Source organism: Xyrauchen texanus, chromosome 36, assembly GCF_025860055.1.
Source record: "Xyrauchen texanus isolate HMW12.3.18 chromosome 36, RBS_HiC_50CHRs, whole genome shotgun sequence".
NCBI lineage: Eukaryota > Metazoa > Chordata > Actinopteri > Cypriniformes > Catostomidae > Xyrauchen > Xyrauchen texanus.
In genome coordinates this window covers 29,865,389-29,937,477 of record NC_068311.1, presented here as the reverse complement: position 1 = coordinate 29,937,477, position 72,089 = coordinate 29,865,389, and the positions used below count along the sequence as shown (strand labels likewise).

Below are 72,089 nucleotides of genomic sequence, written 5' to 3'. Positions count from 1 at the left end.
ATTACTTCAGCATGTGTTTCTGTTTCAGGAAACATAAGACAAACAGAGCAATTTCATTTTGTGTGCAACAGTTATTAAAGGGATAGTTCACCCAAAAATGATAATTCTCTCATCATTTACTCACCCTCATGCCATCCCAAACACGTATGACTTTCTTTTTTTCTGCAAAACACAATATGGCCAAAAGTATAAGGACAACGCCTTCAAATTAACAGGTTCGGCTATTCAAGTATTTCTATTGAAAACAAATCTTAAATATAGCTGCAAGCAGCGATGATGGGCCCAAGCACCATGGGTCCATTTCCACCTGGTGGCTTACAGAAATAATGCATAATGGACACATGCATTTGGTTGAGTAAACAAGACATGTCTTACCTTCTACTAAGACATTATGGTTAACAACTTTGATGTGAGTGGCAAATTAAATAAATGTGTAATTATGGCAAGTTTTGGAATACCCTTGAAGTTCTATGGTTGCCAGATGGAGGCGCAATTACCATGACACACCATAGCCACATTCATGTCATAAGCATTATTAAACATATGGCTGAGTGTGTCAAATACACCCGAATACACTATAACATCATGTAATTTGATCTGTTGCCATGACAACACTTATAAATATCAAGAATCCCTTCACAATTTTACATCAGCGGTGTCTTGACATTATTGTTGACAATTTTGAAATGATTTGGGTAAATCTAAGAGAACTAATTTAAAGTCTGTTGTAAGTGCCACACTTCCTGCTTCCAGTTGGTGGCATTATGACCATGACCCACAGTAGTAGCCCCCATTACCAAACATACAGCTCAATTTTGATCTAAATCAAAATACACGCAGAAAATATGAGACACTTCCTGTTACCTATTTTTTGCAATTCATTTATTGCCTCGCCATGGCAACACCATTCGATTTTTCATAAATCTGTTGGCAATTTAACATCTTCAATGTTTTTGCATAATGTTGCCTTAATTTGGTGACAGTCACATGAATCCCCTAGGAGGAGTATTTAAAAGATGAGAGACTGCAATAAAAAAAAAAATGACTATGGCTAATGAATGTTTTTATGAAAATTGTCCAGCTTGATGAGAACAATATTTGTAGCAAGTTTGGTTATTGTAGGTGAAAAACGGGGTGCTATAGAGGCCCCACTTACATTCCCATGTTCAAGGAGTGCTACAGAGTGTGGGGTCAATGGGGTCCAAAACGTTCAAGCTCCAAAAAGGACATAAAGGCAGCAAAAATGTTACATACAACTCAAGTGGTTTAATCCGGGTTTTCTAGAGGGATATGATCATGATATGATGAGTGATATGATCTCATCATTGGTGTTGGTGGTGTGTGTGTGTGTGCGTGTGCATGTGTGTGTGTGTTCACTGTTCACTCTGGTTTTACTCAGTTCTCTCTGTAGGCGATGCAAAATTTCTTTACCTCTCTACACATCTATTATTCTTCATATTCTCCTGGCTGAACAAGTAGCCACGTCCCAAACTCACGTTATAGGTTAAGCTAGAAAGGGATGGGAGGAGCTGAGCGGCCCACTTAAAATATAAAAAATCAATGTTTTAATAGGGCCTGGGAAGCTCAGTGTTTGTACTTTTGGGGAATGTAAACCAACAAATGGCATACTTATAGTTGTCAATGAAAAATAAACAAGGATAGTAGAATGTATTTTGACATCATACGAGTTACATACTTCACCTTTAACTTGAGACTGCATTTTCAAAACAACTGGCAACTGAAAACCTGGAAACACTGTGTCTGGTTGTACGGATCTTTACTCATGCATTAAGCATGAGGTGGTGTTTTAATGAGCTTCTCCAAGGAGACCGCGGATGTCAAGTTTTAGAATGAATAAGGACTCACATTTTGGTCTGTTTCTCTCCCAAAGTGATCATATCACTTCAGAAGACATGAATTATCCAGTCACATGGTTTCTCTTACCACTGCTACGCTGATGACATGCAACTCTACTTGTCTTTCCAGCCCAACGACACCACAGTGACCGCTCGAATCGCTGCCTGTCTGGCAGACATCTCAGCCTGGATGAAGGAACACCACCTTCAACTCAACCCAGCCAAGACCGAACTCCTTGTCTTTCCAGCCAACCCTGCTGTTGAACACAACATCACCGTGCAGCTGGGTCCAACTACAGTTTCGCCTTCCCAAACGGTCAGAAATCTAGGGGTAACCATTGATGATGAGCTAAATTTCACAGACCACATTTCAAAAACTGCAAGATCATGTAGATTTACACTCTACAATATCAGGAAGATAAGAACCTTCCTCTCTGTACATGCCACACAACTGCTCGTTCAGTCCCTTGTCATAACTAGACTGGACTACTGTAACGCTCTCATTGCAGGCCTTCCTTCATGTGCTATTAGACCTCTCCAAATGATCCAGAATGCAGCAGCACGTCTGGTCTTTAATGAACCTAAGAGAGCACATGTTACACCACTTTTTGTCTCTCTCCACTGGCTGCCGGTTCATGCACGTATTAAATTCAAGGCCCTGATGCTGGCATACAAAACAGTCACTGGGTCTGCTCCAGCATACCTAAAAACATTTATGCAGAGCTACGTTCCCACCAGAAGCCTGCGGTCAGCTAAGGAACGTCGCCTTGTCGTACCAAAACAAAGAGGTGCCAAAACACTTTCCCGGACTTTCAGTTTCATCATACCACGGTGGTGGAATGACCTTCCCAACTCAATCCAGGAAGCTAACTCACTCTCTATCTTAAAAAAACGGCTAAAAACACATCGTTTCCAAAAGCACTTAACCGGTCACAAAATAATAATAATAATAATAATAATAATAATAATAATTTAAAAAAAATAATAATAATAATAATTTACATTTCTTGTTGCACTTAAATCTGTTTTGTATTCTATTCTGATGATGGTGAAACTTTATAATATGGCACTTTTTGTACCACTGTCTCCCTAAGATGATTCGCTGATGTTTTTCCTCTTTTGTAAGTCGCTTTGGATAAAAGCGTCTGCCAAATGAATAAATGTAAATGTAAATGAATTAAATCATTCGAGTAGTCTGGATTACTTTTAGAATGAATTGTCCTTTTTGACCCCATTGACTTACACAGTATGGACAAAACACATAATTGAAAGTCATACGAGTTTGGGATTGCAAGAGGGTGAGTAAATAATGAGACATATTTTTGAACTATTCCTTTAACACATTTTGCATGCCCATCATGCGCTGTATCAAAGTCTTTTTAGCAAGTCATTCCCCTTGGCGGCCATCTTTGGAACACTCTCAGGCAGGCTGTTAGCTATTTTTCATTGTGAACAAGCGGCATACAAGACCTAAATCTCAAAAACGGTTGGTCATGATTATGATCAAAGAACAAATTTCAAAGGGGGGCCTGGGCAGCTCAGCAATTCTTGGGTTTCAGTCACGTGATTTTGATGACGCGCGAAGGCGGAGTGATTTCAGATGGAGGGCAGGAAGTAAACATGGAGAATAAGTCTATGGAGGAAACCGTTGCGGAGAGTCTGTATTGTACGAATTTAGAACCAGTTTCAAGAAATATATACAAGGAGTTAGTAAACGCATATGTTGGACGTGACCCGTTCCTCATGAAGATGAGTGAGTTTTTGGTCGAACTTGAAGATTTGCCGACAGTGGAGGCTGTTGACATCACCAACTATCTGGTCCTTCAGACATCGTACTACACCAGACAGCAAATGAAGGCATATAAAAGTCTTGAGGCATACAACTTTTTTGTCAGCGGGTGGGTACACAACCTCGGTACCAAACGGCTTCACATTGTAGACACTGAGTACTGTGATTTTGTTGTGTGGAACCACAATGACATTTTTGTTGAAAGGATTTTGCCCGATCTTGAACTTTGGGATGATGTTATCCCTAAAGTTGAGTGCTTTTTTAGAAAAGGTATACTTCCAGAAATACTGGGACAGCAAGTTACAAACTCACATGTGTAATGTAATGAAAGGATCCAGGCACTCTTGAAAGTGGGCTGTGTGATATTGCTGTTATATCAATACGGTTGTATGAGACAAGATTACATTTTGACTATTGTTATGAGTGTGGTCTTTGTGAGTTCTGGCTATTGTATAATTTAAATGAAAAGATTAAATGCCATTGAGAAGACTGAATTATCCATGGTGGTTTATTTACAAGATTAGATTTTTCAACAATTGTTATAATAACAAGAACATGGTGTGCAATAACAGATTAGAATCCATTTCATTACATATAATACATATAGCCAGTACAATTGGACTAGTGGATAAAAGTATTACACTTGTTGAAAACATATTAACAGACTGATATGTGTCGGGGCTCAGGTACTACTACTCCATGTCCTCTTACTTATCATCATCAGAGCCAAGAAGTAGGGATCAGGTATTGGACACTACATATGTGAGGGATCAGGTACTGGACTGACTGATTATTATCCCTATCCCTCCCTCCTCCTTACTCCAATGGGACAAAGATTAGACAAGACACAGCAAATAACCCCAATCTTGTCAATCAATGCTAGTGCCTCACCTTGTTTTGTTGCCATGTGCTCTATGGGCATAGCCCTGCTTTGCAGAATCTGATATTTTCTTCTGATTAAACCGATAACTCTCTCAACATGAATACGCAAATTCGCTATTTTTCTTGTGTCTGCCACCTCATACGCTGACAGCTGTTTTCTCCCCTTGGTAAATGCAGGTATCTGTAGTGAAGCACAGTAAAATCCCACACTGTCACCAATATTGAACCCACGGTCTGCTAGGACAATATCTCCAGGTAACAGGTTTTTTAGGAGGCCACTCTCTATTGTGATCTGTTTATCGCTGACTCTCCCTCCCCAGGCACAAGATATGTAAGTGACATAGCCTTGGGGTGCAACACCAATCAGAAATTTTACAGTATGGTGATGCTTGTAGTTTGACCACGTTTGTGCTTGGGCTAGTAAATTAGAGGGCTTCTCAATAAAAACTTCGAAACAGTCAACTATCACAGCAACTTTACATCCAAATGCCTGTCTGAATCCCATTGGCATTGTAGCTTGAAGAACATGTCGCTCTGGCCACTCAATTTGAAATTCCAACCTTTCATGAAGTATGTCAATTACTTTATGCCAAACTCTAGAAGCAGTTGGCAGAGAGATCTTGAACCTGAAAGCTAAATCTTTCAGCGGGAGATTTAGTCTCAGCTTCATCAAAACTAAAATGAACTGTTCAAATTTAGACAGCACAGACATAGGACCACAGCTGATGTACGGTTTGCACAGCTCAAAAATCTGAATTAAAACTAAGAAGTTGGGGAGCCCCGTGTAGAACATTGTCTTGTCTTCGTTTTTTTCAAAGGACTCCTTGTTGAACTGTGTGTCCAGTGCTTTGGCTCGAAGATCTCCCAGCTCTGTTGTGTTTTGTTTCAGAACATCCTCCATCTTCTCAATGTCATCTATTGTTATCTCAGTCTGGCATCCGGCATCTACATAGCCTGCAACATATCAGTGGGGAGCATAATTAGTTAATTCATGAATATGAATTATGTGAATTGTTGTGAAGTTATCTATTTGACAACCTTTTTACAAACATGCAAGTTCTCTGGTCCAATTATACAGAGTGATTTTAGTTAATATGAATTATGTGAATTGTTGTGAAGTAATCTTTTTTACAAACATACAAGTTTTCTGGTCAACATTTGTAACAATTAATAATTATTAATAACAATGAATAATAATGCTGGTTACACATCTTAGTACAATAATTTACCTTTATCATTTAATGTCCCATTCCCATTGATCCCCTCTGATTGTGGGTTGTTGTCAGCTGGCTGCTTCGGTTCTGAGCTTTCGGCTGTCTACGTCAGATCCGGGCTCTCATCTGTCTGTTGGAGATCCAACATAGCATCTGCACATTCCGACCGTCTTTGTTGGTCTTCCTTGATCTTCATCCTTTGCTCTCGTTTAAGAGACGCCTCTGATTTGGGCTTAGTTTTTTGGTAACCTAGGTTGACCGTCGGAGCCCAATCTACCGACTCAACGTCACCCAAAGCGCTAGGGCAACCTAAAAAGCCCCAATGAAGTCCATATTAGACTACCGGTAACTTAATAAGCATTACTAAGTAAATGAGCATTTAATGACAACCTAATGCTATATAAACACAGACACAAAAAACACGTTGGCTAGCTAGCATACCTCCGACGAAGTGGTCTTGCAGACACGGGCATTAACAGACTCTGCTCCTCCTGACCGCAGACGTACGTTAAAAATCCACTTTTTACGGCATTGTTCTGTGAGCTTTTTACATTTCTCACCTTTATGAGTGACAATCTTCGGTACTCTATAAAAACCCTTTCCCTTTTCTCGATTAGAACGATTGGAGCAGCCGTACACTACACAAAACATTGGCATTTTGCCAGACGGCAGATCCTCAGCTATTTCACTTCCTGCCCTTCATCTGAATTGCGCGCTCTCGCGATGCAGCAGCGTGACGTCACGTGAAACCAACCTATTAAACACGCTGACTACCACCCCTGGAGTCGCGAGTTCGAATCCAGGGCGTGCTGAGTGACTCCAGCCAGGTCTTTGACCTATGGTTTACAAATTTACATTGTGGAAACCTCGAAACACAAATACTCAGGATTAATCCATTTAATAACAAATTTTCCCCATCTGAGTAGGCTTTATTTTAATCCTTGGATAGCCAAATGAAAGAAACTGTAAAATAAAAAAAATAAAAAATTCTAAAAGATTTATTCTTGGTAACAATTGTAACAGTGGGAAAATACAGAGTAAGTGTAATACAATCATTTTATATGAGGCTGAGCAATCTTTTAATAAATCAATAATAGACCCATTAAAAATTATATGTATCAAATATGGTAGTTGTAAGTGTATCATGACTTCCTTTTATGGAGTTTTGACACAGACACAATCTTTAGAGGAACACAGTGAAATTAAATGTCTCTGGTCATGTGACTTTGAACAACTTGTGTAATTTTATTTTACATGAAATCAAGACATTTACAATTGACAACTGTTTGTAAATTACATCAACAACTCTTTTTAGACCCTTTAAATTTTACAATTGTAACTGGTGGGATTACTAAACAGGGTAAAGTATAAACAATGTGAAACGTGAAACAAGATAACCCAGGTTTATGCACACGGTAAATAATGACCATTCTTGGAGGGTAGGTGTTGCCCTTCCGGCTGTTCCGCCACCGGCTGGTCTTCCCCGCCTCCTGGGAATATGATCAAGATCAGGGGAGGGTGAGCTGAGAGAGAAAGAGAGAGTGGGAGAGCCAGAGAGAGAGAGAGAGAGAGAGAGAGAGAGAGAGAGAGAGAGAGAGAGAGAGAGATAGGAGAGGGATAGAGAAAAGAAAGAAAATAGATACTCCAGTTCCTGACCACAATGCCAGTCAGTCCTCAATCAGCTGCACAGCGATCCTCAACAATGCCATGCGATGGCACTGGACCCCTCAGCCGTCCCTTTCAGCTGCCGGCTGGCACACTGCTCCAGCACCATCAAATCGAGCACTACCTCGGCCTCGTGAAGCTCCGTCAGCAGCGAGGGCTTTCTGACGGCGCGTCTTTCTACAACTCCCGGGTTCTGGCACCACTGTGGCACTGCATTCACAATCGAAGGAGGAAACGGGAACTGGATGAACACTCACGAAGACTTTAATCAGACAGACAGTTCAACTTATAAACAACATAACAATGCTATTCAGCATACAGGAACTCCGGCACACACACATGCAGTTCCGTGTGATGCTCACACTGTTGGCCTTCCTGACAAAATGCAGAATGCACACTTTCTACAACTGTGTGCATCTCTCTCACTCTCTCACTCTCTCTCTCTCTTTAACATAGTCATATAGAGTCCTGCATCTAATCGCTCTTAAAGAAATATTAGAATTTCATGTATGGGGCAGTTTACTGGGTCCTTGCTGTGTGAGAGACACCAATCATTGAACACGTTCCATTTTAGTGCATAGAGGCGTCTCGTGGACGGTGCTCTGGCTTGAAAAATGGTGTTCATGAATGAATGTATCAGTTCTGGCACATGTAGTGCGCTCCGTTCAGGGGCCACACATGCAGGTTCCACAGCTGGGGCTGGGGATGCCAGATTGTGCCTTGCATCTGAGAGAGGAGATCCCTCCTCTGTGGTATTTCCCATGGTGAGCTGTAGAGCATTTCCATCATTTCCGGAATATATGGCTGGTTGGGCCATTTCGGTGCAACTAATTGAACCATTTCCTTGTCCTCTCGGACTTTGCATATGACAGAGGGGATCAGGTATACCAGAGGAAATGCAAGCATTTCGCTGGCCATTTGTGTGCCATTGTGTCCCTTCCCAGCGGGGCTTGGGACTTCGAATAACAGAGGGGACAGTGGGCATTCTCCAATGAGGCAAATAGATTGATTTCTGCTTTGCTGAATATATCCCAAATCCTCAGTATTGTTTGAGGATGAATTCTCCATTCGCCCGGTATCACCTCTTAGTGTGACAGTAGGCCTGCGCCATAATTCAGGCAGACTGGGACATATGTCACTCTCAGGGAGAGATGATGCTCGCTCCATAGGAGGCAACGCATCATTCTCGACAGTGGCGGTGAATTAATTCTGCCTTGGCTGTTTATACAGAATATGCCACAACTGTCATGTTGACTGAGAAAACCAGGACATGACAGTTCACTATTTTTGACAGAAAGCCTTTAAGGCTAGAATTACATCTGACAGCTCTAAGTGGTTGATGTGCCACGCCCTCCTCGCACCTGTCCAGGTGCCAAAAGTTGGGCGTCCATCGCACACAGCTGTCGTGTTGTCTGAGCGTACCAGGACATGACAGTTTGATATTTCTGACTGAAAAGCCTTTAAGGCTAGAAATACATGGCACTTCAGCCAGCACTGAAGAGGTCTCATGTGTAAGAGACCTAATGGAATCACGGCGGATGCTGCCGCCACAAATCCCAATGCTTTCTGAAACAAGTTTCAGTGGAAATTTTCTCCCCAGTTTGAACTGAGACGGACACTGTAGAATGGCTGAAGCAGTAAGTCTGTGCTGGCATAACAAAGTCTCTGAATGCGGCAGTAACAGCCAATTGGCGAGGTAGTTCAAGATGCGCATGCCGCTCAGTCTCAGAGGGGCAAGAACCGCACCAATGCTCTTTGTGAATGTGAGAGGAGCCAAAGACAGTCCGACTTTGAATTGTCATGCTGTTCCCTCGAATTTCAAAAACATCCTGTGATGTCGTACAATTTGGATATGAAAGTACGCATCCTTCAGATCTATCAACGCAAACCAATAGTGTGGGCGTACATGCAAAAATATCAGTTTCTGAGTAATCATTTTGAATAGGTGCTTTATAAGTGCACGATTTAAATGTCTCAGATCCATTTTTGTGCTCGACAATTTGGCACAATCTCTATCGTGTTTTTCACACCTGGAGACACTGGAGCATCCAAAAGAGTGGATTTTTCCTTATCACTCATTTCTGCCCTGGAACACCACCATTGTGTGGAGTGCTGATCCAGCTTCTTCTGCTGCTGAGTAAGCTTTTCCCGCCAGTGCGGACGTTTGTCGACACGATTTGGAAGGATGTACATGTTACTTGCTGGACAGAGGTGTGCTGCTACCACCTCCTCCACAGTGAGTAATTGGGCATAACCGTTTTCTTTCCACATTAAAGAGGATGGCGTCGTTGCGTATAAGGTCACGCACCAGGACTTGAATAGTTCGTTGTGAACTTCAGGGAATAATTGTGCAGGATGCTGCCATTTGACGGCATCCGGAATGCTTTAATTGAGGCAAGACTGTTCAGGTTCCTCTGGGGGAGACCAGTCAGGGTGAAGCTCTTCTACCGCCCTTATAAGGACGCGGAGCATCTCTCAGTCAGTGGAGCGTGCACGTTCCTCGCTCTTGCTGGGGGAGAGGGGCGGAAGCATCATCCACTGACTATTTGCCTGATGCAGCGAGAGACATGACATTGTCATCATCCCCAGGGTCAGAACCGCCAAACGAGACCGACGCTCCTTCAGAGCTGGAGCTCATCTCGCACATAGCGTCGTGGAGATTGAGGGGCTCGTGGGGCATGTGCTGGGAAGAAATACACCTCAAATTCATCTTGCTTGACCTCGCACCCCCGCCGTGCCTCCTCGTGTGAACCCTCGTGTATCACAGAAGAGGCGGGTGGGAGGGTGCGAGAGACTGAATCATCCCTCAGAACGAGGGAGATTCGTGAGTGAAGCGACCTGAGACTCATGTCCTCACAGTGAGGACAGCCTCTAGAAGAGTTGACTCTGCGTGGGCGCGGCCCAGACAAAATACGCTGCTCTCATGTTTTTCTGACGGCAGGATGTGTCTCTCACAGAAGGAACACTTCCGAAACGACATCTTGACAAGATGCGAACACGTAAGTGACTCTTTTAGATATTATATATACAGTGGGTACGGAAAGTATTCAGACCCCCTTAAATTTTTGACTCTTTGTTATATTGCAGCCATTTGCTAAAATCATTTAAGTTCATTTTTTTTCCTCATTATTGTACACACAGCACCCCATATTAACAGAAAAACACAGAATTGTTGACATTTTTAAACATTTATTATAAAAGAAAAACTGAAATATCACATGGTCCTAAGTATTCAGACCCTTTGTTCAGTATTTAGTAGAAGCACCCTTTTGATCTAATACAGCCTTGAGTCTTTTTGGGAAAGATGCAACAAGTTTTTCACATCTGGATTTGGGTATCCTCTGCCATTCCTCCTTGCAGATCCTCTCCATTTCTGTCAGGTTGGATGGTAAATGTTGGTGGACAGCCATTTTCAGGTCTCTCCAGAGATGCAAGAACAGTCACGGAGTTGTTGTGAAGCCACTCCTTCGTTATTTTAGCGGTGTGCTTATGGTCATTGTCTTGTTGGAAGGTGAACCTTCGGCCCAGTCTGAGGTCCAAAGCACTCTGGAGAAGGTTTTCATCCAGGATATCCCTGTACTTGGCCGCATTCATCTTTCCCTCGATTGCAACCAGTCGTCCTGTCCCTGCAGCTGAAAAACACCCCCACAGCATGATGCTGCCACCACCATGCTTCACTGTTGAGACTGTATTGGACAGGTGATGAGCAGTGCCTGGTTTTCTCCACACATACCACTTAGAATTAAGGCCAAAAAGTTCTATCTTGGTCTCATCAGACCAGAGAATCTTATTTATCACCATCCTGGAGTCCTTCAGGTGTTTTTTAGCAAACTCCATGCAGGCTTTCATGTGTCTTGCACTGAGGAGAAGCTTCCGTCGGGCCAATCTGCCATAAAGCCCCGACTGGTGGATGGCTGCAGTGATGGTTGACTTACTACAACTTTCTCCCATCTCCCGACTGCATCTCTGGAGCTCAGCCACAGTGATCTTTGGGTTCTTCTTTACCTCTCTCACCAAGGCTCTTCTCCCCCGATAGCTCAGTTTGGCCGGACGGCCAGCTCTAGGAAGGGCTCTGGTCATCCCGTCTTCCATTTAAGGATTATGGAGGCCACTGTGCTCTTATGAACCTTAAGGGCAGCAGAATTTTTTTTGTAACCTTGGCCAGATCTGTGCCTTGCCACAATTCTGTCTCTGAGCTCTTCAGGCAGTTCCTTTGACCTCATGATTCTCATTTGCTCTGACATGCACTGTGAGCTGTAAGGTCTTATATAGACAGGTGTGTGGCTTTCCTAATCAAGTCCAATCAGTATACTCAAACACAGCTGGACTCAATTGAAGGTGTAGAACCATCTCAAGGATGATCAGAAGAAATGGACAGCACCTGAGTTAAATATATGAGTGTCACAGCAAAGGGTCTGAATACATAGGACCATGTGATATTTCAGTTTTTCTTTTTTAATAAATATGCAAAAATGTCAACAATTCTGTGTTTTTCTGGGGGTCTGAATACTGTCAATTTAAGGGGGTCTGAATACTTTCCGTACCCACTGTATATATACCGACGCACTGCGGAAAATCAGGATGCTGAGGTCCGTTCACCGTCAAGTGGTGTGGCAGAGAGATGTTCGCCAGAGCACTGCAGAAGAGCAGAGAGTCTTCTCACTGCCATGAAGATTCCATCCGCTAACTCGTGTGTATCGACGGTGAAGGGTAGAGGGCTTCGAGACAAAAGATGATCACTGTCTTGAAGGAGGAAATTCTGAGGAAATAGTGTCTGTCAACCTGTTTTTATAGCAGTTAGTTTCACGCAAAAACAGGCGGGGCTCAAACACCATAGCCAATATTAGAATATTGCCATTATTGTATAGAGGTTTCAAATAGGTTGCGTATGAAGGCACTCCCCCATATGCATTAATAAATGCAATGTCAAGTTGACTGAGTCGCAAGGGAACTGCTGAGTGAAAACTCTGAAAGTGGATGCAGGAGAGCTGACCTTAAGCAGCACCTGGAACGGCTCACACAAGCTCGAGACCTGATCGGCCCCATTTGCATGACTCAGGCCAGCATTGCCCAATCCACTGAATGCTCTGGAGTAAAGCCTCAGCTTCAGTAATACTGGGTTGCATGCCAGTCAAGTCTTGTAACACAATCCTCAAAGTTCAAATAATTTAAACATTGACCCCACTGCCGCTGAGCTTTTGTTCACCAGCCAGTGATAACCAGACAATTTGCATGATTTATGATTCTAAAGTCTTTGTTGTGACAGGTCCAACTTTGCCTTTAAGTTTGTGATTTTCCACACATGCTTTTGCCTTACCAATGACATCTTTTAGAGCAGTGGTTTTCAACCAGGGGGTAGAGGGCCTGCGAGAAGGCCTCAGTAAACTTTCAAGAGGACCTCAAGATGACCTAAAAATTATTTAAAGTTAACAAGCTATAATATAATAATATAATTTGCTATGAATGTATAAATGCTAAAAAAACAAAACAAAAAAAATATGTACAATATGTAAACTGACATCCTATTTCTTATTTCAATTCAGGAACTTCAATAACGGCTTAATTGATGGACATAGAATTCTTGAAATTTCAGGAATTATAAAATTAATCATGATTAATTACTTTAATCATTTTATATTCATAGTTTCTGCTAATAACATTTTAAAAACAAGCAGCTTTGTCATCATTACAGAATGTTGTATCATTACATACTGTACCTGTACATCATTACATATGGTCTTGGGAAATGGAGGGCCTTGGAATAAAAAAGGTTAACCATTGTTAAAGAGTACACAGCAACACAAAATATTGTATCAGCAGTGCTGGGTGGATTACTTGTGAATTGTAATCAGGTACTGTATCTTTTGAACAGCAAGAATATTTTATAAGAGCGGAATATTTTAAAACAGCAGAGTTCCACCGAGTCACACAAGGAACAACTGTGTCAAGTTTCATGCAGTGAAATCAGCACTAACATTAGAGCAATGGGCTTTGTTCCATATTGCTGCACATTTTGCAGTTGAACTTGTGTACACTGCGGGCAGGACCCTTAGAGATGGCATCCACTAGAATCCTTTGAAGCAATTAACGTAAAAGGAGCACATGCTCAAAATGTTTATCCCTTCAGAGTAAGAATAAGATAACATTGATAAGAAATTATCAATAAATTATTATCAATTTACTGCCATTGCCTTGTTAATATGTAATCATGTAATCTATAAAAAAATAATGGAATTCAGACTTCAGTTTTTTTTCACTAATTTCAATTCACCACAAGTATCCCGAAACATTCATAAAGTCGTCTTTATTACCGTCTGCAATAAGCATCAAGTTAATTGCCAGGACATGTTTTGTAACCTCAAATACCTCCTTTATTCTTGCCAAGCAAACTTCTGCAATGCTTTTAATCTAGAGCAACTCATGTGACAGAGGAGCCCCACACAATTGCATGGTTGTGTGGTGGTTAAACACACATTACATTACATATATACATACAGTAAGTGTAAGCTATTATATAGCATATTGTGTTTTTCACAATATGAACACAGGAACATTTACAGCGATAGCAAAACACATAATAATTACATATTCAATTTTAAAAAACTGTAGTCCAAAGTGGCTAAAAGCCCCTGGGGTAAAAGGCACATTTGATTTAATTTTTTATTTGACCTAACTAATGGCTAACTAATCTAAATTGATGTAGCCATTAATGCGTATACCTGAAATGATCACATTTATTTTGAGACAAAATACTTATTTTGCTGTTTAGTTCAAGGTAATAAAATCAAATGTTTTTTTAATATTAATATTTATTTTAAGGGACATTCCGGGTTCAATACAAGATAAGATTAATCGACAGCATCTGTGGCATAATACTGAATACCACAAAGGTATTTTGACTTCTCCTTCCTTTTCTTTAAAAAAAGAAAAAGAAAATATCAGGGTTACAGTGAGACACTTACAATGGAAGTGAATAGGGGCCAATTTGTGAACGTTAAAATACTAACTTTTTCAAACGTATAGCCACTAGACATAAATGTTATCTGTAAACATGGTTCAAAATCACCAACCTTTTCTGTGTAAAGTTATAGCCAATTTTACAACTTTGTTGCCATGATGATGTTGTCAACAAACCCTAAAATTACTGTAAACATGACAATTTAAACAACTTTACAGCTCAAAGAATACATGAGTTTTAACAGAAGAATGAATGGACGTGCTTTTATAAAATTATAAGCTTCACATTTCTGCCTTTAAACCCTCCAAATATTGACCCCATTAACTTCCATTGTAAGTGCCTCACTGTAACTTTGATTTTTGCTTTTTTTTTTTTAAGGAGGAACAACATTATGGTATTCAATATTATGCCTCAAATACTGTCAATTGAGCTTAACTTGTATTGAACCAAGAATATTCCTTTAATACTGCTTATACTAATAAATAAAAATTAAAATAAAGGTTGATTTCCTTGCTTTGGTCACGTTATGGTTCAGGGAGTTGAGAGAACAGTTTGATCTGGGTAAACTTAACCATGGTTTTACTATAGTAATATTGTAGTAACCATGTTTTTTGGCCAAAGCCATAGTTTTAATGCAAATAACCATGGTGTTGGTACAGTAATATGTTAATATAGAAACAATGATTAATTTTGTGGTTACTATTTTGTTACTACAATATACCATTGTGATACTATGGTTACTATGTTAATACCATGGTTTCTTTTTGCAAAGTAAGGCTAGGGTTAGGTTTAGTGGTAGGTGTATGGTGTCTTTGGGACTCTAAATAAACACAATAAACATGCTGCAGTGATTCCCTATACTGTATGTATTTAATTAGGGGTGCAAATAGTATCTGACACTAGTTGCACCAGGGCAATAAGCAATATGCAAAAAGCATATTGCTATTTACACTTAGTGTTAATAGCATATATCACTATTTACTGTTAGTGCAAATAGCCTCTGCATATATTTATGGAATACTCAAGATGTTATGAAATGCAAAATGTGATTAAAATGAACAGGAAATTGTGCACCCTTCTGAAGTAGTCATTTTCAATTTATTTTCTCACAAATTATATTGGTTCATCAATATTCAATAAAAAGAATGGTGAAACACTGGAATACATTATAGAAATAAACTTCCACAAATATCCCCTACTGGGTACTTAATGAGCTGTAGTACATTGCATAGGGAGCCTGTGTACAGCCTTGCATTTCAAGCACTAAAAACAAAACAAAAAACTACATTTCCCAGAATCCCTCTCGTAATGCCCAACCCACCCCTGCGTTATTCTTGCTGTTTAGCTTCTAGTTTGATGGTTACAGCAGTTTGTAAATGCTGTAAATCCGCAGCGAAATTCTTTGTTTCAGTGCCAAAAACATTCCCATCGCAGACGTGTTTATCACGTGACGCGATCATAACGGAACTCCGGTCATCGCCAAACGCACATCGGCCAAATCCACAGCCAATGCTAACTGCACGATGCTCACCAGCTGCGTTTTGTGAGGAAGCGTGATAAGATTTAAAGTGAACTAAACACAATATTAGGCAGCTACAGCGTGTTCGTATTTCATTCGATTTGGTTTATGGACCAGGATAAATTGACGCGAAGCAATAGTTATCTTATTTTGATACGCACGCATTGCAATGGGTTGAGTCTATGAAGACTATAGATCTGTTTCAGTCTCATCTCTTGCTTTCGTCTTTGACCCTTTTGAATGGTTTAATCCGTGACGTCATTTAATCGTTAATTTCCGAACACGCTGCTTGCAACAACATTCAGTCGCACCGGTAAGAAGCAGCTGGAATTTAGGAATGGGGTCTAACGGAGACCTCAACGCAAACTCCGAGTGTCTCGGCAGCACTGGGGACCTGATCCTGGACAAAGCGGTCAGTCAGTGGATTACCTGGGATAAGGTGAGAATGCAAATTGTTTTAAACATTAAGAAGCTGACTTTGATTGGAGTGACTGGTGTGAGCATGGTTACAATCATCGCCACTGTGAGCTGTTTGACATAATCTCTCAGTGAATTTCTATTGTATTTACAAATTGCAAATATATTGTTGTCACAACATGCCTGTGCTGATGAATTTCTACAAAAAAAACAGTATCTTAGAAATTATGTGAATGCGTTTATATTGACACCACAAAAAAACATTGCATGTTACTGCATTGCAGTGCCACCTGAGTTATTCAAATGGTGGATCTTCCTCTACTGTATCTCTTGCAGCCTGTTGCTTTGATATTTTGCGTTTTTCTCAAGTTAAAATTGTTATAGCATAGAACCGGTAATTGTTTTTTTAATTAGTTTCTTAAAGGCACAGACATACATAGACGCCTCATTGGCCGCTTTGGCCCGTTGCTGTGATACGTCAAGGCGTCCGCCATATTGGACCAGGCAAGACTGCACCGTAAACAAATACAAGTGAACAGGGGAGCTGCTTGTTTTCTGGATAAAAAGCGCAATAACGTTTACATTTCTCAACCGATTTCCAACAATGGTTTATGAAAAACAAAACCGCTACAATCTACAAAATGATTCCAATAAATTCATATTAGGGCTGTACAATGTGCATATCAATGTAAAATCACAATTTAGAAATGGCAAATGCACATTTAGTAATTTTAATGCATTTGTGATTAGGGCAGAAACGATTAGTCAACGTTATTGACAACGTCAACAATAAAAAATTGTCTACAAAATTTTCTTTGTCAAATAGTCATTTGATCTCATTTATTAATGCAGCATGAGATCAGATATGAAATTAATGATGGCACACAAGATGAGCACTGCAGCTCTCGCCTGACTGAGGACAGGAAGAAAACACCTCTTACAGTCCAGATGCACTCTAAACTTTCCAAACAGTTTCAGGTGATGTATTAGGGAATTATACAAAAATACCAAATAACTAAATATAGAAGCACACTCGTTGTGAAATAAAGCGGAGCTGGAGCTGCCGTAGCCTTAAGCAAAACTTGCATGTCCTTTATTAAAATTCAGATACTAAGGAAGTAAATAAGTATAAACTCAGAAACTGGCATTTCTCTGTGCAGGCAGTGCCGCTTCTATGAGTCGTGTGCAGGGGGGGAGAGATTGAGACTGCACTGGGCTAAAGCACACTCTGGCGTGTATGCTCGTTCTTCGTGCGCACTTGCTGCAGCTAGATTATAACGTGATGGCCCGCGACGTAGTGAATCATAATACATATGTGTTGCGGTGTTTATGTTATCGGGAAGAAAATCGATGACATGCAGTTCTATTAAGAAGAGAGATTATTTTTTTGAGAGTTAAAGATGGATTGATGTAAACAAAAAGGTAAGAGTGGGCACTCTTCACCCCATTATACACTGCAAGAAAATACTAGTTTAATTTGTTGTTGTTTTGGCTTGTTTTACAATATAAATATCTAAAACTCCTTTAAAATAAAGTACATTTTAAAAAATGTAAAGTAAATAAAATACATACACTGCAGAAGAAAAATATGTTATTAGACAATATTGAACATAATTGTTAAATATTTTAAAATATCTAAAAATCCTTCAAACAAGATACATTTACCTGAAGCAAAATATGATTTATTTAATATAATATAATTCAGAGAATAGATCTTGAATATAATTATATTTGGACTTTACTGCACTGACAGATGAATAAACAAGTGAAAAAATACTCTTGTATACAAAATACACTTATATTTAAGATACATTCTCTGAAAGCAAATCTAAATATGTTGTTTCTCAGGTAAATGTATCTTGTTTTAAGGATTTTTAGATATTTTTAAATGGAAAACAAGACACAACCCTTAATTACAACAGGACTTTTTGCAGTGAATTTTTTTATTGAATTAAACTTGTCATTTTTTTCCTTTTAATGAATGTCATTTAGTGGAATTAAAAAAATATATATTATTAGCAAGCACGTTTATTACAACCTTTTAAGTCCAGGTACAAGCTGAATAGTCGGTTAAAAGCTAATGATTAATCATTGCAATAATTGCCGAATAGTTAAATAATCATTAGATTAGTCGATTATCAAAATAATTGTTAGTTAAAGCCCTATTTGTGATTCATTGTGCAGCTGAAAAAATATGATATACTGTCCAAAACCTGATTTGTTTATAATTTTGACTTATGTTAGCCTGCTAGACCATTGGCAAATGACTATTCCAACACACTCACGCTGGCCCTGTGGCCTGTGCCCCCTAATAGTCGGCCAAACTTAAGTCGATGACAAGAGTCTTGGTCGACCAAGTTTTGATTGGTCGGTTGGTCAGAGAAAAAAAACGGACACGGGAAATATCGCTGGTTGCATGCTAGGTGGTACTATGGGGTAATATCGCAATATCCAATTACACTGGCAACCTGAGGGATCAGTGAATATTCTTGCTGACCTGAAATCAAATAGAATCAGAATCTGCTTTATTGCCAAGTATGCTTATAAGGAATTTGTCTTGGTGACAGGAGCTTCCAGTGTACAACAATACAAAAATAGCAGCAAGATATAGGCCTAGATAATAAAAAAAAAAAGAACAATACAAATAAATAATTATACACTCAGACACACCCCTTCATACACACCCACATACACACACGTAGTGCAACTCTATTACAAATCTGTTAAATAAAGAACAAAAATACAGTATATTATGTACAGTGCAATGTATGTAATGGCAGAAGTGGATATGTTGGATAATATAAATAGACTTAACTGTGTATTGCACATAATTATTGCTCAATGGGGCCATTTGAACTGTTTATGAGATGGATAGCCTGAGGGAAAAAACTTCCTGTGCCTGACAGTTCTTGTGCTTAGAGCTCTTAAGCGTTGGCCAGAAGGCAACAGTTCAAAAAGGTAGTGGGCAGGGTGAGTGTGGTCCAGAGTGATTTTACCAGCCTTTTTCCTCACTCTGGAAGTGTATTGTTCTTGAAGGGGAGGCAGGGGGCAACATTCACATTGGGGAGTTAACGGGGAAAACGAGAGGAGGTGAAACATGCTTTTACATCAACGATAATTGGTGTACAGATATAACAACGTTAAAGAGGATGTGCTGTCCTAATCTGGAAGCGCTCTTTATTAACTGTAAGCCATTGTACTTGCTGCGGTAGGTTTCTTAGTTTATTCTGGTGTGTGTGTACATTCCTCCAAACGTGTCTGGGAAAATGGCACTGCAACAGCTGGCTGATCAAATCACAGACACAGAACAACAATACCCAGACTCAGTTTTTATTATTCTTGGGGACTTTAACAAAGCAAATCTCACACGTGAACTGCCCAAATACTGACAGCACATTACATGCCCCACCAGAGACAGGAATATACTGGATCATTGCTACACAACAATAAAGGATGTATATCGCTCTGTCCCATGTGCAGCTTTGGGACTCTCTGATCACTGTCTGGTTCATCTTCTTCCGACCTATAGACAGAAATTAAAATCAACAAAGCCAGTTGTAAGGACTCTAAAGAGATGGACTAATGAAGCAGAGCTGAAACTACAAGCCTGCTTTGATTGCACTGATTGGAGTGTTTTGAAGCTGCAGCTACAGACCTGGACTCACAGATACTGTTACATCATACATCAGTTTCTGTGAGGGCCTGTGCATCCCTACTAGGACATTTTTATCATTCAACAATGATAAACCATGGTTCACAGGAAAACTCAGACTGCTTCGTCATGCTAAAGAGGATGCTTACATGGGTGGGGATCAAGTATTGTACAATCAGGCCAGGAACACAGTGAATAAGCAAATCAGAGTGGCTAAAAGAAGTTACTCTGAGAAGCTGAAAAACAAGTTTTCAGCTAACAACCCTGCATCAGTGTGGAGTGGCCTAAAACAACTTACTAATTACAGGACTCCTACCCCCAACCCTGTGGTGGACCAACAACTGGCTGACGACTTGAATGTGATCTACTGCAGATTCGATAGGCCCAATCTCACACCCCACACACACTCGGACCTTCACTTCACACAAACATTAACACCTCCTGCAACCCCCCTCCTGCTATACAACCTGTACTCAAGATCTGTGAAGACGATGTGTGCCGTGTCTTTTGGAAGCAAAGGTCAAGGAAGGATTCAGGCCCAGATGGCGTCTCACCAGCGTGCCTTCGTTCCTGTGCCAACCAACTGGCCCCCATCTTCACACAGATCTTCAATAGATCACTGGAGCAGTGTGTAGTCCCATGCTGCTTCAAACGCTCCGTTATTATCCCTGTCCCTAAGAAACCAAAAATCACAGGACTTAATGACTGCAGACCTGTCGCCCTGACATCTGTGTTCATGAAGTCATTTGAGAGATTACTGTTGGCACACCTGAAGGACATTACTGGACCCTTTCTGGATCCACTTCAATTTGCTTATCGAGCAAGCGGGTCTGTGGATGATGCAGTCAACATGGGATTGCATCATGTCCTGCAACATCTGGACAGACCGGGAAATACGCAAGGATCCTTTTTTGTGGTCTTCAGCTCGGCTTTCAACACCATCATCCCAGCTATTCTCCGGACTAAGTTAAACCACTCCCTGTACCCATGTCTATCTGTCAGTGGATCACCAGCTTTCTGACGGACCGGCAGCAGCTTGTAAGACTGGGAAAATTTACTTCCACCACCTGTACCATCAGCACTGGTGCCCCCCTGGGATGTGTGCTCTCCCCACTACTCTTTTCCCTCTACACCAATGACTGCACCACCAAGGATCCCTCTGTCAAGCACCTGAAGTTTGCAGACAACACCACTGTCATCGGCCTCATCCGAGATGATGATGAGTCTGCATATTGAAAGGATGTTGAACGGCTGGCTGCAGTCAAAACAACCTGGAGCTGAACACGCTCAAAACAGTGGAGATGATTGTGGACTTTAGGAGGAACACCCCAACATTATCCATACAGCTTTGATTGGACTGATCGCTTCGATTGACAGGTCTCGATTTACTATGCGCACAACAGAAACAGTGCTGGATCTTATTTATGTCATGTATGTGTCTGGTTTATTGTGGCATTTACACATAAGTAGTTCTTATGTAAGTAGTTCTTGGTTCAGTAAAACCCTCAGATCACTTTTGATAAAAAGATTGGTTCAAAATGCCATAACTTGCTTTGAGATAACAATACACCATTTTGCCCATATACAGTTGACATGATTTTAGTCATCATGTCAAGCATGAATAAATAAACTGCATCACTTTGAGATGTACATGTTTGTATTTTTTAAGTCACTGAAATAAGGCCATGAAACGCATAATAGATTTTGTAGTCTTGCAGTTTTCGCTCACAAGATTACATTTTATGGGACACTTTGTGTGTTAGTAAGGCCATATTGGAGCACGCTCTTCTTCTGAGGTAAATTCACAGCATGTCTTCAAAAACGATAATGAGCTCAAAAGGGAAAGACTGTAGCTCTCATTGGTTTCATATGGATTACACAATCAGAGAATATTTGTTTTCAATTTCAGAAGTTCATGGAGACCGAGACGCCAGAAAGCGCACCCTGTATGATTTTCTTTATTTTACAAAACCACAACGTTTTGCTGTTATTGTGAGTGTACACAAATAAAAGTAAACCCTTTATAGTTTCAAATGATGTCTTACTCTTATCTGTATGAACAAAAATGACGGAGTATTTTTTTCTGCTGTTATCAGGGGAAAAGTCAGGCGAACGCGCCGGCGCCTCAGGTGACCAAAGAGGATTGACTATGTTATGTTATCAACATAAAAAAAAAACTCAAACAGGAGCAATTCAAATATTGCATTTTTGGGGCATTTCCGACCCAGCACGACACACTTTTGAGCCAACGCTCTTCTTTATTGTTAGTAAGCACATTTAATACAACCTTTAAGTCAGGACACAAGCAGAATAATCAGTTAAGAGCTAATGATTAATCATTGCTATAATCTCCAAATAGTCGAATAATAGTTCTAATAATAATTAGATTAATCGATTATCAAAATAATCGTTAGTTGCAGCCCTATTCCACAAGACTGCATGCCGCCATACAAACAGCATGTCATACATGCTTGTAGACAACTTTTCTGTCATCGTTTCTTAATAATATAATGAAATGTGTTTCTTCAAGCGTGTTGTAACGAGGTAAAAGGGAAAGGAGGCAAGAACTGGCTTGATTAATATAAATAATAGTTTAATACGAAACCAAACCAAAAAGACAAACGCACACAGGTGTCGGACAACTGTCCATAACACTCTCTCTGTCACACTGCCATCTCCAGGCTGCCTTATACCTCTCGGGCTTCATCCGCCTAATTAGGGGCTGCTTTGTGCGGAATCACAACCCGGCCCGCCCTCCACCCTGCCACATTCCTCCATTGTTCTCTCAGGCCGGGGAGCCCCCGACATGACGAGCAGATGGTCCAAACACATGGTATTGCCAATGGTCCATGTCAAAGAAATCATGATATTACCCTGACCAACATTATCACATCTATTCCTGATGTACAGTACTGAGAAAAAGTCTTAAGCACATAAGATGTTTCAAAAGAATTTGTCTAAAGATGGTTATTTATATCCTCAGCTTTAGTGTGTCAATAGGAAATATAAATGTTGGACTCACAAACATTACTTTTGCAAAAGAAAATGTTAGAATAGAAGAACAGGGAGCCCTGCAACAGGTGTCATGGCCCCCACAACAGGTGTAATGGCCCCCACAAAGCCCCCACTGCACATCGTGTCAGTCTGAGATTACATATAGAGACTGATGCAATTGAGACAATCACATCCTATCTGCAAACAACCAAGAAAAACAGGTGTACTTGGGAGAATTGGTTCTGTTATAAAATCAAAGTGGTCACACCGAATATTGATTTAGCTTTAAGTTTACTGGACTTTGTGTGACATTAAGTGATAAATGAAAACTATGTCATTAGTTTTTGAGACATCTTCACTATGCAACATTTTTCACAAGTGCCTAAAACGTTTGCACGGTACTGTACGTTTGTCAGCTAATGTGTTCTATAATAATACATGAATGGCCTAAGCCAAAAAGGGCATTGCCAGGGTGATCAGCCCTGATCAACTATATAGGTCAGTAGTACTGAAGAACTGTAGAGAGAGATTTGAAATGTCAAGAGACCTGTGCTTTTAATGTTGAGAATTACATATATGATAGGCCATGCCATCTAGCTATTTTGGTGCTTTCAATGTACAGTTTGTTTTGGTATAAGGTGTAAAGGTTTATTTAAGATTGTACCTGTACTGTTTGCAGCTTTTCATGGGTCTGCCTGACCTCCTCCTGGAAATGTCAAATTCAACCAGCACTGGAAGACTGATGTTCTAGTAGTGCACTACAGATCAACCAGCTGTCAGAATGGCAGTGGTAATAAAAAGTCATTAGGTCAGCAAAAATAGACAGAAAGTGACACTTTATCCCTGCTGGTGTGGTCAAGTTGACATACTTTATTTTTCATGTTTATTTATAGGGATTTATCAGAAGCCTGTTCTATCTATGCCACAGAGATAAGCTCTCAGGAACGGAAAAAAGGAATTCTTTATTTTTCATCCGGACTATTGAGCAATCTATGATTAGATGCATTTCCACTGACTCATTACAGATCCTGGCACACTAAAGCAGATGGTGGGAAGAGTGTCCGGTGATGCCCCCTTTAGGTCACTTTTTTTGTGTCAGGGCTTGTAAAAACTTTATTGATATTTGTTCTGATCAATAACTCAACAGTTGCATAGGCAAAGAGCATCCCAGAATACTGTTTGACCTTAGAAATCCGTCCAAATATGATTTTGGCCATGTCCAGAATGGAAAACTTGCTTATTGAGTATTGATTGAACCAGGAGGAATTATTCCACAATACAAATGTTTCATGCTGTAGTATGCAAAATTTTTATGTTTGTTTTTGAAATTCAGCAAGTTGCACACAGTTATCATCTTGAAGATTAAAATGGTTGATATGTTTAGCATTTTTATTTAAAATTGACTTTTCTAATGAGTTAAAGAGATGTACAATATACTATAATTACTTCATTCGTCACACTGGAAATAGAGGCTGTGTCCGAAATTGTTCACTCATTCACTATAAATAAATTGTACATTTTGACATGTATCTGTATGATTTTGGATGTTATTTTAGTGAAGTAATGGTTTGTCAAAAAGTAAAATAATACCGTCAGCATGAAATAAAACATTGAATTAGTGTTGTCTTGGTACCAAAATTTCAGTAGTCGGTACCAGTACCATTGAAATTTAACGGTACTCTACCATTTTCGGTACCAAAGCAAAAACGGGTTACTAAACAACACTCTTTTATTAACAAAGTTAACAAAACATTAGCAGCAGAACTAAGAACAGAAATATGCCATTGAGCAACACTTTAGTTTAAATATATTATTTTTGAATTATAACAAAACTGAACAATGTATGCTAAAAGTATTTTTGAACACTTATATAAGATTTGCTTCAACTTATGCAACTTATTAAAAAAGTACTTAAAAAAAACTAAATAAAAAAGCAAGAATTAATAAAAAACTATTTCCAAACGATTGTGCAAAGTGCTCTCATATTAATAAAGCTGCATATTGGCATTTTTCTTCATGATAAGAAATGCACAGTGACATATATTATGATTAAATAAGTCACGAGCAATCGCGTTCTAATCTAGCTGCATTAAGCGTCCGCGCTCGAGGGTTTAGCGTCCCCGGGGCAGAGTCTCTCAGCCGGGTGCAGTTTCGATCTCTCCCCCTTAGATCGGACATTCGCGCAACTCATTGAAGAGGCACTTGCCACAGTTTAAAGTTATTAACATGACCTGCTTCTGTATTATTTGAACTTTAATAAAGCTATAACACATTAAATATAACTGCATTTGTAATGCCGGGATGTTTCCTTTAAAGAGCTCCTGCTCCGCTTATTCCACAACGAGACTGCTTCTGAATTTACTTTTTCTTTTTTTATATAATTCCCTAATACTTTGAGATCTACATAAAATTAAGCTGTGAAAGTTTAGAGTGCATCTGGACTGTGATCTGTGTAATTCTTCTCCTCCGTCAGGCGTGAACTGCAGTGCTGCTCTCGCGTGTCATTACAGTTTAATATGATTTCATTTTACGTTAAATGAGATCAAACGACTATTCGACAATGAGATTTGTTTTCTCGTCATTTTTTTATTTTCGACGTGGTCGATAATGTTTCAGCCCTAATGCAAATGATAATATGCTTTTAAACTAACCTGCTTTGGTTACTTGACTTAATCCGGGTGTCTTGTCTTTCAGGTGCTTTATTAAGTATGATGTGTTTCCTCCTTTCTTCAGAAAATTACGAAAGCAGCGTTTACACATTTTTGCTGATCTATGATGTTTCCCTTTAACTATTGCCATACTTCACATGAACACTAGTGTGTTTTTGTCATTAGAATCGCCATACACGGGAGCAGATTGAGACTCTGTTGCGAGAGGGCCATGTGGTAGAACTGAGAAGGCGATTGTGCTCGAGGATGACGTTTGGAACAGCTGGCCTAAGAGCCCCCATGGGGGCAGGATTTGCTCGCATCAACGACCTGACTGTCATTCAATCTACTCAGGTAAGCCCAGGTTAACAGCATGCACATGATGTGTTAATAATTACTCCTCGCCATATGAAAATTTGAGAATGAATGTAGAAGCATTTGATACAATACAGACCAACAATATATACCCCTCGAAAACCTGGTTGGATGTCACCTCAGTCAGTCATTTTTATTTCAGTCATATTTTTTGTCTTTTGAAGAAAATGTCCTTTCAGTTTTGTTAACATTTTATAACAATTTAGACATAACATGACATTTTTACTCATTTAGTTAATTTTTCTCTGTAAATTTTATTCGGCAAAAATAGAAAATTTTGTTAAAAACTGCTCTTCTTAAAGTGTAACTATAAAAAATAGGGCTATCGATTTAATGTGTTAATTTAGTGCTATTAATTACCGTAATTTCCGGACTATTGAGCGCACCTGAATATAAGCCGCACCCACTGAATTTTCAAAAAAATATTATTTTGAACATAAATAAGCCGCACCTGTCTATAAGCCGCAGGTGCCTACCGGTACATTGAAACAAATGAACTTTACACAGGCTTTAACGAAACACGGCTTGTAACAAAAATAAATAGGCTTTAACGAAACACGGTGTGGCAGCGGGGGCGTGGTGAAGCGCCCGTCCGGGAGAGAAAAGCGGTAAGGGCGCTTGCATCAAGTGCTGAAAACTGTCACACTGGTGCCAGGGTGACAGTTTTCCCAAGAAGGACACGTGAAGCAGGGCACTTGACGTTCCAGGTAAGGCTTTTAATGGCCACAGCAATGTAAGTTTCTCAATTCTTGGACTTCTATGCGCCAACACTAGACTGACGTGTGTCTGTCTGTCACTCACTCACTCACTCACTCACACACACACTCTCTCTGCTGCCTTTTTATGCCGCTCTCCCCACGCTTACTGAAATTAGACACAGGTGTTAGACATTAGCTCAGGTGTAAGCGCCCTTACCGCTTTTCTCTCCCGGACGGGCGCTTGACCACGCCCCCGCTGCCACACACGGCTTGTAACAAAAAATTAAAATTAGCAGTAAACAGTAGCCTAGCAAGAAAGTCATTGGTCACTATCTTCCTCCTCTTGTGCACATGAAACCATTGAAGTCATCTCCTTCGGTGTCGGAGTTGAATAGCCTCAGCTTTAGTTGTCTTTTGAGTCAATTCATCACGCTGCTGTTTCCAACGTCTCCCGTGCAGCAGCTCTATTTACTTTTCCAACAGCCAGATCAATCGCATTCAACTTGAAAGCTGCATCATATGCATTTCTCCGTGTCTTGAGGGTGACAAAATGACTACCGTAATCAGAATGATGGGAAGTTTGAGCGCGCTCGATTTAATCTAAACAGTAAACAAAAAAGTTGTTTGACCTTAACCTGTTCGGCAATTTCATTGGTCTAATGAAAGCTTCATGCCACCAAAAAACTGAGCACGTCACAGAATGTTTTTTCTTTTTTTTTAAATAAAATTTGAAAGCGGGAAAAATCCATATATTAGCCGCATCGTTATTTAAGCCGCGAGGTTCAAAGCGTGGGAAAAAAGTTGTGGCTTATAGTCCGGAAATTACGGTAAATAAAAAAAATAATAATACAAAAATTCACGCAATTATGCCCCGATCAGTATTTAATTTCGTAATAAGGAATGTTACTACCATCGGAGCAATTCAAGCTTGATGTACCACCTTGAAGTAGGGGCAGTCAATGCTCCCACTGTACAGGCAACACAACTGGTAAAACTAACAAGCCGGCAACTTAAGGCCTGGGTATACTTTATTTTCCTGCGTTCCATATTGTATCGTGGCTGGTCGACCGCATTGCTTTTCAAAGTATACTCTTTTGACCACGAGCTAATATGAACGTTGGGCGTGTGTGCAGTACGAACACTTTGAGATACTTTTTTTTTAGTACAGTCAATTGCAGGCACATGCGCAGATGATGGGATGCAAACAAATTGAGTGTCACACATAGACCAGCAATTAGAACAGAAGGAATAAGTTCAAAAATACGGTTATGTTCAATGATATGGAAATAAATCCAACATTTTGTATTGTCTAAATGCTTTACTTGTCTTTTGCCAAGTAAAGTTAGCATACTGTAATGGCTTAAGTGAGTGTTAGTGGTGGTGGCATAGTGGCTAAAGCACAGGGCTGTTAATCAGAAGGTCGCAGGTTCGAATCCCACAGCCACCACCATTGTGCCCTTGAGCAAGGCACTTAACTCCAGGTTGCTCCGGGGGGATTGTCCCTGTAATAAGTACACTGTAAGTCGCTTTGGATAAAAGCATCTGCCAAATGCATAAATGTAAATGTAAGTGTCTTAAATACCTTTATTGAGTTTAACTGGGAAAACGTCTGGAAATCATGTCTTAATTGTATTTGTATTTTGGTCCCCAGTGAGCAAGCCAAAGGCAACTGTGCCAAGAAACCTAATATTCCATAAGATGTTATTTGGGGAAGAAATGAAATAACGTTGTGAGAATCCAGGCTCAGCTTGGGGAGCCCATTCCCCTCTGGCTATATAGCATAATTATAATGCCAATATAAGTTAGCTATGTGTACTACGAGTCATGTTAATTGAATTGCAAGATTAATGATTATGTGTCTTAAATCCATCTAGAATTGACTGAGGAAGTGCACATAGGTGCAGTGTCCTTTGTTATTTTGCTGATAAAGTCTTTAGTTAATTTATTGTCTGTATTCCGAGAAGTGATGTAAGCAGTGGTCAGGGAAGTGTTATTAGCTGTTTGGATTGGAGTCAATGGCAGTTTATTCGCTGTGTAGTCTATCTTAAGACCAAGATGATGCAGGCAGTGGTCCATGAGGTGTGCCTTCCAAGCTTGCAGTGGTTCATTTTCATGAAGTCCATCCTAAGACTGACTGAGGTGAAGCAGACCGTAATCATCGAACCACCACTTGCTGTCTGTCTGGCTGGCACAGGCATGGCACAGGCATGGCACAGGCATGGCACTGGCATGGCAAGCCGCCGTTATATCGAAGGCGGATCTTCTGTGGGGCGTCGGAGGCAAACGTTATTTTCGAGCGATCTGCCGCCGCTGGGGTGTGGGGGTGCGTGTGTGCGTGTGTGCGTGTGTGCGTGCGTGCGTGCGTGCGTGCATACACACACTAAAGAACATGCAGGTTTCCAATAAAATTTTGGTTAAAAAAAAAAAAACACTTTTGTAAAAAACAATAATTGTTAATAATATAAAGAGGTCAGCTCTGGGACCTCTTAATTACCAGTAAACATAAGAAATGAGGATATTTGGTACCAAAGAAAGTGCAGGATACCAAATAAATTGAGGTATAACATCATATTTACAAGTCATTTCTAACAATAGGATAAGTGGTAATAATTTAGAGTAAAGCTCTGGAGTAGAATATACCATTATAACTGCAATGCTGACCTGTGGCACAAGGATTTACAAGCTTAAAGGATTTACAAGGCCTATTTAACAATAGAATAACAGTTAAGCATTGTGACGGAATGAAGTAGAATATGTGGTACCAGGTAATGTGCAATATCAAATATCAGAGGTATGAAATTGTATTCCCAAGCTATTTTTAATAGAATAACAGTTAAGCACACTGATGGAATGAACGTTACAATTTTTGGTACTAGTTAATGTGCAATATCAAATATCAGGCATGAAATAAGATTTACAAACTATAATAGAATCGTTAAGCTCTGACGGAATGAAATAAGCCAATACTAAAGTCACGGTAAGACGAATATTTGATACCAGATAATGTGCAGATATAAAGTATTAGAAGTATAATCTAGGATATACAAGCTATATTTAAAAATGGAATAGTTAAGCACTGTAACAATGAAATAAGCAGCAAATTGTATATGAAATAATTGATCTTTGGTATCAAAGAATGTGCAGGATAACAGGTACAATATACATTTTGACATTCAACTTACACATGACAACAAGAGGGAACAAATACAATTAACAGCAGAAAATCTGTCTGTAGAGAACACAGCCAATCAGAATGTCTGGAGTGGTTGGGGTCTGCATGGCGTAGTGGGCTAAGAATCACCGGTTTTCCCTGACCTCCAGAATGAGGCAGTGCAAATTGGCATATCTTCAGTGTATAAAAGGACAAACCATCCCATATTCATCCAAGGAGCTGCCCTCAAGGCAGGGTCACGAAAAAAAAAAGAGCAATTTCCACAGTGGACAGTGTGGATTGGGTGAGTGTAGTCTGAAACTTTTAGCAGGCTTTTTTAGGAGTCTTGATGTTACTGACTGCAGGATAAAGAAAGGGTTCCAGTTGTCAGTGATGCTGGGGTGTCAGTAGTCAGCCTAGGTTTAAGGGGTCGGCTGTGGGTTCCTCTCAGCTGTGCGGCGCCTTTTTCCACCTTCATGGTCAGATGCTCCTTTCAGGTAACGCGTAACGTTAACCTGGATCGCCTCATCAGTGGCATCCTGGGTTGCCGGGTTCTTCCGGATGGCTCCTGTAGAAAATAAAGATCTGTCATTCCATTTGAATGGCTTAAGGTCATACACAAATATAAAAAAAAATCCAACTTACTTTGAACAATGGTCTTCAGGAACATGTCTCTAAAACATGCTTTATCCCCTACACCAGTCCAGGTTGTATCGATGGAAAGGTGATTAGAGAAGATACTCTGAAGCATTCGCCACACGGTTGTCTTTAGGTCCCTCCCACATTTGATTGCCCGAAGCTGAAAATACAAAAAAAAAGTGTTACAAATTACATTTCTCTGAAGCTTCTCATAAATGTATAATGTGACAGGCTGTGGATTCAGACTGCAGAATATGCAGTGTACAATCTTAATTTAACTTTTTAGATTACCCTATGGTGTTATAAACTAAATCAGTACACTTACAAATCGTTGCTGGAGCTCTTTATCCTGCCTCAAACTGTTGTCAAGCAATGCCAAATCTTCCTGGGTGTCTAGGGGGAGTAACAGATCCCCTGGCAGGGATAACTGTCCAACCGACACATTGGCACTGAAATGTTGCAGCATAGTGTCCATTTTGTTGTCCATGCTATGCACAACATCGCCAAACTCTCCAAGGGGTTCCCAGAATAAAAGAATAAAGTAGTCAGTCCTGGTCCCTCAACTACTAAACTATGACATTTATATCTAGGTCTACTACATGTACAGGTGGCCCCAGTGGGAATTAAACCAACAAGCACAGGTGTTGTTTGCAAGTTGTACCTGATTGCCCAGTGTGAGCAAACGTCTTCAACATTGTCCCAACTTGCTTCACCTGCTCTTGAAGTGAGCCGCTGTCACCTGGGAAGTAACAATATTTTGATTAGCAATACACTAAATATAATAGTAAATAATATAACCACAATTATCATACCAGATTTTGATTTTGGTTGATATATCATACTGTACAGTGAAATTTGCTATTGTTATATCCCTACTCACCTGAAGGATGGATAGATAAGGTAAATCTCCAGTCAGGCCTTTGTAGAGTGTGCTCCTTTGTAGAACATAAAACTTTCATGAGTGGGAAGTGGCATATACACAGGTATTTTAATACAAACATGCAACATATTGTAATAAATCTACAATATTCAGCCTTTACCTTACACCCTTGTTGTTGCTCTACACTTTGGTTTAGCAGACAACACAGCCATCTTTTCCACAGGGCCTGGCTTTATACCCTATCAAGTTATTCAGGATACAGTTAAAAGTAGTTAGAAAATATAGCAAACAGGTCTATAATTTTAGTGCAAACTTACCAAAGTTCTTGGCTTGTGCCACTGCTGTTCCCCTTCAGTACAGCTTAGCACAGGAGGCACAACTGGCACATTCAGTTCAGAGTAATGTGCATAATGCTGCTCCAGCAACACATGTGCAGCTGTGTTGCATAAGCTCCACAGGAATTGAATCTTTCAGTACCACCTGCATAAGTAAAATGTCATATTAAATACTTATTTATATAGCTTGTTCACTGTTTAATCATGATATCCTAATACTTGTAACACAAGATTGCATCTTAAACGAATGACTGAGTTGAAAACTTGAATAAGAATACATTTTACCCGGAGGGGACCAGCTAGGGAAACTTACCTGCCTACAATAACTTTTCATTTGATTTGAGTTACATTTAAACATGAATAACCTTAGCCGAGTCCCCAGGAATATCGGGAACACAGGGTTATAATAAGTAACAAGCTTATAACATGAACAAGAAGGCATACAGTAAACCAAATGGGGACCAGCAAGGTAAACTCACCTGCCAATTTTAGCCACTCTTTTCATTACCTTCTCATTTAAGAGTTATTATAAACATGAATTACCTTTGCTAAATCCCCAGGAACACCGGGCTATTAAAGTAACAAGCCTATAACTGCTGTCTTGTCAATTCTAGCTTCACCATACACTCAAACTGTGAGGTTTCTCTGCTTTCCTCATGGACCTGTAGCACAATGCCCTGACAGTGACTTCACCTGTGCCCTGATCTTTATTAGAAACTGAGAGGAGAGCAAGTTAATACAATTGATATTACAATTATCACAAAAATTAACAAACAGCCTGCTTTAAAACTAAGAAAAAACAAGCTTCTATACTAACGTTACATAAAAAATGAACACGTGGCGAACTAGCTTAGCCGCTATCTGCCGGACACCACATTAGATTAAAATACTTACCCTTGTAGTTGTGCAGATAACTCTATATGTAGAGTTTAAAGCCCTTGTCCCTCATGCTTGTCGGAGCAGGGGACCAGGCATCAATGTGATGAACATCGCTGATGCTTATTTTCGGAAGATCCTGGAGACATAGAGTTAAAAACAGACATTTTGGGCGACGTGCAAGTAAACCAGAAACAGATATGCCGACTTCTGGCGACGGCGGAAGTTCATCACTACGCTTGTGCACGTAGGCTATTCAATACTTCACAGTTCACAGTCTTTGTAATGTGTTTTAGCAATACATTTTTAACATTTATAATGTGTTTAGATTTATTTTTTTTATTGCCTTTACAGGGACTTTAACACTTTCTTAAACATTTGTACAGGTCATAATTGCAAATGAATCCCTTACCTGTAAAGGGTAAAATAAATAAAAAATCGAGGTTGGAAAAAATGTAAAGACGTAAACGAAATTTCTGTGCAACTGTGAAACCAGAGGATAATTTAGCTTTTTCATTGAGTTTATCCTTCACGTCAAAACAGGGATTTTCATGTTTATGATAGATATTACCATGGTTGCAAATTAATACAAAAAATATTAAGTATACCCAAGATTTTGGCCATGTTGCAGATGTCTTTCACTGTTAGTCAGGCATTGCTGAAAAGTCTAACTTCATCAATTTATTCTGCTAAATTGCTCATACCATGAATTAAATATCTATTTTAAAACCTAATCAGAGAGATATTTATTGCCAAGTAAGTTTTACAAATGGAATTCTTTGTGGTTTATTGTGCATGTCTCAAATGTGCATCAATCAAAGAAATATAAACAATTTTCACCTAAGTGCATACAATAATTCAATATATTTTACATATATTACTGTATAATCCCTTCAAAGTCATTTAAATGTAATTTCCTAAACCTTACCTTATCATGGAGTCAAGAGTCAAGAATCTGTTATAAACCCTAATGCTTTAGAGCAAAAAATAATAATAGCCAACATGGCTGGTCGATTTTGAGAGTAGAAGTCCTTGTATTTCAAAGCAGCTTGCCGCCAGCCGGAGGCAACCGCCAGAGACAGTGAAGCAGTAGGCCCACCGGCTGTTCGCCGGCGGCATCTCGCAAGAAATGGGAGTGACTAATTCATCCCCGCCAGTGGGACGCACCTATAGCCGACAGCTTAGGGTCGGCGGCAAAAAGAAGCCGTGCGGATATTTTTTGCTATTGCAGCCAATGCAATACAAATACAATGCTGATAAAATTGGGTTGATGAGGTCATTTTCCTGGTTCTAGTAAGTACTCTAGCTGCTGCATTTTGAATCAACTGAAGCTTATTTATTGATCTTGCAGGACATCTACCCAGTAGTACATTACAATAATCTTGTCTTGAGGTCATGAACATATGAATTAGCTTTTCAGCTTCAAAAACAGAGAGCATGGTTGCTATATTTCTGATGTGGAAGAATGTTGTTCTACAAACATTGTAAATATTTGTAGAAAAAGGACAGTTTGCTATCACACATGACACCCTTAATTGTAAAATGCGACAGTACATCCATCGAGAGAAAAGGTGTTTGTTCCAATAATTAATACCTCTGTTTTGTCAATTGTGTAGAAGTAAATTTGCAATCCATACTTGAGCTTGATCTGACAATTCCTCAGAGATATCATCAGATAATAGATATGATGGTAAATCAACAAGTTCTTACAATAGTTTTGGTAATTAACAACAAATAACATTTATGATAAACTGTCCAGCTCTTGTCAATGTAGTAAATTTAATGGAACAAACCATGCAGTGCCACCTACAGACTATTACCAATAAAAACTTATGAATGAATGGAAAACCCTGTTCCATCAAACATCTACTCACCAAAAGACACATTTATTGTCTTTCATTACAATTCATGTCTTGATCCTTTGTGACTTTAGACTTAATAGAATTTGACAAGTATTAGGCCAAATCTCTCAAAAATCTCTCAAAAGAGATGTATTCTCATTTTAAGTGTGTCCAGTACTGTTATGTCAATAACACTGCCTGTCCCTCATTTTCCTTGTAGGGGATGTACAAATACTTAGCCAAATATTTCCCTGACTTAAAAACAAGAGGTCTGGTAGTTGGATATGACACTCGTGCCCAAGCAAGCAGTGGCTGCACCAGTGAACGGTAAGATTGTCCTCTACCTTGTCTGCAACATGCAAAAATACACCCTCGAAGTGTCCAGCATCTGAAAGACAGAAATGTATATATTTTTTGTATGTTTCATGCAGATATTAATGGTTAATGTTTGGATTCTTAAACTTGAGATTTTAAATAATATATCTGTTGATTTTTGTATCACCCTGCTATATTTTCACATTTTCAATTCAGTTAGTTACAATTAAACTTTTAGGCCCTGTTTTACTAAAGGTTTTTGCGTGTTTAAAAACACATGCGATCTTAACAGCATGGACCCAAAAAGGATGGACCCTTATCGAATATCAAAGTCTTCTGAGGATTGCATCTTTCAGATATGCAATATAGCATGTCTCTGCAATTTTTGCGGGTTTCCCTGAAATGAATATGCAATTTAGAGCCTCTGAATGTGCAAAATAAAAGAGCAGTTTTGATGCCAATTAATTAAATTGCACCTGCAAAGTTATTTATCAAGCCAGAATGTAATTTTAGAGAGCAAATTAAAGGGATCGTTCACCCAAAAATTTTCATTCTCATAATTTACTCATTCTCATACCATCCCAGATGTTTGACTTTTTATTTCTCCTGAACACAAACAAAGATTTTTAGAAGAATATTTCAGCTCTTTAGGCACATACAATGCAAATTAATGGATACCAACATTTTTAAGCATCAAAAATCATATAAAGGCAGCAGGAAAGTAATCCATAAGTCTTCAGTGGTTAAATCTTTATCTTCAGAAGCCATATTAAAGGTGTTCGTGAGAAACCTAAATATTTAAATCTGTTTTCACTATAAATTCTCCTTCCTGCCAGTAGGTGGCATTATGTATGAAGAATGCGAATCTCCAAAAACAAAAGAAGAATGTTAAAGTGACAGTGGAGATTGATGGTAAAAAAGGATTTAAATAATGATTTGTTTCTCACCCACACTTATTATTTCGCTTCTGAAGATATGGATTTACCCATTGCAGTCATAAGGATTACTTTTATGCTGCCTTAGTGCTTTTTGAGCATCAAAATGTTTGTACTCATTCACTTGCATTGTATGGACCTACAGAGCTGAGATATTCTTCAACAAATCTTCATTTGTGTTCAGCAGAAGAAAGTAAGTCACACATCTGGGATGACATGAGGGTGAGTAAATGCTGAGAGAATTTAAATTCTATCCCTTTAATACGAAAGAAATGCAGGTATTAGGGTTGCACGGTTTACCTGTACTAACAATGTTCTGTGATACCAAAAAAATTCAACGGTACGATATCTTGTCGCTAATTTCGGTACCACATTACAGTATGCTGTAATTAGCAAAATTATATGAGATGTGACCGTTTTGAGATGAAATCATTGAAAATGTGAAAAAAATATCAGTACTGTATGTTCAGTATCAGTCAGTTGGTGACCATTTAAATAAATAATTAATACAAATACAATAAATAGCTTAATAAACATCAGTACTGTTTAGTATGTCAATTGCTGACCATTTAAAGAAAGAAAAAAGAAAAATCAAATAAATGGCTAAATAAACATCAGTACTGTATGTTTAGTATCAGTCAAATGCTGACCATTAAAATAAAGAATAAATAAAAATTAGAATAAATAGCTAAATACAAATCAGTATTTGCAAATAGCCACCAAATGTGGCTATTTGCACAGTTTTCTTAGTAAATCACACGCAATACGCCCATGATGCACACACAAATTTAAAGATTGCACAAGCAAATTAGTACCTGTTATTTGGGATCTTAGACAGTAATGCTGGATGGGTAGACTTCATTACTAGAAGTCTATTTTTGCCAGTAGCATTCACTGCGAAATGAATCGGCAACAGCTGTGTGTCTGTTTTGGGATAAGAGGGAAATGTACAGGAAAATATTTCTGGTTTCCTGTATGGAACAATAGTGCACATGCTGGGGCCATTCACATTTTATGAATCCGAATCGAGAGAACATTTCTAGAGTCAGTAGAACACAGTCATTCTGTGTCAACTCTATTAGAGGTCTCCGGCTCAATGTTGTTTTTGATCTTTAATTTTTGTATTTGTGAAAGGAATGCTTAAATGATTATGATGATGTAAAAATACATTTGAAATACCATGGATCAATATTTGCGGAGCAGTTCAGTATTTTGTTGGAGTAATCAAAAATGAAAATGTTCACCTATGATTAAGAGCAAAACTACAGGAAAAAAAAAAAGAACCTTCGAAATGTGGTATCATCATTATTTTTTGAAACCAAGATTGCTAGGTCTGTTACTTGAATCAATTGACTAAAGCACTTGGTGCATTAAATGTCAATGGCATGAGTCAAAATAACAAAAGTTGGTATGCCTGTTACACCAGAAGCATTGGCAAAGTTATCACTTTGTTTCCTTCTGGTCTCTATGGTTATTATTTTTACCTGAAGTTTTGCTTAGTCACAGTTAAAAATTGTCTTTTTGACACCAAAAAAAGAAAAAAAAAAAAGAAACGCCATTATTCATTAAATATTGTTCCATGGCATTGAGTATTTGGGGTTTCATTATCAATTAGGTTTGTCTTCAAAAAGGTATTAACAAAATTACACATTTCAGCCATTTCTGAAATTGTATTGATTTGATACAATGCATAATATGTAATCAATTTTGGCATGTCTTTGCTGCTGTAAAAATGACCATGTTTACATAATGGTAAAAGTTAAGATTTTTTTTTTGTTTAAAAAAATCTCAAGAAGCACATAAATCCCAAAAACTAATACAGGTTTGTGACTAGAAATGTGTATCTCATGAAAACACGGCAAACTCAGCATACTGTTGCTCCCAAGCATGTGACGTTTCGTGCTATATTCTGTTCAACAGACTGTCATCAGAAAGTTAAGCTCAACTTCATGCTCGAAATGTCACATGTTTGAGATTATACGTTTTTTTTGGAGCAACAGTGTACCGACTTTGCAGAGTTTTTGAAGATAATTTTTTTATGTGTGTGTTGTGTTGCAAATGTATAATATAAAAGCTCTGTACCATAGTCATTTTTTTATATGTGAAATATTGCAGCAGTGGGAGCAGTATTTAATTTAGTCTTTGTTCTTTATCTGCAGACTTGCAAGGTTGACTGCAGCTGTTTTTCTTTGTAGAGATATCCCTGTCTATCTGTTCTCTACATATGTGCCTACCCCATTTGTGGTAAGACAATGTTATTTATAGTTGTCTATAAACATTGTGTCTGTGATAATTTACTTTTTGCCAGTCGTTATTGCAATATAATCCCAGACAGGAGGATCAGGACAACAAAAGTAAGCAAAGGGGTCTTAAATAATTCCTGAAGGGTTTGTTTTGCAATAATGACTGGTTAACTGTACATTATCTTGCTTAATATGTTTTTTTTTTTTTACCAAATAAGTGAATACATGAAATTTTAATTTCAGTAGATTTATTTTTTTCACTTCTATATCTTAATACTTCCACAAAAAAAAATGTTTAAGCATTCCTATCCATCCTATTTATGCAAGTTTTTTGTATGTTCATCTATCTTAATTGTTTTGAAAAAGTTTTATGTAAACTTAAGTTCCAAAGCCATTTTTACTGTAGTGGGTAACTAGCTGCTTTAAGTGGCAATATGGTGCAAATTATCTTTTTCTGACTTTAACTGATATTTAAAGAGAGCAACCGTAGAGTGACAAGAAGCACCAGTATGTAAGAAATTGGTTTCCTGGGACAAGGATCAATTATACAGTTGGTGTTCATTATACAAAAATATTTGTCCGCTATATACTGTGATAGACCAATCAGAATCAATATTCTAGGGAGCGGTGTATTTCGACTAAATCAATTTATATACACTAATACCATAGGTATTGCATTCCATGTGTTTTTAAATTGCAGTAGAAGAACTAAAACACCCTAATGCTATTTTGTCTGGCTTGGGAATGTTACCTAAAATGATGATGAGAAGCAGTAATAAATAAAGTGAATAGAGGTAAATGTTATCTTGAACCATGTAATCCTCCAGCCATACGCTGTGATGAAATATGGAGCTGCAGCTGGAATCATGATCACTGCTTCTCATAACAGAAAAGAGGACAATGGATATAAGGTGAGTATTTGCTTCTCCAGTTTTTGTTATGAATCAGTTTATAAGGTAGTAAGTGCTAAAGGCCAAATCACAGTCATGCTGATATTTAGTACAACAGCACTTTTGCTTGTGTGATATTGCTTTTGCACAAAAATACTGTAAAAAAAGTAATATAGAGTTAAAAATTGTCCTGTTATTTTTACATTTTTGCTCCGCTAACAAGAATAGTTCCAAAAGAAGCCAAATGCAGGATCAATCATTGCATATTGCTGGGAAACTCACTGCCCAGCAGCCTGTCTGGAATGCCGCAGACAAGCAGATTGATGACAACCCAATGCTGTTATACTAAATATCAGCACTTAAAATGTTGTTCACTCTTCAGCGTCCATTGGGTCAATTGCATCCCACTTGAAATCAGGACAGCATTGCAGTATTGATGCACTTTGATCTTTTGCTTTGTTTTCTTGTTTTTCATTTCGTTTTAGTTGTTTTTTTTCCTTTTATATCTTATAAGAAACATAAGACAACTAGTGATGTCAAAAATGTTGCCAGCCCCTGGTTTCAGGTAGTTTGTTGTTGTATCTTGGGTACATCCTTAAATACAAAAAATCTTTTGAGATAGATTCTGTTCTTAACTGTGAATACCTTTAGATGGGCTCTTGTAAATGTCTGAATAAACCTTGTTGTTTTTCTGAAGGTTTACTGGCACAATGGTGCACAGATCTCCTCACCACACGATAAGGATATCTTGTGTTGCATTGAGGAGAGTACTGAGCCCTGGGTTGAGTCCTGGAATGAGGACCTAGTTAAAAGCAGCTCACTAAGGAGAGACCCTCTAGATGATGTCTGCCGCTGGTACATGGAAGAGCTGAGCACTGTCTGCTTCCACAGGTGCAATCTTTTACCTGTACTACAACAGGCATGGTAGTCTTTTACAGCTGCATATTAGGGTGTTTTAAGCTTTTTAAAATAATGAATAATTGTGGTGCACTACCATTTTCCACAGCCGATACTCTGTACTTCTGTATGTCTTGATAGCGAGTAACGACACTGACTTGGACAAACATATTTTGTAATTCCTAGGTCATGCTTATTTGACTAAAGGGAACTATATTCATTTTCGATTATTTGTTGTAACATGTTGAGGGTAGTTGGATTTTGAATAGAAATGTCTTTTTAAATAAATTATTTCTCTTTTCATTGCAGAGAACTTAACGCAAAGTCTCCGCTGAAGTTTGTCCATTCATCTTTCCATGGTGTTGGTCACAACTATGTACAGAGAGCTTTTAAGCAATTTGGCTTCCCACCTCCTATCCCTGTTCCAGAGCAGAAAGATCCAGATCCAGATTTTTCCACTGTCAGTTGTCCTAATCCAGAGGAAGGAGTATCAGTCTTGGTAAGAGAACTTTTCAAATTTTTCATATCCATGGAATACCTCACAGGTTTTTAATGTTTACATCACTTTGAATTAAAATAAAATGTATTGAATTAAAGTAAGAAATACGAAATTCGGTAACACTTTGTTTTAGTGTTACACGTTAGTGTATTTACATGGGTAATTACGGAGTAATCTGATTAACTACATGTATTATGTAATTTTGTTTGTAGAGCTGCTTGTACTTGTTATTGTTTTTATTACTATAGTTATTAAAAATAGTGAAATGTAATATGTGCAACACGGCCACTCTAAAGAAATGTTACCAAAAATAATTAAACAATAAATATAATTTATTTATTTGGGGCTATCAGTTTAAAAGCAACAATGTCTTTTTGAAGAGTATTTTAAATGTGGAATTTAAGAGGTTCCATGTTTTCATGACAAAACATTAATCACTTTGACTATGACACATTTAAAAGAAAATGTTTGTAATAATAATAATAAAAAAGCAATAATAGTTGCAAGCTGCAATCATGGGGCCAGTCACCCAAAATGTCAAGCACTGCACATCATTAACCACAACCCAAAGATCACATATGACATAAAGTGCAAACATACAACATTAGTTTAGATTTGAGCCTACAACTTTATCACCCATACTGTCCCTCCGCTACAATGAATTTTATTAAAGTATTTTATATTTTAAAAGCATTGTCAGATTTAAATGAAAATTTGTAAGCATCATTAACATCATGTCCTGAGGATAACTGATCTGTTTGGAGACAGCGCCACCTATAAAGATCTCAAAGAGCAAGCATGGATAACATTGCCCCCAGACGGATTTAAACCCACGGCACCACACAGCCACAACATTGCCAGTCAACAAAGGGACATACCAAGCTTAATGGAATCACAGCAGAGCATAGCTTTTACCATGATCAACTTTATATTCATGTAACTTTTCAACAAAGATGCAGATCAACATTTGATTGGTAAAAGCCCAGCCTCCTTTCAGTAAGCACAAAGCAAAAATCACCAGAACTACACTCATTTCTATTGCATGACTTGATGAGGTGGGTACAGGAAGCATCTGTTTGACATTTAACCACTGCTTCGCTCAGCTGCGAAACTCTGCATGTGACTGCATATCAGTTACTGAAATTGCGTTCAACCAAAATAACTTTTTCACGAATATCTTTGGAATGATTTAACTTATTGAAATTCTTTGAACAACTTTTTGTCAGGGGGGTCTGTAGATGATGTATACAAAAATCTGTTTGAAAAAGTAGTTAAAAAAAAAAAAAAAAAAAATCTAAATGCCGATAAAATGAAATTGGAGATTTTGTAGGGCCTGTCCGAACGAATCGGAATAACAATAAAACCTTGTGCTTTTGTAAAATAAAGAAAATAAAAAGGGTGAGCTGTAAGCAGTCTCTGGGTTTGCGAGTGTATATATCTGAAACCCGTCACAAAAATGAACTGAAACTCCGCGAATACTTATCACACAAACATGAAACGTATGTCTAAAGAAAGCTTAAAATGTCTACTTCTAAATAAAAAAATTCAAATTTAAAACAAATATTCTCCTGCAATGCAATCTGTATGAAACCAAGGGATGTAATTTTTTTTTACTGGTTCATCTAATTATCTCTAATGTGATCACACCCACCAGTAGAGCGCGCCATTCATACGCTAATGTGCTGAAGCGATCAAGGCAAATGGTAAATGTGCCTTAAAAACAAGTTTGTTCATTTTTCTGCGCGTTTGTAACGATACACTGGTGAGGAAACTCCAGGATATTAACCCTCTGGGGTCTGAGGGTATTTTGGGCCCTGGAGAAGTTTTGACATGCCTTGACATTTGTGCTTTTTCAGTTGCTTAAAAACATATTAATGGCTAAAGTCTGATAACACTGTATTCAGCACAAACTGGGCTACAATAATATGTGAGCAACATGTGTGTACATGTTTGTATTTTTGAAAAAATAATGTTTATGCATGGTTTTTGAAAAAACAAAAATTTTAAGTCACTGAAATAAGGTCATATAACACATAATAAACATTTGTCCACAAGACTTTTGAGAACTGGATCTTGTAGCCTAGAGTTTTTGCTACAAAATGATGTGAAAATCATCCTGATCACTCATTCATACAAAACAATATAGTAATTTAACTTTTGTGTGACAATTTTAGTGTTGAATGGCAATATGCGTGGAGGCGTGAACTATCATGAATATTGATGAGATTCACATTGATGTGACACAAAGACCACTCCTCTGGGCCCATCAATGAGGAATGTGACAGAGAGAGAATTAATGTGAGGAGACTTAATGATCAAAATCAAGTTTTAAGTTAAAAGAAGTAATCTGACTATATATTTTCTTTACATAAAACTTTACTTAATTTTAGACCTACACTACCGTTAACAGAAGTCGCTTCTGCTCACAAAGACTGGATTTATTTGATCCAAAATACAGTTAAAAACATTGTGTGAACTCATTTTACTTCAGAAATCATTAATATGCTGATTTTATAACATGGGCATATTTAAAGTGCATTTTACTAATTTAACCTGAACACATTTGCAAGCACAAGCTGTGTTGATGATAACGAGGCAGCATACACACGTTAAAATATAATCTAAACATTCATATTATTTTTATATCATATTACATATCATATTTATATCATATAGCATACAATGTAAATAACAACATTTACATGTAACTAAAACTTGGTTATTAGGACATATTTCAAATGTCAATACTTTGAGTCCTGTCTGGAAACAGTCCCGCTAGTAAAATCTGTATATAAATAGAATGTCAGCTAATGAAAACTCAATGACTTACTCGTATGAAATTGTATCCTCTGCTGGATCAAATCTCTCTTCAAAATACAAACACTCATTGGAGTCCCGCTCTTCTTCTGTTAACTCATATTTACATCCAGGAGTTTACAAGCATGCAGAAAAGTTTAGTTGTGTTTGTTTACATCAAATCTCGCAGTCGGGGGCGTGTACTTTTCCCTTGATCGCCTCAGCACATTAGCGTATGAATGGCACGCTCTGCTGGTGGGTGGGATCACATTACAGATAATGAGACTGAGCAAGGAAAAACGTACATCGCTTTGTTTCATACAGATTACATTGCAGGAGAATATTTGTTTTAAATTTGAATTGTTTTATTTAAAAGTAGACATTTTAAGCTTTCTTTAGACATATGTTTCATGTTTGTGTGAGAAGAATTCGGAGTTTAAGTTAATTTTAGTGACGTGTTTCTGAAATATGCTCGTGAACACAGAGACTGCTGAAAGCTCAACCTTTTTATTTTATTTATTTAAAAAAAAAACACAAGGTTTTGATGTTAATATGAGTGTACACAAAAAAAGAAGACCCTCTATAGTTTATAATCATGTATTGATTTTATTTATATGACCATAAATGACGGAGTATTTTAAGTCTATGTTGCTGCTATGTGGAAAAAAAAACAGCAAAACGCGCCGGCGCGTTTGCCGACCCCAGAGGGTTAAGGAAGAGTTCACATTTTCCTCAGAAGAAGAGCGGGACTCCAATGAACATTTGTGTTTTTAAGAGAGACTTTATCCAGCAGAGGATACAATTTCGGACGAGTAAGTCGTTTAGTTTTCATTAGTTGACATGCTATTTTATATAAACATGTACATATTTTACTAGTGGGACTGTTTCCAGACTTGCCAGCCAGGATTCAGAGTATTGACATTTGAAATATGTCCTAATAGGCAAGTTTTAGTTACATGTAAATGTTGTTTCAGCTAAAGCAGGTATTTAAAATGTATGCTGTATGATATAAATATGATAAAAATGTTTAGATTATATTTTAACTAGTGTTTATGCTGCCTCATTATCATCAACAAAGCTTGTGCTTGCAAATATGTTTTCAGGTTAAATGAGTAAAATGCACTTTAAATATGCCCATATTAAATAATCAGCATATTATAATGATTTCTGAAGGATCATGTGACACTGAAGACTGCAGTAATGATGCTGAAAATTCAGCTTTGATCACAAATAGCATTTTACAATATATTCAAATAGAAAACTTTTAAATTGTGAAAATAGTTCACACAATGTTTTTACTGTATTTTGGATCAAATAAATGCAGTCTTGATGAGCAGAAGAGACTTTGTTTTATATGGTAGTGTAGGTCTAAAATTAAGTAGTCAGATTGATTACTTTTAACTTGATTTTGATCATTAAATCTCCTCCCATTCATTCTCTTTGTCACATTCCTCATTGATAGGCCCAGTGGAGGGTCTTTTGTCTCCTCAGGTGTGAATTACTATGAATATTCATGATATTTCAGACCTCCTTGCAAATGATCTTTCTAACACTAAAAGTGTCTTACAAAAGTTCAATTAGTATATTGTTTTGTATGAATGAGTGATCAGGATGGTTTTCACATCATTTTTTAGCAAAAACTCTAGTCTACAAGATCCAGTTCTCAAAAGTCTTGTGGACAAATGTTTAGTATGTGTTATATGGCCTTATTTCAATGACTTAATTTCGTTTTTTCAAAAAGCATGCATAAAGGTTATTTTCTCACAAATACAAACATGTACATACATGTTGCTCACATATTATTGTAGCCCAGTTTGTGCTGAATACAGTGTTATAAGACTTAAGCCATTAATGTGTTTTAAGCAACTGTAAAATGCACAAATGTCAAGGCATGTCAAAACTTCTCCAAGGCCCAAAACACCCTCAGACCCCAGAGGGTTAATATAGTGCCACCTAGAGCCATGGGTGTGAGTGTATGCATCTGAGTAGTGGTCAGGATTTGGGACCATTGCAGGTCCAAGCACTCCAACAATTGCAGGTCCAAGCACTCCAACTTAAGAAATGTATGAAATTGTCATTGGACATCACTGATTATGACTATGAAAAGTAGCATAAAAAAACACAAGTAGAATTGCTAAAATTGAAATACAATTAATTATCCAAATATAAATAGGTGGCGCAGTCACCAAGTTTGCATGGTGAGATCAAGTTGTGGTCATTATGACACACTCAAAGTTTCCGATGCTTTTTGTTTCCGATTTTTATACATTTCATTATAACTATTGACCACAAGGTGGTGCTGACTCCAAAATGTATATAGGTACGCTCAGGACAGTGCCGATGATGCATACTGAGTTTCATAAATGTACGCCAAGGCATTTTTAAAAACAGCATTTTACGACAACTCAGATTGGGTATCGTTCAACTCCGTATGTCCCAAGGAATCTAAAGAGACCAGCTTCATAATTTTAGGTCAAACTATTCAGAAATTTTAAGAAAAAATTACTTTGATATTTCCTGACCACTTGGTGGTGCTGTCCTGAAACTGTGCAGGTAATCAAGTTATTATGGCTATGACTTACACCAAGTTTGGTGTAAATATACCCAAGCGAAGATACAGCCTCTTGACCATTTTGGCATACTTACTGCCATATTTGTTGAAGCATTATTTGAGAACTCTTTGGTCTATCAAAAATCATTGATAACTTATTTTCCCCTGTATCTCTAGATAATACACAACAAATTTCGTGCAAATCTGAGTTATGGTCTAGGACTTCGAAAAAGTAGGTTTTTCGGAAAATTTAAAATGTCCGAAAATCTAGTCAGACAGAAATTTAAATATTGGTGTGCATTCAAAAGTAACAGTATCTGGTGTGGCCATCAGCTGCATTAAGTACTGCAGTGGATCTCCTCCTCATGACCTGCACCAGATTTGCCAGTTCTTGCTGTGAGATGTTACCACACTCTCACACCAAGGCACTTTCAAATTCACATTTCTGTGGGGAGTGGCCCAAGCCCTCACCCACGGATCCAACAGGTCCCTGACGTGCTCAATGGGATTGAGATCCAGGCTCTTTGCTGGCTATGGCAGAACACTGACTTTCCTGTCATGCAGGAAATCGTATCGGTTACCTAACGTAACCTCGGTTCTCTCTAGATGAGGGAACGAGTATTGCGTAAGCTAGCTTACGCTACGGGAAAGATTCATCTTTTCTGAGATATTGAAGCCAAAAAATTATCCTTAATTTTTGTATCCATTGTCAACGCAGTGCGGCAGCTGCAGACCTTGAGCGGGCTAGCTAGCGAGCTCATAGGTTGCTCTGCGGCAACTGCTGCAGCCTATAGACGAGCTTGGGCGAACTCGCATCCAATGAGAGGCGTCCGCGCTCACTGCAACAAAGCCCGCCAAAATGGGCGTGACTAGAGTGCATATAAGCGTAGTTCGTAGGCTGTAACCCTGGTTTTCATTGACTGAAGCGAAAAGTCGCCGTGGGGCGAAGCACGGCCGGCTACGCAATACTCGCTCCTCATCTAGAGAGAACCGAGGTTACGTTAGGTAACCGATACGTTCTCATCACGAGAGGTTCTCTCGTGATATGTAAGCTAGCTTACGCTACGGGAACCCATTGTCAACGCCGTGCGCACCAAGCATCCACTGTATGAGCCCCAGGGAATTAAGGGGGGACCCAGGGGAGCCCTTATGAGTGGGGAAATAATATTTGGCCGGCAAGAATGCGGGTCATTGATTGTGTAATACATAAGCACATAGTGGAAAGGGAACGACAGAGCGGCGGTGCCGGTCTGTGTGGAATGTGTCCCATCAGTGCAGCTCACCAGGGGAGCTGTAGCGTATTAAACCGCTAGTAGTTTTGCCTGCAGAGCGGGCACTTCCATATTGTAAAATCTGACAAAGGTGGAGGGGGAAGTCCATCCCGCTACCACACATATGTTGTGAATGGAAATCCCACTGGACCATGCCCACGAGGATGCCATGCCTCTAGTGGAGTGAGCCCTAATGCCCAACGGACATGGCAGGTCTTTTTCCGCATATGCAGCAGCAATAGCGTCCACTATCCATCTAGATAGTGTCTGTTTCGAGGCGGCGAGACCTTTGGTGCGCCCTCCGAACGAAACGAAAAGCTGCTCAGAGCGTCTGAAAGCGGCGGAGTGCGCAGTATACAATCTCAGTGCTCTGACCGGGCAAAGGAGATTGGCGTCGCGTTCGCTATCGGGTGCTGGCAGCGCCGATAGGGAAATGACCTGTGCTCTGAAAGGAGTACCGATCACCTTGGGAACATAGCCGTGTCTAGGCTTTAAAATGACCTTGGAGTCACTTGGTCCAAACTCAAGACACGCAGCGCTGACAGACAGCGCGTGAAGGTCTCCCACACGTTTGACTGATGACAGGGCAGTCAGAAAAACGGTTTTGAGTGAAAGGTATTTCAAATCCACGGATTGAAGTGGTTCGAAAGGGGGCTTTCATAGTTTCGAGAACTATAGAAAGATCCCAGATAGGAACCGATGGGGGCGCGGGGGTTCATCCTTCTAGCTCCCCTGAGGAAGCGGATGACCAGCTCGCTTTTACCCCATGACTGGCCGTGCAGGGGTTCAGCTTAACGCCGCAATGGCCGCCACATACACTTTGAGCGTGGATGGGGATCTGCCCTTATCCAGCAGCTCTTGTAGAAATACGAGCAGCGACGACACCCCACATGTCCGCGGGTCCAGGTCTCGGTCGGTGCACCATTTTGAGAACACAGACCATTTTGACGCATAGTCTTCTCGTGGAAGGGGCTCTAGCGTGTATGATGGTGTTTATTACTACTCCTGGCAGAGCGACGGGTAGTCGTTGATCACCCACGCATGCAGCGCCCAGCGCTCTGGGTGGGGATGCCAGATTGTGCTGCGAGCTTGAGAGAGGAAATCTGCTCTCACTGGGATGGGCCACGGCGCTGTCAGTGACAGCTGCGTAAGCTCCGGGAACCATGTCTGATTCTCCCAACGCTGGGCTATGAGGAGCACGGAGTGACGCGCTTCCTGATCCTCTGCATTACCTGTGGCAATAGCGAGACGGGAGGGAAGGCGTAAAGCGGGTGTCTGGGCCAGTCCTGGGCCAGCTGCCCTCGCTGAGAAAAATATTGGGCAGTGAGAGTTCTCTTTGGACGCAAAGAGGTCTATCTCCGCTCTGCCGAATAGGTGCCATAACGCCTGGACTGTTTGAGCATGCAGGGACCATTCCCCTGGGGAATATTGTCTCTGAACAGTCTGTCCGGGCCGCCGCTCAGGTGGCCTGGCACGCGCGCCACCCTCAGCGAGCGCAGGTGGCACTGGGACCAACTCAGTATGCGTTTGGTCAGATGGAAGAGGTTCCTGGATCTGACACCGCCCTGACGTTTTAGGTAGGATACCACAGATCTGTTGTCCGAACGGACCAGGACGTGGTGACCCTGAATGACCGGGAGAAAGCGCACGAGCGCGTACTCGACCGCTATCATTTCCAGACAATTTATGTGAAGGAGCTTTTCCTGAACTGACCATAGGCCGAAAACCGAGAGCCCTCGCGAGACCGCGCTCCAACCCGTGTTGGACGCATCTGTCGAGATGACTTTTCGGCGAGATACAGCTCCCATTGTCACTCCCCGCTGATACCATTCAGCCACTGTCCAGGGCTGCAGAGCTGAAATACAGGTCTGAGTCACCTTGATGGGCTGGCGGCCTGTGGCCCAAGCCCGGCGAGACGCCGGGTGTTTAGCCAATGCTGAAGCGGGCGATGTGCAGTAAACCCAGCTGAAGTACTGCTGCGGCTGAGGCCATGTAGCCTAGCACTCTCTGCAACTTCTTCAGAGGTGTGAGGCTGTTCATCTGAAATGACGCTGCTAGTCGCTGCACACGGCGCCAGCTGTGTAGATAAGCGAGCCGCCATTGTCACTGAGTCTAGTTCTATTCCAAGGAAGGAAATTGCCTGACTGGGCTGTAGTGAGCTCTTGGTCCAATTGACTGCAAGGCCCAAACTGTTCAGATGACTGAGGAGAACTGTCCTGTGAGACAGAAGCTCTGTATGTGATTGTGCCAAAATCAGCCAATCGCCCAAATAGTTCAGAATTCGCAAACCCTGACTCACGAGGGGTGCGAGCGCCAAGGCCCATGCACTTCGTGAAAGTACGGGTGCTAAGGACAGGCCGAACGGAAGGACGGTGTATTGATAAACCTGGCCGTCGAGGCTAATCTCAAGAATGGCCTGTGACGGGATTTATCTGAATCTGAAAGTATGCATTTTTCAGATCGAGAGAAATAAACCAGTCCCCTGGCGCATCATGCGCGAGGAGTTTGTTGGTTGTAAGCATTTTGAACGGTCTTTTGCAAGCGCTTTGTTCAAAATCCTGAGATCTAATATTGGTCTGAGGCCGCCGCCTTTCTTGGGGACAAGAAAATAACGGCTGTAAAACCCCGACTCGCTCAGTGGAGGCGGCACTCTCTATGGCCCTTTTGCACAGAAGGTTTGTTATTTCTGAACGAAGCATGCACGCTAAGCTTCCGTGTTCAAAGTAGTTTCGAGCCGCGCTCTGAAGCAAGGAGGACGGCGATCGAACTGTAGCAAATAGCCCTGTTTTATTGTGCTTAACACCCATTCGGATATCCCTGAATATCTTCCCACGCTTTGAAGCGTAATGTTAGAGGGTGAATGGCCAAATCGCTTGATTGCCGCGACACAGCCGCTGAACAGAATGTGTGAGCGCGCTTACTGTGCTTATGCTGGACTGCTCGCAGACAGCATGGACAGGCTGTTCTGTGAGTGACTTCCGATTGAGGTGAATGGGGAAAGAGTCACGCCTGTCAAGTGATGCGCAAGCATAGCCACGGGCACGGGACTTACATACAGAGAAGTGTTTGCTGGCCGTGTGACAGAGCCGGCAGAGAATGGGTGCGCGCACGTATTCGTGGAGCGCATTTATTGACTCTAACACTCGAAGTGGTTCGTGAACCGCTTTTGAGTGTGTTCTGATGGGGACACGGAACGGTAATGCTTGTGTGTAGAGGTGAACACTAGATTGTGGGCACATTTTCTACACATAAGGCTGGTCGTGGTGACAGAGCGGCCAGAGAATGGGCGCCGCGACGGATTCGTGGGTGCGCTTATTAACCCTAACACTCGAGCCGGTCGTAACCGCTTTATGTGAGTGTGTTCTGATAGGGACATCGGACGGTAATGCTTGTGTGTAGGGGTGAACACTGAATTGTGGGCACATTTTCTACACATAAGGCTTTATTTTGGTCGCCGTGGAAACGGCGTTTGAGTGCAGGCAAGTGGGTAATATCACCGCTTGTTGGCTGCTGAATCCACCACTGCAGTAGCCTGAGAGAAGGGGACTGACAGGGGGCATACGGGACTTACATACAGCTGGCCGTGTGACAGAGCGGGCAGAGGAGGGATACGCGACGGGCTCGTGGGCGCTTATTAACTCTAACACTCGAGCCGGTCGTGAACCGCTTATGTGAGTGTGCTCTGATAGGGACATCGGATGTGTAATGCTTGTGTGTAGGGGTGAGCACTGGATTGTGGGCACATTTTCTACACATAAGGCATGTTTACTCTTTACAAGATTTCTTGGGTCGCCGTGAAAACGGCGCTTGAGTGCAGGCAAACGGGTAGTATCACCGGCTTGTTGGCTGCTGAATCCACCACTGCAGTAGCCTGAGAGAAGGGGACTGACAGGGGCGAAGCTTTGACGGTGGTCCGCCGCGGCGGGCCTGAGCCGCCGCTTTCTCAACAACGCTAGGAGGACTTCGTTGCTCAGGTTTCAGTACAATCTTAGGCCGAGGCCCGCAGGGGGCGGCTGTCTGCGGCGGCTGTCTGAGCCGATCGAGGGCGGCCGCCCTGTCGACGCTGTGAAGTCTGGCTTGTTGAGCTGGGCGCTGTGAAGAGGCTCGTGCAGGAGGCTGGTCACATGGGCTGCCTGCAGAGGAGCTTAGCGCGACGAGGCAGAAAGAGATTCATGGCTTGGGCTTCGAGAAACGGTCAACAGTGCCACTCACCGCGGAACCGAAGAGACCGGACAGAGAGAGTGGCGCCGTAGTGCGCTCAGCTTCTCCCAAGTCGGCTAGTCAGATCTGAAACGGCCTCTGTCTGTAAGACGGCCATGGAATGCAGAGCAGATGCGGCTTGGCCGGGCGGCGGTATAGGCGCCGCCAACACAGGCGGAAGTAGTTCTGCAGGCCTTAGACGGAGCACTAGCTTAGACCGCCATCTCGAGGAGGGCGGGCAAAGGTGCGGCGTGGAGTCTGTTGGGATCCTGCTCAGGGGCGGTGACCACTGAGCCCGAGGCGGTCGACGGCCAGTGTGAGGAGGCGCTGCTAGTTCCCTTCGACTCGGGCGCTGGTCCTGCTGGATTCCTGGGCCGAGGAGGAGGCGTAACCCTGACCACCTCGCTGTCCGAGCCATGATGGAACAGCCCTTATCCTCCGCTTCGTCCGAGATGGCAGCAGAGCAGCCGCCGGCGGCAACTGCGCGATCCCGGTGGGCGGGAGGGTGAAGGCGATGCTCGAGGGAGGGGCTTCGGCGAGGCAATCGCTTCTACCACTGGTTCCGCAGCCTTTGAGAGCGGGCGCTTTTACTGCGGCGCGGCTGTCGTCCTGAGCGCCGAAGTCGAGCCCGCAGGGTCGACATCGAAGTTCCTCGCAGAGATCGTGATCCGCCTTCAGCGAGGGCGAGCTCTGCATGCCCCAGTCCCAGGCAGAGAGCGCAGATGACGTGGCGGTCTCCGGTGCTGAGAGGGGCGCGACATGAGGCGCAAGTGGAGCGAGGCATCTTTAAAAAGACGCCAGTATTCTTTGTGAAGTTCATAAGAACTAGCTTGCTTTAAAAAGGATACGCCGCCGATGGCGTAGCTCGCAGGACGGCTGAAGGTGGCGAAGACGGCCGGCTTCTTCGAAGCTGTCCACGCTTGCTTGATGCCCCTCGAACGGCGACGCCGCTTCCAGTTCAGAGATGCGAAGAGCTTCGCTGAAGAGATGAAAATCAGGGTTCCAGCCTACTGAACTACGCTTATATGCACTCTAGTCACGCCCATTTTGGCGGGCTTTGTTGCAGTGAGCGCTGGACGCTTCTCATTGGATGCGAAGTTCGCCCAAGCTCGTCTATAGGCTGCAGCAGTTGCCGCAGAGCAACCTATGAGCTCGCTAGCTAGCCCGCTCAAGGTCTGCAGCTGCCGCACTGCGTTGACAATGGATACAAAAATTAAGGATAATTTTTTGGCTTCAATATCTCAGAAAAGATTAATCTTTCCCGTAGCGTAAGCTAGCTTACGCAATACGAGAGAACCTCTCGTAAGAGAACATGCACCGTAGAAGCAGAATGGCTGGTGGCATTGTCATGCTGTAGGGTCATGTCAGGATGAGCCTGCAGGAAGGGTACCATTTTATGTCCGATTTGCCGAAAGGTGGAAGAACGCATCCCGAAATGGAGAGTAGCAGTGATCTAAACCCCTCTTGCTGCATGTGATGTGTTGGTAGTATTTAAACGAGATTGTCCTGAGATTGGCTTTGTTAAAGTCCCCTGTAACAATTAATGTGGCCTCTGGGTGCGCGGTTTCCTGCTCACTTACACTTCCATACAGTTCCCTTAGTGCTTGCTCTGTGTCGGCTTGTGGAGGAATGTACATGGCTGCGATTGATGAATTCCCTCTGTAACGCAGATTGACTTAATCTTTTGCAATAAACCAGAAAGAATTACAAAATCCTTTAATATGATCACAGGACTATCGGACCATAATTTAGTTCTGGTGACAAGAAAGTTAACTAGCAGAAGGTTTTGTGTTTCAACTGTTAAGGAGAAAGAAGTATCTAGAATACCATACAATGCACGGGATCATTTTATAGATACAATAAACAGGTTTAACTGGAGTAATTTGCTAGATGGGAAAGATGTACATGATGGCAGTACAGTGCTTACAAGTAGACTACAGTATTTTGTTAAGGAGTTTACCCAAAAATTTAGAAACCGAAATTATAAGAATAGTCTCCCATGGATTAATGCTGAAATTTTTAATATGATGAAAGAACGTGATCTTGCAAAAAAAAGGCAAATAATTCAAAATTAAGCACTGATAAACACCGTTTTGCAATGTTGAGGAATAAAGTTACATCTCAGTTAAGAAAGTCAAGGGCTGACTTTTTTCTGACCATTATAAACAATGCAGGGGGCAATTCAAAATTGATTTGGGATCAATTAAACAAATTGCTGGGGCAGGAACATAAAGAAAGAAAACCAGTTGAACTTTTGTCGGATGGGAAATGTATTTCTGATCCAACTGTGGTTGCTACAGCTTTTAACAACTATTTTGTAGACTCTGTTGCATCTATTACACAGGGTTTCTCACACATAGATATTAGTAAGTGCCCTATCATGTCGTCAGAGAACAGCCTTGTGTTTTCCAGCGCTTCTGAAAGAAATATAGAATCCTTAATCAATTCACTTAATACTTCTAAAGCAAAAGATGTTTTTGGTATGGATAATACAATGTTGAAAGAATTAGGTTCGTCATTGATTATCCCCATCACAAAAATTATAAATCAATCGATCTCTGTGGGGGAATTCCCAAACGCTTGGAAATTAGCTATTGTTTCCCCTTTATTTAAATCAGGAGACAGACAAATTATTTCCAATTATAGACCTATTAGCATTTTGCCAGTAATATCGAAGGTTTTACAAAAATGAGTGTCTCAACAGATTAGGGATCACTTGAATAACTCAGTATTTTCCCTTCATCCATTACAATTTGGATTTAGGTCAAATCACTCCACTGAGACTGCGAACTGTTTTTTTTTTAATCGAAAATATTAAATCTTTGCTTGATAGGAACAAGGTTGTTGGAGCTATTTTTTTAGATCTTAGGAAAGCCTTTGACACTGTTAATCACAATATTTTACTGTCTAAATTATCTCTATTTAATTTTTCAGATAATGCTCTAAAGTGGGTAGCATCTTATCTTTTTCAACGCTCACAAACTGTACGTATTGGCAGCTATCAATCTGAACCTCTTCAATTGTCCACTGGAGTGCCTCAAGGGTCTATACTGGGCCCTCTTTTGTTTTGCATGTATATTAATGATTTGCCGCGTAAGTGAGAGTTCAAATGTATGCAGACGACACTGTTTTATATATACATGGAACATCAAAAGCAGCAGTGGCAGCCAAACTTACAAATGCTATGGTTAAAATTAGTGAATGGTTAAACCACTGCAGCCTTCAGTTAAATCTTTCCAAAACAGTTGGTAAGTTTTTTAGTAAAACCACCAACTCTGCAGTTGATCCGGACATTTTTATTACCAGTGAAAAAATTCAAATTGTTTCAGAATTTAAAGATTAAAAACTGTTAAGAAAATAAAATTTAATCTATATAATTTTCGACATATCAGGAATTCAATGTCTACCCAAGCTGCCAAAATGTTTATGCACTCTATGATTTTTTTTCACATATGAATTATTGTCTAACTACTTGGTCTCAGGTAGCCTTGCTACCAATACAGACTATATATAAACAAACGCTAAAATTGTTTGATAAGAAACCACATCATTTTCATCATTGTAAGATTTTATCAAAATATAAATTGTTGAGTTGGGAAAACTAAGTTTTCAAATGGCTGTTTAGCTTATAAAATTTTTAATGGCCTGGCCCCACCACCTCTTAGTGAGTTTCTGAGTTTAAGATCGGATAACAGTCGTCTCACTAGAGGTACACTTAGAAGGGACTGTGTTATTAATTTCAGGAAAACTGCTTTTAGTCAGTCTGCCTTCTCTATTAAAGCTTCAAAAGAATGGAATGACATCCCAACGTCAGTTAGAGAATTAAATAGTTATAATGGATTTCGTTCTTCTTTTAAAACTTGGCTTTTTAGCATGCAAATATGTCAACATTGATTTTTAAAAAAATTTTTTTTTGCGGTTTTGAAATTGTAGGGTTTGTTGATTTTTGTTATGTTTTGATTAAACTGTTGTATTTACATTGTATTTTTAGGTTGCCTATTGTACATCTGGCCTAGGACTGCAGATGAAATCTAGCCTTTTGGCTAACTCTGGCATATTTTGACTTGTTATGTTAATATCCATTGTCCTTATAATAAATTAAATCTTAACCAGAATGGTCGACACTGTAGCATGAGATATTCCAGATCAGGGGAGCAAAAAGACTTTGTGTTCGTTCCTTCGATCACACCTTGAATTGTTGATCACAAAACGTACACCACCTCCTCTGCTTTTCCCCAAGAGATCATTAGTTCTGTTTGTGCGATGCACGGAGAATGCCGTAGGCTCGATTGCTGAGTCTGACCTCAGTAGACTCTAAGGCAGATAATGCAGCAGTCCCGCAACTCTCGTTGGTAGGAGATTCATGTCCTAAGTTCGCAGAGTTTGTTGTCCAGAGACTGGACATTCGGCAGAAGAATGCAGGGTAGTGAAGGTCGTTTGGCGTGGCATCTGACCCTAATGAGGACGTCGGCCCTCCTTCCCCTTTTTTGGCTTTGCCTTCATGTTTGTGACCACGTGTTCCAAACAAAGGGCTGCTGAGTTTGTAAACAGAGCATCATCTTTATTGAGCATCTCAAAGCTTGGTTTCTGATGTGTTAATGAAAAGCCAATGTCCAGAATAGTTTGTCTGTCATATATAATAATACTGACATCATCTAACACAAAATAAAAACATGAACTAAGAACATTAAAACAGAGAGAACGAGGGAGGAATGTGGCAGGGTGGAGGGCGGCTGGGTCGTGATTCCGCACACCCAACCCCTAATCAGACTAATCAAGCCTCAGAGAGGGATAAAGGCTGACTGGATGCTGCAGTGTGACAGAGAGAGAGGGATTTACAGACAGCTGCCTGACACCTTTGTGTGTTTGTCTTTTTGTTTCAGTTTTATATTAAACTATTATTTATAGTGTCAAGCCGGTTCTCGCCGCCTCCTTTACACGTACATCATTGTAAGCTCGCTCCCTCGGTAAAAATCGAGGGGTTGAGGGTCTGTCAACAGAAACTTCCCTCGCTAAATTAACAAAGTGGAACGGACTTCAAAAATGGTGGCAAGGATTTCTAGAGGGGAAGTGCTTGGTGGAGATATCAAGTGGATGTTTAAAGTGAAGTGGAACGCAGCCCTGTACATCTGTCAAGCACTTGCAAGTGTAATCGAGCTTGAAATCATGATTGCCAAGGAAACTGCTGTCCAGATGAACAGTGAAAACAGAGTTATATTTTGGTCTGTTCTCACCTAAAACCAACTAGATCGCTTCAGAAGACATTGCTTAAAGCACTAGAGTCTGATGGATTATGTTTATAAACGTGAAAACTGAGAGCTGTTAAGTATTTGCTAGCTCAAATATACCACTCGGACATCTTTTCCACCAAATGTAGGTTAAAGAATACACCACTGAGTATTCTGAGTGACATCATGGTCTTGCATTATCTGTGTTCTAGGAGTTGTCCCTTCGTTTAGCTGAGAGAGAAGGGGCCCGCGTTGTGGTGGCCACAGACCCTGATGCTGATCGCCTTGCTGTTGCAGAGCATAACGACAAGTAGGCTATCCTGCCCTCTTCTACTGTACACCCTCAACTACACCTTATCTTGGATTTTGCATTGTATTATGTACATTGTGTTAGTATTCAGATTTTGCTGTAAAATGTATCGTTTCAGTTATAATTGATAGTATTTGTTTTAAGTGTTGAGTGTCATGTATTTAGTGTCTAATGTTTTTATGGGCAGTTGCGGTTGGAAAGTGTTCACAGGAAATGAGTTGGCTGCATTGCTTGGCTGGTGGATGTTGTTTAACTGGAAGGAAGCACACCCAGACCCAGCAAACACTGAGAGCGTATACATGCTGGCCACCACTGTCTCATCCAAAATACTTAAGGCCTTTGCACGCATAGAGGGCTTCCAATTTGAGGTTAGTACAAGTTAATAATAATAATAAAACAAATACAAAAATTGAAATGCACATAATAATAATATATATATATAATTATTATTATTATTATTCTTCTTAAACAGTCTGTGATCTAAATAGATGAATGCACAGATTTTACACTATAAGCAGTGGGTTTCTAATTTGTTTATTAGTTTTTTCTCTGACATTTGTGTTTTTATTTCTTAGGAAACATTGCCAGGCTTCAAATGGATTGGAAATAGAATCCACGAGTTAAGAAAATCAGGAAAGGAGGTCATTTTTTCCTTTGAAGAATCCATTGGTAGGTATAGGTTAAAAACCATACATTAGGGATGGCATTGGGATCAGGATAGTAGACTAGTTGACTTGTCATGCAACAACAGATAAGTTAATACTAATTTTATCTATTCTCTTTTTTTTAGCTTTAATATTTTAAGTAGCAGTGCTTTTAAGGGGATGAATTGAGCCTTTCTCTGAGTTCATCCTGTTGCTACAACTATTAAAGCACTGCTTTTGTAACCGATACACAGACTTCAAGAATACATGTTTAAATAATATCATCAAATGATGACAAAAATAAAATTTGGGGGTGAACTATGCCTTATAAAATCCCTGTCAAAGGCCAATTAAGTTCTACTGTATCCTCTCCTTTTATTATGATTTCAGGCTTTCTGTGTGGGAACATGGTTCTTGATAAGGATGGAGTCAGTACAGCGGTTGTTGTGGCTGAGATGGCTGCTTATCTACACACCAAAAACCTTTCCTTGAACCAACAACTACGGAACATCTATGAAATGTGGGCACCAATCTATGTAATATCTTCTCCTTTTGCTACTTTGTTTTTTCAAGCATGTTTACATCAAATATGTAACAAATATGCAAGAAAAACTATTGATGAAAGGTTTATTCACATTGAGACCGAAAAGAATAAAATGAAAAGCAATTTCATGCCCATACAGTATGTGGTACTGTTCTACAAACATAGGTCTATTTATTCTGGTTTACTGCACCGACCTTTCAGCTGTCAATGCATGAGATTAATATATTTAATGTTGTTAAGGTATTACCTAATTTGGCATAACTTTCATTATATGTTTTTGATGCGTTTTGAGTGAAATAAGTATAGAGAGCAGTTGGTGTGGTTGGGGTCAGTATTAACCTTATGGAGCAATTACACTCCGACCCAATCTGCGTAGCTCCACCGCCATCTGTTATGAATCTGACCGTGTATAACTGAAAAATCATCTGCCGTGGGCCTAGCAAGAACCTCCACTCTAGCCTGGCTGTTCTGTTGCATCCTGGTTATGAAGCTTAGTTTCTCATCATTTCAACTTTGCTGTATGAACTCTCGACCACGAATTGATACTGCCAATTATAGCATTTGCAATGCACTTGGAATTGCCCCCGCTACATTCATCGCTCCACTCGCTGCTTCTGCTAATCCATCCATTTTGTCCAATAGACTGTATACTCAGCCACCACCCCATGTGATGAACACTAACGGTTTAACTACTATAACCTGCATGTAGTCTATTGTTAATTCTGAGAAACGTCATGCTAGCGCACATCTCTCGCTGGCTGTTTTAAACTGTCGCTCTCTAACTTACAAAGGCTACATTTCTTTGTGACACTGTGTGATTAAAAAACATGATATGCTGCTACTCACAGAAACATGGTAAACTCCATGTGATTATTTCTGTTTTTAAATGTACTTATTCCTCCTGGTTACAGCCTGTCATCCAGGGGTGGTGGTCTGGCTGCTGTTTTTTGCAGCCACCTAAAAGCAAATGTTATTGATGTACTCTAAGTTAATACCTTTGAATAGTTGGCGTTTAAATTGTCAGGTCCCTCACCCCTTGTAATTCTTGCTTGCCAACCTCCTAAACCATTATCAGAACTTTTTACAGAACTGAAAGTATTGTTGACTCTTGTATGTGCACTCTCCACTGTTGTAATACTGCTTGGTGATTATAACATGCATATTGACTAATTGTGCTAATGCCCATGAATTCATATCTATATTGGAATGTTTACGTTTTTACAACATGTCAACTTTCCCATACACTCACATGGTCAAAATTTGGACCTGGTTGTACCTCTGGAATAAATGAGTTCACTGTCTCTGGTTCTCTTTTATGGGAGTGTCCGATCACTCATTTATTGAATTCAGGTGTAAATGCCCCTTTCGCTTGCACAGTCAGAAAACTGATATATCATTCCGAAATCTTAAGACTATTGATCCTTCAATGCCTCTCTGCAAGACTCCTTACTCCCCAGCATCAAAGATCTTACCAGTCCCTCTGAGTTTCTCTCTAGTTATAATGCCGATATCTCCAGTGCACTTAACTCTGATGCACCCATCAAGATTAGACCTGTTCCTTCATCTCAATCCTCCCCGTGGTTTAATGCTGATCTCCATGTTCTAAAATAAACCTGTTGTCACCTTGAATGCCTCTACAGGAAAACTGGTCTAACTGTCCATTCCATTGCCTACACTGAACAGCTTCAGACTGCATTAAACAATGCACGCTCAGCATATTGGTCCTCAGTTATACACAGTTCTGTTAAAAGGCCGAAAACATTATTTTCTACTGTTAACAATCTCATAAACCCACCTACCTCCGTTATTACTTGGTCTTCCGATCTTTGCACCTATTTCCTTTAATATAAAAATTGACTCCATCTATACATTGTTTTATTCTATAGTACCTCCACCTCCTTTCCATTACCTTCAATCTGATCTTCCTGCCACCACTTTTTCCGACTTCACCCCCACCACCCCATCGGCAATAAATAAATTATATAAAAACTCCAACTCCACATACTGCCACAATGACCTTCTACTGCTCAACACTCTCTGTCTCTAATATCAACACTTAGCTCTCACTTAATTAATAGAAGTTTCTGCACTGGTATGGTACCAGTTAAAGACTGCTGCTGTAACCCCAGTCCTAAAAAAAACCTGGTCTGGACACATCTGAATTCAATAAATACCGCCCTATCTCAAACCTCCCCTTCCATTCCATATTGCTGGATAAAGCTGTTGCCTCACAGTTACACTCCCACCTTGCTACCAACAAATATTTTTAACTTTTTCAATCTGGCTTCCATTCCAAATCATCTACATAGCACCAAGACTGCACTAATTAAAGCAACTAATGAACTGCTAATTGCTGCTGCTAATTTTGGTGAACTCATAATGCTTGTCCTGTTAGATCTTAGCGCAGCATTTGACACTATCTCAAATCGCATTCTTCTCTCTCGCCTTTCCGTTATTGGTCCTTTTGTGGATTTTGAAATCCTAGGTACTATTAACAGGATGGAATTTTGCAATCGAAGTGAACATGATGGATTATAGCATGATAGAAGTTTGCTTAAGTAGTGGGGAGCTTGACCAATCAAACCTTTGTAATTAATAATCAGAATAAGAAACATGACATGTAGCCAATGTAATGATGATAAAATTGGGCTGGTATGATCACATTTCTTGGTTCTAGTCAATACTCAGCTGCTGCATTTTGTACCAACTGAAACTTAACTGAACCTGAAGGACATTCCCCTCCAATAACACATTACAGTCTTGAGGTCATGAATGCACAAATTCACTTTTTGGCATCAGAAACAGAGAGCTTGTGTCTTAACTTGGCAATATTTTGATGTGGAAGAATGCTGTTCTACAAACATTGGAATATAAGGTGAAAGTGATAAAACATATTTTGTCTAGTGTTAGCTGGCACCTAGACAAACAATTGTAGACCAAAATTAGAAAGATGGAGCTAACAGAGTGTGTATTATAAGGTTTTGAAATTGAACATAAAAAGGGTCAATTTGACTCTTCAGGACAACGTAGGGTCTTTTTTTTTTTTTTGTAGCTTTGTATATAAATGCATGAAAATAAAATGACAATGTAAGCTTCAGATCACCTCTGTGGAGGCTGTCATGAATTTTCAGGCCAAAAACTTCAATACGTTGATGTAAATCAGTGTTAAAAAGACCCATAAGTCCAAGGAAGTGTTAACTTCACTGCTATTTTTAATGCCAGGATAAATAATGGTGGTGGGAGTGGTGATGGTGTAGTGGTCTAAAGCACATAACTGGTAAACTGGTAATCAGAAGGTCGCTGGTTCGATCCCCACAGCCACCATCATTGTGTCCTTGAGCAAAGCACTTAACTCCAGGTTGCTCCGGGGGGATTTTCCCTGTAATAAGTGCACTGTAAGTCGCTTTGGATAAAATGTAAATATAATAATATTCAGTCATATAAATATTAGCCTAAATAATTAATATCAAGACAAAATGCTAGGTATATTATAAAATGAGGTATTAGCATATTACATATATTTTTCAAATTAAAATGTTTTTTCACAGCCTCTGTATTATTTATTTACAGCATATTTGCATTTTGTGGATTAGTATAAGAGCACAGCACGGTGTCTGTGTATTCATATGCATTTATATTACTTGCACATATACCGATCAGCCACAACATTAAAATCACCTGCCTAATATTGTGTAGGTCCCCCTCCACTGTCAAAACAGTGCTAACCCGCATCTCAGAATAGCATTTTGAGATGGTATTCTTCTCACCTCAATTGTACAGAGTGGTTTTCTGAGTTACCATAGACTTTATCAGTTCGACCTACAGAATATTAGGCAGGTGGTTTTAATGTTGTGGCTTATCAGTGTATATTATAGGCTTATGTTTGTAGAACAAAGTGTTCATTAAATGAAACTATTTCAATTTAAGTATGTAATTTTTATAGAGAACTCAAAAGCAACTGCACTTCAGTGCTGGTGTTTCTTATTTTGAGGGTTTGTAAGGGCCGCCCGCAATCACGCTGGATATTGCAGCAGCTGGAAACATGACAAAAATAATTTTATCTCATTGATCAGTCGGTTTTCTTTGCAGTCTGAAGAAAACAAATTGGACTACTCTGTATAAAAAAACGTTCGGATTGACGATTTGCTGGACCTGGTGTGAATAGCACCATAGGAATCCATTATTCCTATTCAAAAGCTCATTCTAAATAAACTTTTGCACCAAAGAAAGTCAGACTTTGTGTAAATAGGCCTTTACTACTTATTATGTACCCTTTAATGCTTTTTTGTTGTTTTTTTTTTTTTTTGTGTTAAACTAATGATAATCAATGTGAAATGTCATAAGTTTAAATCAAATATGATGTCTTAAGTGTTTAACCCTTGTGCATTGTTCAAATTCACTACCCTTTCGTTATGTTCGTGGCTGAAAACATCCACTACTTTAAACTGCTGTAAAAATGTATCAGATAAATATTTTTTTCAAATTGTTTTGCATAAATCTATTAATCAACCTCAGTCCTGTTCAAAACTACTAAAGGTTTAAAAATAAAAATCAGGATTTTAACTCTTTAATTGCCAAATTCATAAACGATGTCACTGATTTGGGGAAAAAAACATACAAAATGACGTATTTTCAATATAAAATGTGATTGTGGACTGGATTTTTTTTTTTACCTTTTATCACAGTCTTGGACATGTCAAAGATTAGAAACAACATTGGTTTCGATGCATTGTTAGTTTTTGTGCAGCATCAGATTTTAACTTTTTCTCCCTCATTTACTGTTCGTGGCTGTTTTTGCCCCATTGACTTCCATTATAACCACATTTTTTGATTGCAAAGCCATGACACCATATAATCATGCATTTTTGATTGATTGTGGTTTTCCCTGTTGGGAAGAGGTAAAATTTGTGATTTTTACTGTTGATAACCACGTGGCACCATTAACCCTTTTTAGATAGGCCTGTGCAAAAAAAAGCTTAGTTTCTGGCTTTTACATGGAGTTATATGGACAATAATTGCATATTAAAGTGTGTGTGGGTGTGTGTTGGTGTGAGAGAGAGAGAGTGAGAGAGTGAGTGAGAGAGTGAGTGAGTGTGTGAGAACTCACCTTGTTGCGTCTGAGAAAATCAAAACATGCACCTCAGCTCTCACAACTACATGGAGTAAACAAAAACAAAGTGCCTTTTGATGGTGAGAAATGCAGAGTAATCAAAAACAAAGCAAGTGGATTTAAACACTTGCATGCAAGCCTGCTGGTCATTTGATGGTGAGAAGAGCAGCAAGCAACATGAGAAAGGGCTTGACTTGTAGTGAAGTTTTAGAGATGATAATGCAGCCTGACCCCTCCAGCGAGCTGCAGGATGTATTGTCTTCTCCCTCTGACACCACAGACTCAGCAGAGTCAGATCCTGATTTGGATGTGGCACCCTCATCATCCTCTCTAGCTTCCACTGAAGGCGAGGAGGATTCGGAGGATCCTGGATCTGGGTGGGTTGGAAGAAACGGCGAAGTGTGGTTTTCCACCAACGCGGAACTCCCTTTCTTCAGCCTGCCAGAGGCGTGACTCCAGGGCCGACACGCTATGCCATCGCAAGGGTCCAGAACATGGATTCTGTGTTTAATCTGTTTTTCACAGAGGAGATGATTGACCTCATTGTCAGCAAAGCAGTGGTGACAGAGGGACCAAAAAAGAAGCCAGAGATAATTGCAGATTACAACTGCTGCAAGGGAGGTGTCGACAATCTAGACAATTTTGTTTTGCCATTACACATTTGTTACTACATGCATCCTATTCCTGTTAATTTTTACTTGAATTCATGTGCTTGTTAGAGATAAATTTAGGAGATACTGTTTGTGTTTTGACAATGTTTGCATGATTATTCTCATTGTCATGTGCAGCTTCAAAAATACTTATTATGAAATCTGTACTTATTCTTGTCTTGTTCTTTTATTTTTGTAGGTTGTCGGCACCTACAGCTTCAGAAGGATGACCAATCGGTGGCCACAGACGTTATTTTTTAATATGCTATTATACTCCGTATAACTCCATGTAAAAGCCAGAAACTAAGCTTTTTTTTGCACAGGCCTATCTAAAGGGTTAATGGTGCCACGTGGTTATCAACAGTAAAAATTACAAATTTTACCTCTTCCCAACAGGGAAAACCACAAACAATCAAAAATGCATGATTATATGGTGTCATGGCTTTGCAATCAAAAAATGTGGTTATAATGGAAGTCAATGGGGCAAAAACAGCCACGAACGGTAAATGAGGGAGAAAAAGTTAAAATCTGATGCTGCACAAAAACTAACAATGCATCGAAACCAATGTTGTTTCTAATCTTTGACATGTCCAAGACTGATAAAAGGTTAAAAAAAATCCAGTCCACAATCACATTTTATATTGAAAATACGTCATTTTGTGTTTTTTCCCCCAAATCAGTGACATCATTTATGAATTTGGCAATTAAAGAGTTAAAATCCTGATTTTTTTTATTTTTTTTTAAACATTTAGTAGTTTTGAACAGGACTGAGGTTTATTAATAGACTTATGCAAAAAAAAATTGAAAAAAATATTTATCTGATACATTTTTACAGCAGTTTAATGTAGTGGCTGTTTTCAGCCACGAACATAACGAAAGGGTAGTGAATTTGCCCACAGTGTACTGTTGAGATTTTGAAAATTTTCAAAGCATTTTCCTAAAATATGTGTGAAAATAAGATTTGTCACCAAAAATCATTCCATTTGCTGAAACACGGAGAAAGTTATGGCCAAATTACGACTCAGCAGCACCACCTAGTGGCTGAAAACATCCCGAACAGCACACAAGGGTTAACTGTACCTTTGTTTTACCTTGTTTATATTATCTGGATATTTCTAAATATTTCGCTATACTGTTTCACCCCAGATATGGCTATCACATCTCCAGAACCTCCTATGTCGTCTGCAGTGACACTCCCACTATTAATAGAATATTTAGCCGTCTGCGTAACTTCGGAGGTCAGGGTGTATACCCAGGGTTATGTGGTGGTTACTGCATCACACACATCAGAGATGTGACCACTGGTTATGACAGCAGTAAGCCTGACAAAAAATGTGTAAGTCAAATCAGTTTATTAGGTTTTATTTTTATTAAGGTTAATGACAATCAATGTTTGTCTTACAATAAATTAAATCTTTAATATTTTCTACAGGTCCTTCCATTGTCCAAAAATAGCCAAATGGTCACATTCACGTTTCAGAATAGCATTGTTGCTACTCTGAGGACCAGCGGGACTGAGCCAAAGATCAAGTATTACACAGAATTCTGTGCTTCACCAGGAGAACGGTTTGTATATTTTATTATATTGAAAGTATTTAATATGGATGACATTGGTTGTACTAATCAACAGTAATATAAATGTAAAAGTACTAAACTATTCTACTGCATAAATGGTATTATATTTGCTTAAGAGATGAATACGTTTTGCTTTAATAGACTCCAGTTTTTACTTTTTATGATCCTTAAATCTGACACTTTATGCTTAAACTCTGCAAAATTTTCTGGAGTGCTGGAATTATACTGACACCTAGCAACATACATGTGGCATTACAATAAAGCAAATGAATTTGGTAATATACCAATACACCATTCACACACAGTTCTGATTAATTCAATCTGTGAGTGAAAGTGTCCAATAATAGGGGGAATACCGAAGTAGTGTTCAGCGGGTCTTATGATCTTAAAATGTTAGCCCCTGTGAGGTGACCTGCTCCATGTAAAATACATTTTCTTATTAAACCTCTATGTAAATCAGTGAATTTCATGTGAGTACATGATTTAAACATTGTTTAAAAAATTATTTTAACAGTAAGGGTAGCATAATACTAAATGTTTGTGTATGTGTGTGTGTGTGTGTGTGTGTGTGTGTGTGTGTGTATATGTATATATATATACTCAAATTATGTAAAATGTATTTCATCACCTACTGGTTGGCAAACGTTAAAGGAACATGTACATTGTTTATGTGCTGAATTAATCAATCCACTAAAAATCACTGTAATACCAGTTTTAAGTCATTGCAAAAACATTTCAGAAAAGTAAAGTTCTGAGAAAATGTGGTTGCATAATTTGTTTACAGATGCCACTTTGTTTGCTATATTATGCAATGCAGTAATACATTTTTTTTAATGGCCTAAATGTCCAAAAGGTCAAGGTGCATTTTGGGGCCACTGTATGTCCATGCATTACATTAAAAGTTTCCTGTTATACATTACTTGCTTTACTTATCTTCTGCATTCTTGACTATAGGAAATAAATAGTTGAAAAATTTACCACATTTTATTTATTTTTGTATTTTTTTCAGAGATGTCTCTAGTCTGGAGGACGAGTTAAGAAAAGTGACAACTGCTCTAGTCGAAGAGTTTCTAGAGCCTGACAAGAACAACCTGATTCGCAGATTAGTATAGCTTTATTTTAATTCTAGTGAAAAGATTGTTGGTCCTCATGGGCATCTCATTTAAAATCAGCCCCAAAGGCCTGTCACTGAACTGTCCTGTGAAAGTTGTTTTATCACTGTGAAATTATTTCAAGCATAATCACTTTATGGCCCTCAATCAAAGAAATATTTGAGTAAACATGACTGCTTGTTTTTCATTTGTATGGTTTATAGATGGCAAGTTTTGACATGTTAATTTCCTTTTAGAAAATACACAAAATGTGTCTTTGTATAGAGGTTAATGGAAAGGAGGAGGCGAGAACCGGCTTGACAATATAAATAATAGTTTTAATATAAAACTTAACAAAAAGACACAAACACATGACTGTCAGCTGCCCGTAAACGATCTCTCTCTCTTGCACCACCATCCGCAGTCAGCCTTTATCCCTCTCGGAGGCTTAATTAGCCTGATAAGGGACCTGGTGTGTATAATCATGACCCGGCCCCGCCCTCCTGGTACTACTGGTAAAAAATGGCCGTCAGTGGACGCTCAATAAATTTTTTTATTATAGAATATTTGCTTATTAGAGGACTACAGTGCTTCAAAATGTATTTTAATGAACACATTTAGTGATTTAACCCAAATAATAAAAAACACAACATTTTGTTACCATTTTTGAAGTCAAAGTCTTCAACCAAGTCTCAAGTCAAGCCCCTTTCAGCCCCCACTGGCTCAGCTGACAGTTATTTTCAATGGCAAAATGGAATGTAAACAAAAGTTAGCCTGAGGTGTGCTGTCTTACATTTTGGTCTTTAATTAGACTGATCTAAGTTTTTATGCAACTGACTGAAAAAATTAAGACCAACATTTTAGACGACTAACTAGTAAGACTAGTCTAAAACAGTTTTATGCAACCGGCCCCTGTTTTCAAACCCCCTGTCTTTAACTATGAGCATGTGTAATTTTGTGGACTCCTAAACGTGTCCATATTATACATAGTGTTGATGTTCGCACTTTTGATTGGAGTTATAATGCATTGATAAGAGGCAAAGCAGAACAGAATCTTGTTGCTCCATCGAAATTCTGCTGGCTTCATTAAGCTGGAAATGCACATGCCTCTGACATTAGCAGCCTCCATAGCTATAAACATGCAATCGTAATACAAAGCATTTGGTTAAAAAAGGTTTTTTTTTTTTTAACTAAGCTGATAAAACTTGTGGGTTGTGTTCACTATAGATGTAATCAAATTACTTGTGATATTCTTTCTCTTGTTTTTCAGAAATGTATTGAAAAGTTCTTAAAACAAAGTAAATTTGACTTATAAAACCACACGAGACTTGTTTTCAGAGAATGTATTTTGAATGCACTTGCCTTGGTTCACAAAACAAAAAAACACTTTAATCTGAAAAAAATAAATTAGAAAAAATAACTTTACATGAAACAAGTCTTTCTGACTAACAAGTAGGTATATCAAGCTTTGGATGTTTAGATACTTTTGCTGGAAAATAAGACACCAATTTTTTCAGTGTGGCAGTTCTCTTGAAATTATCCTTTGCAAAAAGTTAGTTAGTGCTGTCTTAAGTATTAGTAAAGATTATTTTAAAATGCAATAAAATAGCTGCCCAATTTATTTATGTTGCTCTATGGATATGCAGTAAGTCATAAGGTAATTTCTGCCATCATTTTGTTTTTATACTTTTTTTTTTTTTTAGGAATTTGATTTACTCGTCTTTCTGGTAACATTACATATAATACACAGACTGCTGTTGTTGTACTGTAATAATGAGTGTGTTTAAGGCATATTGTTTATTTTGTGTTACTCAGATTATTTACTGTTTAATTTCAAGAAAGAAATGTAAAAGTATTTTGTAGGTTCTTAAAAAGTTGAATTAATATTTTGGTTGACCTCACTAGTAAAGATGGTCAAAAGTGTAATATATATATTTATATATATATATATATATATATATATATATATTTGAGTGAGTGATTTTCAGGTAACCAAAGGTAGAATGATATTTTATTTAGAGTATCATTTTTTATATATATATATATATATATATATATATATATATATATATTTTTTTTTTTTCCTTTCTCTATTATTGTTTCAAGTAAAATATTTATTTGCAGTGCAGCTGTGACATTACTAATATATGAAATATATTTTATATCTACACGTATACAAATAAAACGTTGTATTTGTAATATCTTGTGATTTCCTTTTTGGGAAAATAATTTGATTAAATTTGAATTCAATAGAATGCACACACTTTGCGAAATACGCACCGCTGGGATTTGCACCAAAAATCTCCTGTTTATTAGAGAGGTGCTTGGCCACCTAAGCCATGGTGGCAACAGCAAGCGGTGTCTGTGTTGTGAGTCAGAAAACAAAAAGGGGCAAATCTTGGTGAAATGTGGTGATTAGATCATGCAACGCACCCTCTGCAGTGTAAAATATTTTTATAAAGGAATTGCAGTCTGGAGGCCTCTCACAAAGGATGTAATTTGTTGTCCATCTAAGATAGTGGAAAGGTAAAGCCAGTTTTTCAATACTTTTTGGTGACCGCTGATCTATGAGCTCATTGGTGCATGTTTCAAAGGCAAAATTCACAGCTTTCTCTATAACTATGAATTGCCTCATTTTGCAACCTGATGGCACACAGCCATGGGTGCTGAGGAGCTTGCAGGTGCTTCAGCCTCCCAAGAAAGTCCATTGAACCCCTGTAGCATCTCCAACAAAATTTGTTTTGCCTATTCATAAAGATGAGAAACCTATATATACACCGATCAGCCACAACAATAAAACCACCTGCCTAATATTGTGTATGTCCCCATTGTGCCGCCAAAACGGCGCTATCCCGCATCTCAGAATATCATTCTGAGATGTTCTTCTCACCACAATTGTACAGAGCGGTTATCTGAGTTACCATAGACTGTCAGTTCGAACAAGTCTGTCCATTCTCCGTTGACCTCTCTCATCAACAAGGTGTTTCCGTCCACAGAACTGCCACCCACTGTATGTTTTTTTTTTTTTTTTTTTTTTTTTTTTGGTTTTCTCAGGCACCATTCTGAGTAAATTCTGACTGTTGTGCATTAAAATCCCAGGATATCAGCAGTTACAGAAATACTCAAACCAGCCCATCTGCCATCAACAATCGTCTGCCATCAACAATCATCTGCCATGGTCCAAATCACTGAGATCACATTTTTCCTCTTTCTGATGGTAGATATGAACATTAAATGAAGCTCATAACCAACATATGCATGATTTTATTCACTGCTGCCAGTAGCGAGTAAGCGCCAACACGTGCAGCGAAAAATGGAACAGGACATCAGTTTACGGTCACAGATGCTTCCAGTGTAGAAAGCTTTTTTTTATTATTATGGGATCTATTTGCCTTTAATCCGACGTGCCGCTCACTCCGGTGAAGAGAGGGTTTTAAAGTACCACAGTATTGTCATCTAATTCCATCATTGTACTGGTAATGTCACAGAGAAACTTCACTAGTGTTGTCTTGTTAGTCTTTAAGAGATGCTTAGCCCATACATTAATGCTACACAATGTTACTCAAGAATGTGTAGAAATGCTGCTCCCAAATTCACCAGAAAAAAAAAAATTCTTTCAGTTATGCAGGACGTCTTCCTCTGAAAAATGGGACCTCCCTTCCTTTGTTCTTAAACTAAGAGCTTCTAATAGGATGTTAGCTTAAAAGTTATAATGGTTATTTAATTGATTTTACAACATGGATAATACATTGCACTTTATGAGCAACATGACTGTCAGGTTATAGTGTCAGGTTAAGCCTGTGATTATAGTTATCTTTTACGCTTTGTCCAACATGCATAGTCAAAATTTCAGTGCCTGTGTGGAAGTTCAGAAGGTCATGCTGAGTCTGCCCCATGTCACTTTCCCGTGGGTTGCAGGGGCCTCTCTGTCCAATGGCCCTTTTGTTTTAAATCATGCAGTTTTGCTGTTAAGCATTCTGCTAAAGTCTCGTTGACTAGCCATTTAGCACTAGTTAATTATCCCAAATCAGCAATCTAAAGGGAGCTTCAGTCTCCCAAGAGGGGACTTCCTGAGGGGAGTGTGATCTTTGATAAGTCTCCTTTGTTTGCTTTATTGGCCAGATGTGGTTCATCTCATTTAGCTAGGTCATGCCAGACTTTATTGTACGATTTTGGCAGTCTCTTATTTGTATGGCTTTGAGGTATTCCAGGGTTAAAAAGGTTGGGTTTTCCTGGATTCAAGTAATTTTGCATAGCACTTGTTTGTTCTTCTGCACTGAATATACTACAAGGGAATTAGCTTGTCCTGTGTTATGTTTTAGAAGAACCGTGGGTCAGCACATGCTACTATATTTATAGCTTTAAACATGTCTCAAGAGCTTATCTGGCATGGCTTACTTTGCATGAACATTGTTGGTACCACCACAATTAGGGGGCTAAAATTTTCAACCAAATTTATGTTACCCTAAGGGCAAGAATGCAAATATTTAGCATTACATCAAATGTTTAGCATAAAATCTAAGTAATATAATGTGTGTTGTTTTTGGGGTAATCTAAAATAAAATTAATAAAATACATGTTTACAGAAACATATACTAGAGAAAAACAATGAACAGTTTTAAAGCAGTTTAATAACATTTTGCTTTGAAGAAATAGAGGGGTAAAAGACAAACACTTTTCTCTTTTTTCACATGTTTGGTTGTCACAAAGTTATTTCAGTGAAAGGAAATCCTAAAAAGCCAGGAAACTCATCATGCCATCTTGTTTTTCCTGAACAGGATCACACAAGATCACATCTGGTCTCATCAAGGTGTGAACAGGGGGTATGTGCTTAACTTGAAACCCCTCCCACCCCAGACCTCTGAGTGCCCGTAAGAACTCATTATTGCTGGAAGCTCTTGTAAAAATCTAATCAAATCACTTTGTCACACGAAAATTAATGAATCATTTGTAAACATGATTAGTGTTTTAAGTGGTGAGAAATACCAATTTCCTAAAACTTTTAAGCATTCAAATGTACATTAATACATTTTTAAACTTTTTATCATACTGTAACATTTGTTAATAGATGTTAAAGTGAAAAGCTATATACTGTATGAATGAAAGCTTATTAACATTTGTAAGTATTTGAATTTACATCAACTAATGATCTGTAAAGCATTTTTATGTTAGTTAAATTCAATAGTTAACATTAACAAGCGCATTATCTAATATTTCTCACTATTTGAATAAACATTAACTAATGATCTGCTAAGCATTACATAATGTTTGTTAATGAATGTTACAAAGTGTTACCCATTAACTTTTGTTATCTTTTTGTTGTCTTTTATCTCTAGCTCTTAGATTCACACTCTTTTTAGGGCCCAAGCACTGAAAGTGCGGAGGCCCTATTGTTCTTCTAAGGATTATAAAAAAATGTCAAGGTTTCGGGGGCTTTTGAGGCACTTAACATGCTCAAAAACTCATTATATTTTGCACACACCTCAGAGCCGTCAGCCATTAGGGTTTGGAAAAAGTTCATACATGGGCATAGGGCCACCTAGAAGATGGGCATGTTCAAGGGGCTCTGTAGCACATCCCTTTTGAGCTACAGTACCATAGTTTGTATTTATATAGATCTCATTAATCTAGACAACTTTCACGTTGACATTCATATACTCAGTCCAACAGGAATTCAGCAGTTTTGCATTGTTTGAAAATGCATGCTCTGGAATTTGGTTCCAGAGCACGTTACAGGTAACAAATGTGGGTGACATTATGCACATTGACGATGCTAAATTGCAATATATTGAATGTTTGCCGTGGCGACGATGTAAAGTAATGTTAATGGAAAACAGGAAGTGTCTCATATCTTCTGCGTGCATTGTGTTATTTACATAAATATTGAGCCGTATGTATGTCCATTTGTGCTGATCACATTGATGTGGCTACTGTGGGTCAAGGTCATAGCA

General features: G+C 39.3%; 1 protein-coding gene across 1 annotated transcript; it reads left to right on the top strand.

Annotated features, from left to right (window-relative positions):
• Positions 1-15,832: 15,832 nt before the first annotated feature.
• LOC127629979 (glucose 1,6-bisphosphate synthase-like) lies at positions 15,833-68,083 on the top strand. Its single transcript, XM_052107329.1, has 14 exons — positions 15,833-16,322; positions 25,781-25,948; positions 34,610-34,716; positions 37,799-37,883; positions 38,710-38,793; positions 39,470-39,663; positions 39,979-40,168; positions 56,427-56,524; positions 56,712-56,892; positions 57,100-57,193; positions 57,559-57,688; positions 64,619-64,808; positions 64,905-65,038; positions 66,057-68,083. The coding sequence occupies exons 1-14, from the start codon at positions 16,221-16,223 to the stop codon at positions 66,157-66,159; spliced, it is 1,860 nt and encodes a 619-aa protein (XP_051963289.1). The 5' UTR covers positions 15,833-16,220; the 3' UTR covers positions 66,160-68,083.
• Positions 68,084-72,089: the final 4,006 nt, after the last annotated feature.

Bases quoted from the DNA above. Each gene is read 5' to 3' on its own strand.
- LOC127629979 (XM_052107329.1), top strand. From the start codon at position 16,221: ATGGGGTCTAACGGAGACCTCAACGCAAACTCCGAGTGTCTCGGCAGC. The intron at 37,884-38,709 runs GTAAGACAATGT...GTAATCCTCCAG, and splicing joins ATGTGCCTACCCCATTTGTG to CCATACGCTGTGATGAAATA. The intron at 57,689-64,618 runs GTGGGCACCAAT...GTTTCACCCCAG, and splicing joins CTACGGAACATCTATGAAAT to ATATGGCTATCACATCTCCA.